The sequence below is a fragment of the Syngnathus leptorhynchus genome, chromosome 4, assembly GCF_054491065.1.
Source record: "Syngnathus leptorhynchus isolate UIUO chromosome 4, UIUO_Slep, whole genome shotgun sequence".
Lineage (NCBI taxonomy): Eukaryota > Metazoa > Chordata > Actinopteri > Syngnathiformes > Syngnathidae > Syngnathus > Syngnathus leptorhynchus.
The window spans coordinates 11,520,348-11,576,311 of record NC_141198.1 but is presented as its reverse complement, the minus strand read 5'-3'; the positions used below and the strand labels follow the sequence as shown (position 1 = coordinate 11,576,311).

The 55,964-nt window shown below is 43.9% G+C and overlaps 7 protein-coding genes and 2 long non-coding RNA genes across 14 annotated transcripts; 2 read left to right on the top strand and 7 right to left on the bottom strand.

The window, feature by feature from the left end:
• Window positions 1-470: 470 nt before the first annotated feature.
• Window positions 471-5,364, top strand: LOC147058131 (uncharacterized). 3 transcript variants are annotated; one of them, XR_015065868.1, is made up of 6 exons: window positions 471-627; window positions 2,334-2,414; window positions 2,483-2,618; window positions 2,710-2,806; window positions 2,969-3,225; window positions 3,301-5,364. It is a non-coding gene; the product is annotated as an uncharacterized LOC147058131 (long non-coding RNA). The 3 variants fall into 3 exon arrangements; XR_015065866.1 differs by lacking the exon at window positions 471-627 and having other exon boundaries at window positions 2,104-2,414; XR_015065867.1 differs by lacking the exon at window positions 471-627 and having other exon boundaries at window positions 2,111-2,414; window positions 2,531-2,618.
• Window positions 2,032-25,342, bottom strand: LOC147058130 (uncharacterized). Of its 2 annotated transcripts, none has more exons than XR_015065869.1 (4): window positions 25,286-25,342; window positions 24,642-24,697; window positions 23,612-23,736; window positions 2,032-6,683 (listed from the first exon to the last, which is right to left on the bottom strand). It is a non-coding gene; the product is annotated as an uncharacterized LOC147058130 (long non-coding RNA). The 2 variants fall into 2 exon arrangements; XR_015065870.1 differs by lacking the exon at window positions 25,286-25,342 and adding an exon at window positions 24,982-25,265.
• Window positions 25,343-25,947: 605 nt separating this feature from the next.
• LOC147058129 (arrestin domain-containing protein 3-like) lies at window positions 25,948-27,913 on the bottom strand. 2 transcript variants are annotated; one of them, XM_085909799.1, is made up of 6 exons: window positions 27,639-27,913; window positions 27,490-27,550; window positions 27,109-27,280; window positions 26,944-27,031; window positions 26,606-26,862; window positions 25,948-26,183 (listed from the first exon to the last, which is right to left on the bottom strand). In XM_085909799.1, the coding sequence occupies exons 1-6, from the start codon at window positions 27,895-27,897 to the stop codon at window positions 26,070-26,072; spliced, it is 951 nt and encodes a 316-aa protein (XP_085765925.1). In that variant the 5' UTR covers window positions 27,898-27,913; the 3' UTR covers window positions 25,948-26,069. The 2 variants fall into 2 exon arrangements, with proteins under 2 accessions (XP_085765925.1, XP_085765926.1); XM_085909800.1 differs by having other exon boundaries at window positions 27,490-27,544.
• A 262-nt stretch (window positions 27,914-28,175) lies between these two features.
• Window positions 28,176-29,969, bottom strand: LOC147058128 (arrestin domain-containing protein 3-like). The gene is made up of 6 exons (XM_085909797.1): window positions 29,608-29,969; window positions 29,459-29,519; window positions 29,236-29,383; window positions 29,049-29,145; window positions 28,550-28,806; window positions 28,176-28,418 (listed from the first exon to the last, which is right to left on the bottom strand). Exons 1-6 carry the CDS (start codon window positions 29,855-29,857, stop codon window positions 28,176-28,178), a joined length of 1,056 nt encoding a protein of 351 aa, XP_085765923.1. The 5' UTR covers window positions 29,858-29,969.
• A 448-nt stretch (window positions 29,970-30,417) lies between these two features.
• On the bottom strand, window positions 30,418-33,349 carry LOC147058127 (arrestin domain-containing protein 3-like). Its single transcript, XM_085909798.1, has 6 exons — window positions 32,580-33,349; window positions 32,439-32,499; window positions 32,192-32,339; window positions 32,022-32,118; window positions 31,425-31,681; window positions 30,418-31,345 (listed from the first exon to the last, which is right to left on the bottom strand). The coding sequence occupies exons 1-6, from the start codon at window positions 32,824-32,826 to the stop codon at window positions 31,106-31,108; spliced, it is 1,050 nt and encodes a 349-aa protein (XP_085765924.1). The 5' UTR covers window positions 32,827-33,349; the 3' UTR covers window positions 30,418-31,105.
• A 1,906-nt stretch (window positions 33,350-35,255) lies between these two features.
• On the bottom strand, window positions 35,256-40,573 carry LOC147058125 (arrestin domain-containing protein 3-like). 2 transcript variants are annotated; one of them, XM_085909796.1, is made up of 6 exons: window positions 40,286-40,573; window positions 40,120-40,195; window positions 39,888-40,035; window positions 39,698-39,794; window positions 38,874-39,130; window positions 35,258-38,333 (listed from the first exon to the last, which is right to left on the bottom strand). In XM_085909796.1, exons 1-6 carry the CDS (start codon window positions 40,527-40,529, stop codon window positions 38,160-38,162), a joined length of 996 nt encoding a protein of 331 aa, XP_085765922.1. In that variant the 5' UTR covers window positions 40,530-40,573; the 3' UTR covers window positions 35,258-38,159. The 2 variants fall into 2 exon arrangements, with proteins under 2 accessions (XP_085765921.1, XP_085765922.1); XM_085909795.1 differs by having other exon boundaries at window positions 35,256-38,333; window positions 39,888-40,195.
• Window positions 35,924-38,035, top strand: LOC147058126 (rheacalcin-2-like). Its single transcript, XM_085909801.1, has 7 exons — window positions 35,924-35,995; window positions 36,129-36,191; window positions 36,286-36,319; window positions 36,435-36,520; window positions 36,723-36,860; window positions 37,283-37,376; window positions 37,532-38,035. Exons 2-7 carry the CDS (start codon window positions 36,129-36,131, stop codon window positions 37,618-37,620), a joined length of 504 nt encoding a protein of 167 aa, XP_085765927.1. The 5' UTR covers window positions 35,924-35,995; the 3' UTR covers window positions 37,621-38,035.
• A 215-nt stretch (window positions 40,574-40,788) lies between the features above and the next one.
• LOC147058124 (arrestin domain-containing protein 3-like) lies at window positions 40,789-45,186 on the bottom strand. Its single transcript, XM_085910954.1, has 7 exons — window positions 44,823-45,186; window positions 44,198-44,239; window positions 44,065-44,125; window positions 43,768-43,918; window positions 42,765-42,861; window positions 42,434-42,690; window positions 40,789-42,281 (listed from the first exon to the last, which is right to left on the bottom strand). The coding sequence occupies exons 1-7, from the start codon at window positions 45,082-45,084 to the stop codon at window positions 42,042-42,044; spliced, it is 1,110 nt and encodes a 369-aa protein (XP_085767080.1). The 5' UTR covers window positions 45,085-45,186; the 3' UTR covers window positions 40,789-42,041.
• A 450-nt stretch (window positions 45,187-45,636) lies between these two features.
• Window positions 45,637-49,188, bottom strand: LOC147058123 (arrestin domain-containing protein 3-like). Its single transcript, XM_085910160.1, has 6 exons — window positions 48,792-49,188; window positions 48,045-48,114; window positions 47,586-47,733; window positions 47,353-47,455; window positions 47,019-47,284; window positions 45,637-46,948 (listed from the first exon to the last, which is right to left on the bottom strand). Exons 1-6 carry the CDS (start codon window positions 49,045-49,047, stop codon window positions 46,856-46,858), a joined length of 936 nt encoding a protein of 311 aa, XP_085766286.1. The 5' UTR covers window positions 49,048-49,188; the 3' UTR covers window positions 45,637-46,855.
• Window positions 49,189-55,964: the final 6,776 nt, after the last annotated feature.

The window sequence follows — 55,964 nt, the reverse complement described above, 5'->3', positions numbered from 1 at the left end:
TTTTCCCTAATGAAGTGGCCTGTGATTAGGTACACCTGAAAATGGCGGTGTACCTAATGGAGTGTCCGTGTGACGTCACAGATCAAACAGCCAATCAGAAAGTGGGGGGTTGTTTGGGTGTGGCACTTTTCACTTTCATTTAAATTTTGACCATGATTTTTCCCTAATGAAGTGGCCTGTGATTAGGTACACCTGAAAATGGCGGTGTACCTAATAAAGTGTCCGAGTGACGTCACAGATCAAACACCCATCAGAGTGATGTCACAGATCAAACAGCCAATCAGAAAGTGGGGGTGAGGGTGGGTGTGGCACTTTTCACTTTCCGTGAAGCTTTGAACATGATTTTTGATGACTTGATTCATATAAAAGGATCAGCGTGTGTGTGTGTGTGTGTGGGGGACGATTTGTTGAACGAATCGTTTGAGTGAACTGATTCTGAGGATTCAGTTCACCTAAAAGAACTGGAATGCACATCACTATCATGCGATGTTTTTTATAGGATGCTTTAAATTTTTCCATGATAAAATATATTTTGGGTCCCACCGGGATTTGAACACAGATCGCTGGGGTGAGAGTCCTGAATACTGACCACTACACTGTGGAAACTTCCTCAGTGATGCATGGAAGGTACATACACTATATGGTTTAATGAAGCAGCCACAGCCGAACTCAAAGTCATCAGCATTAACTCTGCTATAGTCGTGACATGGTTTTGCATTTTGGATGCGTTTGCAGTTCAATTCTTCACCAGACTGGTAGAATAAAATCGAGGTTATTTGAATTCTACGCTCCTCACGTCTGCATGTGCGCTATAGTAGGGTCGTCGTTATGTTTCATTATCATCTTTAATGTCTGCAGGCGCAAAGAATTAAATGTCGGTAATGACGCTGTAGGGCGACGTTGTAAATGTATATCTTTTAAGCAGTTTTGAACTTTTTGTTAACATGCACATTACATTTGAGGTCATTTATTATTCCTGAAAACTATAAATATTTTGAGATTGAAAGTGACAAATGGTGTGGAGCCACTTTTTCTTTCTTTTCATAAACACTTATATGTGTGTTTAAAAAAAAAAACCTCCATGCACACTCTTCTCTGTTAGAACTTGCTTACCTTAAAGCATCCAAACGTCGCATGACAGCTGATGCTGAGCTCCCATCAGGCAATGGTAACAAGTACATATTGCAACGGAAGCAAAGTCGGATTTCGCCAGGTAAAAGGATAACTGGTGTGTGTCCTATCACTGAGAAAGATGCCAAGCGTGTTTGCGCCTACAGCAGAAAGACGATGGTCGATGCGAAAACCTTACCTAGTAAAAGTACCATACCCTGATAAAAAAAACTGTTCCTTTAATTTTTTTGAGCTGTGAGGGAGTGGTTGCAGTTATTTATTTAACCCCATAGAATAAGTGAAATGCAGAACAGCTTGTTTATATGCCTTCCAGACAACCAACTACTTGTGGACGAACGTCATTTTTAAATACCTTCTCACCTTGTGACGTGTGTATAAGATTTGTCAGGAATGCGTTATCAACATTTTCATCTGATTTTATAAATGCATAAAAAAAAAAAGACAGGAAGAAACTGCTTGGATCAAATGGGAAGATGCAGCATTGCTCGCATTTGTCATGATCATGCATCCAGTCCAGTGACTACCTAAGGTTGTGCTTCCTCCTCATGAACAAATTTGCATTGGCTCTAATAAGACTCCCTTGAATCAATAAGAAAAACCAAAGTACTGCACATGCAAACAAAGTCGGTGGAATTTTTCAGATGAAACCCTTATCACATTACATTGTTCATTCTCCAACAATTTTACTTTTCCTTAGTTTTTAAAAGAGTGTTTTGCCGAGTTTTCCAAATGGCCAAAATGACATTTCTGGATAGTTCTACTTTGTTCAAACAAAGTTCATGGAAATGTACCTGAGACTTGTGGGACTTGTTCTATGAGCTTGAATTAAGAAAAAAAATGCCATTCACATGTGTTGCCATTTTAAACACGTTTCAATCTTTACAAGAATGCGGACACTTGCTTACTTGCGTAGTTTAATTCAGCAACCCCAAATTCTGACTCGATTCGCGACAAAATTTTCCACTCCAAATAGTCTCGAGGGGATGCTTTTCCTGGGAGGTGCTACTTTAAAAACCCATTAATGGAATTTTACAAGAGTAAAACTTAGTTTCATTTTACCATCCCCAGTTTTACTCCACCCTCTAAAATTTTCCATTCAAAGTAGACTACTGTAAAATTACCTTTCGTCATTTCTCGGGATGTTGTTAGACAGGTTTAGGTTCTGCTATATGGGACACATTGTGCTTTTGCCTCACATTTAGAAACATGCTCAACGGTGCATTTTTGAGAGAAAATAGTAAGGAGACCTTTTAGATGACCAACGAAGATACTTTGCAAAAAAGGTAATGCATTTTCTTCTATTCTAAGATTTGAAAGTTTTCTGACATTGTTCCTATTCGTGATTTTTAAGGCACACCTGGATGCTTGAATTATAAAGAGATTTTTTTTTTTGGTTTAGACATTAAACACCAATGAATATAGAAGGAATTGTTGAAAATGGATTACCATTCCATCCAGAAGGTGACATAAAGGTGGCTCCAGTCATGGTGATTTTTTTTTTTTACTGTTATACAAATGACAATCACAAGTGTCCATGTAGGAGAAAAGTGGTTTCAAAGAAGAATTTGTTTGTTTCAGGAACCTCGGCATGCTTGGATTAAGACATTTGTCAGACGCCTTGGGTCTGGAACAGTAACAATTGTTATTCAACCCGAAAAGAAGGCCTACAAACCAGGTGATGTGCAGTATTTATACGTGCGTGTAGACAGTTTGCAGCAGTACGCTGCTGTCTTGCTTTCTTTCCACATCCACAACCCTAACCACACAATAGTTTTGTTCTTCAATGGCACTACGCTCCATTCTCTACTCTTAAGCAAATGATTTTCTCATCCTGCAGGCGAAGGCATCCAAGTCATTGTTGAAGCCATCAACCGGTCCACTTCCTCGTTGATGCTCAAGTACATATTGCAACGGAAGCAAAGTCGGATTTCCCCGGGTAAAAGAATAACTGGCGTGTTTCCTATCGCTGAGAAAGTCGTCAAGCGTGTTCGCGCCTACAGCAGAAAGACAATGCTCGATGTGATCACCATCCCGAGAGGGAGCCCTCCCACCATCTCCATGGGTTCACCCATTGAACTTCACTACGAGTTGACGGTAAACCAGACCAGACAATGTCAGAATACACTTTAGTCAATGTCATTGTAGTAAATTGTGAAAAATGTTCTACAGGTCTGTGTGGATATGACTGGCTCAAACTCCGCTTACCTCAGCTGGCCAATAGTTGTGCGCCCCAGCAGTCTACATTGCGCCAAACGACATCAACAGTCACTCAAAGCTTTAACTTTGGGAGATGTTCTTCATCCAAATCCAAATCAGCAAATGCAGAGGCCAAGAAAACGACCACCAAAAGCCAACTCTATTGACTCGCCTCCTTGGCTTTGAAACGTTTATCTACAAAACTAATGAAGGTGGGAAACCATCCATTTTTGGTACCGCTTTGTCCTCACGGGAATTGCGGGCATGCTGGAGCCTATCCCAGCAGCCATCGGGCAGTAGGCGGGGAACACCCTGAACCAGTTGGCAGCCAATCACAGGGCACACAGACGAACAACCATTCACACTCGGACTCACACCTAGGAGCAATTTGGAGAGCTCAATCGGCCTACCAAGCATGTTTTTGGGATGTGGGAGGAAACCCACGTGGGCACGGGGAGAACATGCGAACTCCACACAAGGAGGGTCAAAGGTGGAATAGAACCCCCACCCTCCTAACTATGAGGCGGACTTGCTAACCAGTGGGAAACTATTTCTCTACATTATTTATCTTTTACATGAAATTCATATTTTGGATGGAAATTTAATCCTAGGATCTAATATGTTAATTGCTCATAGATGGCAATTGCTCGTAAGTGTAGGTGACTTAATTAAGAGTAAGCAAACAAATTGCAACCTAATGGCTGTAAATATTTATGTACTGTAAACACTACTTCAGTCAACCAGCAAGCACCGTAAGGATAATATATAACAGCGTACCGAATTGCTCAGTGCAAAAAAAACAAAAACCCACAGAAGAGCTGATCCTATCTGCAGCCGTGGCTCTGGTCTCCCATCATGCTGCTTAATTTTGATTAAAAAACCCAGCACAAATCGTTTTATTTATTTTTATTTAGAAAAGTTAGGGTTAATTTAAGAATTTGTTTGTTTATTATTATTTTGAAGTATTGTTATCAGGATAAAGTAGCAGTTGGTTAATAATGTTTAGAAATTAAATAATTTTACTATAATATTTTTTAAGTTGAGGCAAATTGATATACATTTAATCTGTTCTCCATCCATCCATCTTCTTCCGCTTATCCGGGGGTCGGGTCGCGGGGGCAGCAGCTTTAGGAGGGCCTTCCAGACCTCCCTCTCCACAGCCACTTCATCCAGCTCATCCCGGGGGATCCCAAGGCGTTCCCAGGCCATCCGAGAGACATAGTCTCTCCAGCGCATCCTGCCGATGCTGCACCGATCCGCCTGTCGATCTCGTGCTCCATCCTGCCGTCATTTGTGAACAAGACCCCAAAATACTTGAACTCCTCCACTTGGGGCAGGATCTCATCCCCGATCCGGATAGGGCATTCCACCCTTTTCCGACGGAGGACCATGGACTAGGATTTGGAGGTGCTGACCCTCATCCCAACCGCTTCACACTCGGCTGCGAACCGCTCCAGTGAGAGCTGGAGATCATGGACTGAAGAAGCCAACAGGTGGAATAGAACCCCCACCCTCCTAACTATGAGGCGGACTTGCTAACCAGTGGGAAACTATTTCTCTACATTATTTATCTTTTACATGAAATTCATATTTTGGATGGAAATTTAATCCTAGGATCTAATATGTTAATTGCTCATAGATGGCAATTGCTCGTAAGTGTAGGTGACTTAATTAAGAGTAAGCAAACAAATTGCAACCTAATGGCTGTAAATATTTATGTACAGTAAATTTTTATTTTATATTTATTTTCATGTGCGTGTATCAATGTGTGTATATATTTAATACATTTTTATTTACGTATTTTAATTTTATTATGTATTTTCAAAATTGAGCTGTTATGATTATGTTAACTATACTTGGAGTATTGTCTTCGTTAAAAGCTGTCACTCACTCACGCACGCACAAACACACACACTTACAAGCATAACTCATAACTAGTTGACAGTAACCCCAATATGTATATTGTTGAGGCCACTGTAAAAGAGTTCGACATACAGCTGTATAAATTGAAACTGAAATAAATTGTTACTGTCTTTGCTGGACTTGTGTTTTTTTAACAAAACGGTAAAATAATCTACTCCACACACAACCTTACACACCCTCGCACACGCACGCACGCAAACATGCACAGACACACACTCAATGAGCATCAATTCACCTCAGCATCAACTTTTTTTCTGACTACTGCAACAAGTTTCTATTTTTTTAGAGAATTCAACCAAGGAAAGGAGGGGCTTCGCTAAATGCTAACATAATACAAAAAGCCATGCATGAGCTAACATTCTGTTGCTGTGTTACAATTCTGAATGCAATTGGTGAGGCAACACATAATACATACAATATAATAATACTCACTGGCATATATTCTTTATTCTCTGCAGAAAACACCTAATATTACTGAAGTTTACTGAGCTGTACTTTGTATCATGTACACTTCATATCCATGTCTGTGATATACTGCCCTCTGGTGGCTAATGTGCACACACCAGAAGGCAGAACACATATTTTCAAGTGTGTATGTAAAACACCTTCATCTGATGTAAAGATGCCGGCGTGCAGCAAGGCAGAGGGTGGAGGTTCAGGCGCATCCAATGCGCATTCAAGGCACATCCAAGGCGGTCCATGTGTCGTCCAGGTGCATCGAAGGCAGTACTGATGTCGTCCAGGCGCACCCACGGCGGTCCCAAGGTCATACAAGAGCATCCAGGGCGGTCTCGTTATCAAGGTGCATCTGAGGCAGTCTCGGCGCATCCAAAGTGGTCCCATTGTCATCCAGGCGCATCCAAGGCGCATCTTAGGCGCATCCGAGGCATAGCCAAGGAAGTCCCGTATCGTCCAGGTGCATCCAAGGCGCATCCAAGGCGGTCCCGGTGTCGTCCAGGTGCATGCAAGGTGATCCCGGCTTCGTCCGGGTGCATACAAGGCGGCACCAGCGTCGTCCAGGCACAAAAAGGAAGGTGCCAGCATCGTCCAGGCGCATCCAATGCGGTCCCGATGTCTTCCAGGCGCATCCGAAGCGGTTCAGGCAGATCCAGGCGGTCCCGGCGCCGTCAAGACGCATCGTTCAGGCACATCCAACGAAGTCCTGGAAACGACCAGGCGCATCCAAGTTGGTCCCTGCGTCGTCCAAGTGGATTCAAGGGGGTCCCTGCATCATCCAGGCGCATTCAAGGCGGTACCGGCGTCATCTAGGCGCATCAAAGGCGGTCCCGGAGTCTTCCAGGCGCATCTGAGGCGGTTCAGGCGCATCCAAGGCGGTCCCGGCGTCTTCCGGACGCATCCAAGCCAATCCCGGCTTCGTCCAGGCACATTCAAGGCAGTCCATGCTGAGTAGTGCGAACGATCTTCCCACTTCACTGTAAACACTACTTCAGTCAACCAGCAAGCACCGTAAGGATAATATATAACAGCGTACCGAATTGCTCAGTGCAAAAAAAACAAAAACCCACAGAAGAGCTGATCCTATCTGCAGCCGTGGCTCTGGTCTCCCATCATGCTGCTTAATTTTGATTAAAAAACCCAGCACAAATCGTTTTATTTATTTTTATTTAGAAAAGTTAGGGTTAATTTAAGAATTTGTTTGTTTATTATTATTTTGAAGTATTGTTATCAGGATAAAGTAGCAGTTGGTTAATAATGTTTAGAAATTAAATAATTTTACTATAATATTTTTTAAGTTGAGGCAAATTGATATACATTTAATCTGTTCTCCATCCATCCATCTTCTTCCGCTTATCCGGGGGTCGGGTCGCGGGGGCAGCAGCTTTAGGAGGGCCTTCCAGACCTCCCTCTCCACAGCCACTTCATCCAGCTCATCCCGGGGGATCCCAAGGCGTTCCCAGGCCATCCGAGAGACATAGTCTCTCCAGCGCATCCTGCCGATGCTGCACCGATCCGCCTGTCGATCTCGTGCTCCATCCTGCCGTCATTTGTGAACAAGACCCCAAAATACTTGAACTCCTCCACTTGGGGCAGGATCTCATCCCCGATCCGGAGAGGGCATTCCACCCTTTTCCGACGGAGGACCATGGACTAGGATTTGGAGGTGCTGACCCTCATCCCAACCGCTTCACACTCGGCTGCGAACCGCTCCAGTGAGAGCTGGAGATCATGGACTGAAGAAGCCAACAGCACCACGTCATCTGCAAAAAGCAGTGACGCGATGCTGAGGTCCCCAAACCGGACCCCCTCAACGCCTCGCCTGAGCCTAGAAATTCTGTCCATAAAAATTATGAACAGAATCAGTGAAAAAGAGCAGCCTTGGCGGAGTCCAACCCTCACTGGAAACAAATCCGACTTACTGCCGGAAATGCGGACCAAACTCTGGCATCGGTGATACAGGGACCGAACCGCCCTTATCAGTCGGCTCGGCACCCCGTACTCCCGAAGCACCCTCCACAGAACCTCTCGAGGGACACGGTCGAACGCCTTCTCCAAAGTCCACAAAACACATGTAGACTGGTTGGGCGAACTCCCATGCACCCTCGAGGATCCTGCCAAGGGTGTAGAGGTGATCCACTGTTCCACGGCCAGGACGAAAGCCACACTGCTCCTCCTGATTCCAAGGTTCGACCTCCTGACAGATCCTCCTCTCCAGCACCCCTGAATAGACCTTACCAGGGAGGCTGAGGAGTGTGATTCCCTGTAATTGGAACACACCCTCTGGTACCCCTTCTTAAAGAGGGGAACCACCACCCCAGTCTGCCAATCCAGAGGCACCGTCCCCGATGTCCACGCAATGCTGCAGAGGCGTGTCAGCTATGACAGCCCCACAACATCCAGAGCCTCTAAGAACTCCAGGCGGATCTCATCCACCCCCGGGGCCCAGCCACCGAGGAGTTGTTTAACTACCTCAGTGACTTCAACCTCCGAGATTGGACAGTCCGCCTCAGTCCTCAGGGCCTGCTTCCACACTGGAAGGTGTGTCGGTGGAATTGAGGAGGTCTTCGAAGTATTCCCTCACCAACTCACGACATTCCGAGTCGAGGTCAGCAGCACACCATCTCCACTGTAAACAGTTTTGACCACGCACTGCTTACCCCTCCTGAGACGCCGGATGGTGGACCAGAATTTCCTCGAAGCCGTCCGGAAGTCATTCTCCATGGCCTCGCCAAACTCCTCCCACGCCCGGGTTTTTGCCTCAGCAACCGCCGAAGCCGCATTCCGCTTGGCCATCCGGTACCTGTCAGCTGCCTCCGGAGTCCCGCAGGCCAAAACAGCCCGATAAGACTCCTCCTTCAGTATGACAGAATCCCTTACCACCAGTGTCCACCAGCGGGTTCGGGGATTTCCGCCACAACAGGCACCGGCGACCTTGTGGCCAAAGCTCCGGTCAGCTGCCTCAACAATGGAGGCGCGGAAAATGATCCACTCGGACTCAATGTCCCCCGCCTCCCACGGGACGTGGGAAAAGCTCTGCTGGAGGTGGGAGTTGAAGCTCTTCCTGATAGGGGATTCTGCTAGACGTTCCCAGCAGACCCTCACGGAGCGTTTGGGTCTGCCAGATCAGACCGGCGTCTTTCCCCACCATCGGAGCAAACCCACCACCAGGTGGTGATCAGTTGACAGCTCCGCCCGTATCTTCACCCGAGTGTCCAAAATATGCAGCCGCAAATCCGATGACACGACTAAAAAGTCGATCAACGAACTGCGGCCTAGGGTGTCCTGGTGCCAAGTGCACACATGGACACCCTTATGCTTGAACATGGTGTTCATAATAGAAAATCCGTGTCGAGCACAGAAGTCTAATAATAGAACACCGCCCGGGTTCAGATCGAGGGGGCCGTTCCTCCCAATCACGCCCTTCCAGGTCTCACTGTCATTGCCCACGTGAGCATTGAAGTCACCCAGTAGAACGATGGAGTCCCCAGAAGGAGCGCTCTCCAGCACTTCCTCCAGGTCCAAAAAGGGTGGGTACTCTGAGCTGCCGTTCGGTGCATAGACACAAACAACAGTCAGGACCCGTCCCCCCCACCCGAAGGCGGAGCGAGGCTACCCTCTCGCTCACCGGGGTGAACCCCAATGTGCAGGCGCCCAGCCGGTGGGCAATAAGTATGCACACACCTGCTGGACGCCTATCACCGTGGGCAACTCCAGAGTGGAAGAGTCCAGCTCCTCTCGAGAGGGCTTGTACCAGAGCCCAAACTTTGTATGGAGGCAAGTCCAACTATGTCTAGTCAAACCTTTTCTGCCTCACACACCAGCTCGGGCTCCTTTCCAGCCAGAGGTGACATACCATGTCCCTAGAGCCAGCCTCTGCAGCCGGGGATCGGACCGCCAAGGTCCCCGCCTTTGGCCGCCGCCCAGCTCACTTTGCACCCGACCCTTTTGGCCCCTCCTACAGGTGGTGAGCCCATGGGAAGAGGGACCCACGTTTTCTTTTCGGGCTATGCCCGACCAAACCCCATGGGCGAAGGCCCGGCCACCAGGCGCTCACCTTCAAGCCCCACCTCCAGGCCTGGCTCCAGAGAGGGGCCCCGGTGACCCGCGTCCGGGCGAGGAAAAACGACATCCATATAATTTATTCATCATAAGGGGTCTTCTGAGCCGTGCTTTGTCTGGCCCCTCACCTAGGACCCTTCTGCCATGGGTGACCCTACCAGGGGCATGAAGCCCCAGACAACATGGCTCCTAGGATCATAGGGGCACGCAAACCCCTCCACCACTATAAGGTGACGACTCACGGAGGGCTGTATGGTGAGCTTTCTATTCTAATTTCAATTTTTTTTTTCTTTGTTTTGTTTAGTCAGTAAAGATACATTAAAGTTGAATGTTAATAAGGGTACAAGTGAGGGAGGTGGAAAATGTTTTCCTTTCCCTAGAGAGCATGACAGAAAATGATTGATGAGCACTAATGTAAGTGCCGGCGCAGGGGAGAATCAACCAGGTGCAGGTGCATGACAGCAGCCAACAAAAGACTGTTGCTAGTTGTGTTAGTCTGTCAACAGAGTTTTCCATAATGTGTTAGCATCAAGCTAACCAACCTTTGCATTCATCACATTTTCTACACATACCGTCAAATCTGTATTGGGTGGTTCGCAGCCACCAAAATATTTGAGCCACTAAGCTTCGATCGATCGGGCGGGCAGGAAGGCAGGCTTATCCAAGGCGGTCCTGGCGCACTTAAGGCAGTCCTGGCATTGTCCGGGTGCATCCTACGCTCATCCATTGCGGTCTCACTGTTCTCCAGGCGCTTCCAACGCGGTCCTGGCGTCATCCAGGGTGGTCTTAATATCGTCCACGTGCTTCCAAGGCGGTCACAGCGTCATCCAAGCGCATTAAAAACGGTCCCTGCATCGTCCAGGCACATCCAAGGTGGTCCGAGGTGCATCTAGGAAAGTCCCGGCATCGTCCAGTAGCTCGAGGCAGTCCAGGCATCGTCCAGGCGCATCCAAGGCTATCCTAGCATCATCCGGGCAAATCCAAGGTACATTGGAGGTGGTTCCGCCGTCGGCAAGGTGCATCCAAAGCGGTCTCGGGGTCGTCCAGGCGCCCAAGGCGGTCCTGGCGTTGTCCGGGCACATCCAAGGTGGCCCTGACGTCCTCCAGGCACATCCAAGGCAGTCTCGGCGCATCCAAGGCAGTCTTGGTGTCATCCGGACGCATATAAAGCTCATCCAAGGCGGTCCCGGTGTCATCCTGGCGGTCCCAGAGTTGTCCAGGCGCAACCAAGGGACATTCAAGGCACATCCAAGAAGGTGTCCGCATCATCCTACAGCCTAGGAGCAGCCAAGCTGGTGCTAGCGTCATCCAGCCACATCCAAGGCGCATCTATGGCGCATTCAAGGTGCATCAAAGGCTTTCCCAGTGTCGTCCAGGCGCATCCGAGATGCATCCAAGGTATCCTGGGCGTTGCCCAGGCACCCAAGGCAATCCAGGCGTCGTCCAGGCGCATTTAAGGCAGTCCTGGCGTCGTCAAGGCACATTATAAGGCGGTCCTGGCTTCGTCCAGGCACATCAAAGGCGGTAGCGGCATCGTCCAGGTGCATCCAAGGCGGTCGCGACGTCATCCAGGCGCATCCAAGGCGGCTCCAGCGTCTTCCTGGCGCATTCAAGGCGGTCCCAGCGTCAATCAGGCACATCCAAGGCAGTCTTGGCATCGTGCAGGCACATCCAAGGCGGTCCTGGGGTCGTCCAGGCGCATCCAAGGCGGTCCCAGCGTCGTCCAAGCGCATCTAAGGCGGCCTCAGCATTGTCCAGGCGCACCCAAGGCTGTCCCGGCGTCATCCAAGGCTGTCCCAGCGCCATCCAAGCGCATCCAAGGTGGTCCTGGCATTGTCCAGGCTCATACAAAATGCAGCCAAGGCACTCTCGGCGTCATCCAGGTAGTCCTGGCTTTGACCAGGCATTTTGGCATCATCCAGGCACACTCAAGGCGGACCCGGCATCATCCGGGCGCAAGTAAGGCGGGCCCGGCGTCGTCCAGGCACATCCAAGATGGTCCGGCGTCGTCCAGGCGCAACCATTGCGCATTCAAGAAGACTCCAAGGCATTCCCAGCGTCGTCCAGGTGCATGCGAGTTGATCCCGACGTTGTCCAGGGCACATGCAAGGTGGTCCTGGCTTCGCCCAGGTGCATACAAGCCGGTCTTCCAAGGCGTCATCCAAGGCACATCCAAGGCAGTCCTGGCATCATCTAGAAACATCCAAGGTGCATTCAAGGCAGTGCCAACGTCCTGGCGCATGCAAAGCCGTCCCGGCGTCGTCCAGCAGCATCCAAGGCAGTCCCGGCATTTTTAAGGAGCATCCAAGGCAGTCCCGGCATTATTCAGGCGCATCCAAGGCGGTCCCGGCATTAATCAGGCGCATCCAAGGCTTTCCAGGCGTTGTCCAAGCGCATCCAAAGCAGTCACAAAGTCGTCCAGGCGCATTCAAGGTGGTCCTGGCGTTGTCTGGGCACATCCAGGATGGTCCTGGAGGCATCTAGGCGCGCATCCAAGGCACATCCAAGCCGGTCCTGTCGTCGTCCAGGCGCATCCTAGGCTGTACCGTCGTCGTCCAGGTGCATCCAAAGCGGTCCCGGCGTTGTCCAGGCGCATCCAAAAAAAGTCCCGGCGTCGTCCAAGCACATACAAGCCAGTCTCGGCGTCGTCCAGGCGTATCCAAGGTGATCCCAGCGGTGTCCAAGGCGCATTCAAGGCGGTCTTGGCCTCGTCCAGGCTCATCCAAGGCGGTCCCGGCTTCATCCAGACACATCAAAGGCCGTCGCGGCATTGTCCAGGCGCATCCAAGGGGGTCCCGGCGTCATCCAAGCACATCCAAGGCGGTCCTGGCATCATCCAGGCGTATCCAAGGCGGTCCTGGCGTCATCCAGGCACATCTAAGGCGGTCCAGGCTTCGTCCAGGCGAATAGAAGGCGGTCCAGGTGTCGTCCAGGCGCACTGAAGGCGCATCCAGGGTGGTCTTGGAGTCATCCAAGGCGCATCCAAGGTGCATTTAAGGCGGTCTTGGCCTCGTCCAGACTCATCCAAGGCGGTCCCAGCTTCATCCAGACACATCCAATGCGAATCCAAAGCGGTCCCGGCATCGTCCAGGGGCATCCAAGGCGGTCGTGGCCTCGTCCAGAAGCATCCAAGGCGGTCATGGCTTCATCCAGGCGGTCCCGACATTTTATAGGAACATCCAAGGAGTCTTGGCATCATCCAGGCACATCTAAGGCGGTTTGAGCTTCGTCCAGGCGCCTAAAAGGTGGTCCGGGCGTCGTCCAGGTGCATCAAAGGCGGTCCCGGAGTCGTCCAAAGTGGTTTCCGCTTCGTCCAGGCACATGCAAGGCGGTCCCGACATCATCCAAGCGCATCCAAGCCAGTCCCTACCTCATCCAAGAGCAACCAATGCGGTCCTGGCATTGTGCGGGCGCATCCAAGGCAGTCCCGGCATTGTACCGGCGCATCCAAGGCGGTCGCGGCAACCTCCAGGCACATTTAAGTCGGTCAGGGCATTGTACACGCGCATCAAAGTCCCATCCAAGGCTGTCCGAAAAACGTCCAAGCGCATCCAAGGCGATCTTGGCGTCCTCCTAGCGTCGTTCCGGCGCATCCAAGGCTGTCCCAGCGTTGTCCAGGCACATCCAAGGTGGTCCCGGCGTCGTCCAGGCGCATCCAAAGAACTTTCAAGGCAGTCCCGGCGTCGTCCAGGTTTTGTCCAGGCGCATCCGAGGCAGTCCTGGCTTCGTACAGGCACCTTCAAGGTGGACCAGGCGTTGTTCAGAAGTCTCGGCATCGTCCAGGCACACCCAAGGCAGTCCCAGCATCGTCTGGCCGCAAGCAAGGTGGTCCCGGCATCGTCCAGGCACATCCAAGACGGTCCCCCGGCGTCGTCCAAGCGCATCCAAAAAGACTCTCAGGCGGTCCCGGCATTGTCCAGGTGCATCCAAGGTGATCCCGCCGTTGTCCAGGCACATACAAGGTGATCCTGGCTTTGCCCAGGCCCTTACAAGTCAGTCTAGGCGTCGACCAAGATGCATCCAAGGCAGTCCCGGCGTCGTCTAGGCACATCCAATGCGCATTCAAGCCAGTCCTGGTGTTATCCAGGCGCAACCGAGGCTGTTCCGGCATCCAGGCGCATGCTAAACAGTCCCGGCGTCGTTCAGGCGCATCCAAGGGAGTCTCTGCGTTATTCAGGTGCATCCAAGGCGGTCCAGGCGTTGTTCAAGCGCATCCAAGGCAGTCCTGAAGTTGTCCAGGCGCATTCAAAGGTGATCCTGGCGTCGTCTAAGCGCATCCAAGGCACATTCAAGACGGTCCTGGAGTCATCTAGGCGCATCCAAGGCACATCCAAACCGGTCCTGGTGTCGTCCTGGCGCATCCCAGGGGGTAATGTTGTCGTCCAAGTGCATCCAAGGCAGTCCTGGCGTTGTCCTGCCGTTGTCCAGGTGCATCTGAACCGGTCCCGGCGTCATCCAAGCGCATACAAGCCAGTCTCGGCGTCGTCCAGGCACATTCAAGGCGATCCCAGCGGCATCCAAGGCTGTCGTCCAGGCTCATCCAAGGCGGTCCCGGCTTCATCCAGCCACATCCAACGCGAATCCAAAGCGGTCCCAGCATCGTCCAGGCGCATCCAAGGCGGTCTTGGCCTCGTCCAGAAGCATCCAAGGCCGTCATGGCTTCATCCAGGCGCATCCAAAGTGGTCCTGGCTTTGTCCAGGCACATCCAAGGTGGTCCTGGCGTTGTCCAGCCGCCTACGAGGCAGTCCTGGCTTAGTCCAGGTGCATCCAAAGTCCTGGCTTCATCCAGGCACATCCATGGTGATCTTGGCTTCGTCCAGACATTCAAGGAGGTCCCAGCTTCATCCAGGTTCATCCAATGCGGTCCCGGCGTCATCTAGGCGTATCCGAGGCGGTCCAGGCGCATCCTAACGCGGTTCTAGCTTCGTCCAGGCACATCCAAGGCAGTCCATGCTTGAGGCTTTTCAGCAAAAATGGGCTGAATATTGCTAATAATCATCCCACTTTGTGAATGCTACTTCAGTCAACCAGCAAGCACCGTAAGCATCATATAAAGGAGCGTATCAAATTGCTCAGTGCAAAAATAAAAAAACTACACCATTGCAGAAGAGGTGCTGACCCTCATCCCGACCACTCCACACTCGGCTGCGAACTGCTCCAGTGAGAGCTGGAGATCATGGACTGAAGAAGCCAACAGCACCACGTCATCTGCAAAACGCAGTGACGCGATGCTGAGGTCCCCAAATCGGACCCCCTCAACACCTCGACTGAGCCTAGAAATTTTGTCCATAAAAATTATGAACAGAATCAGTGAAAAAGAGCAACCTTGGCGGAGTCCAACCCTCACTGGGAACGAATCCGACTTACTGCCGGAAATGCGGACCAAACTCTGGCATCGGTGATACAGGGACCAAACCGCCGTTATCAGTCGGCTCGGCACCCCGTACTCCCGAAGCACCCTCCACAGAACCTCTCGAGGGACACGGTCGAACGCCTTCTCCAAAGTCCACAAAACACATGTGGACTGGTTGGGCGAACTCCCATGCACCCTCGAGGATCCTGCCGAGGGTGTAGAGCTGATCCACTGTTCCACGGCCAGGACGAAAGCCACACTGCTCCTCCTGATTCCAAGGTTCGACCTCCCGACGGATCCTCCTCTCCAGCACCCCTGAATAGACCTTACCAGGGAGGATGAGGAGTGTGATTCCCTGTAATTGGAACACACCCTCTGGTCCCCCTTCTTAAAAAGGGGAACCACCACCCCAGTCTGCCAATCCAGAGGCACCGTCCCCGATGTCCACGCAATGCTGCAGAGGCGTGTCAGCTATGACAGCCCCACAACATCCAGAGCCTTTAGGAACTCCAGGTAGATCTCATCCAACCCCGGGGCCCAGCCACCGAGGAGTTTTTTAACTACCTCAGTGACTTCGACCTCCGAGATTGGACAGTCCGCCTCAGAGTCCTCAGGCCCTGCTTCCACAATGGAAGGTGTGTCGGTGGAATTGAGGAGGTCTTCGAAGTATTCCCCCACCGACTCACGACATCCCGAGTGGAGGTCAGCAGCACACCATCTCCACTGTAAACAGTTTTGACCACAAACTGCTTACCCCTCCTGAGACGCCGGATGGTGGACCAGAATTTCCTCGAAGCCGTCCGGAAGTCATTCTCCATGGCCTCGCCAAACTCCTCCCACGCACGGGTTTTTGCCTCAGCAACCGCCGAAGCCGCGTTCCGCTTGGCCATCCGGTACCTGTCAGCTGCCTCCGGAGTCCCGCAGGCCAAAACAGCCCGATAGGACTCCTCCTTCAGCTTGATGGAATCCCTTACCACCAGTGTCCACCAGCGGGTTCGGGGATTTCCGCCACAACAGGCACCGGCGACCTTGTGGCCACAGCTCCGGTCAGCTGCCTCAACAATGGAGGCGCGGAACATGATCCACTCGGACTCAATGTCCCCCGCCTCCCACGGGACGTGGGAAAAGCTCTGCTGGAGGTGGGAGTTGAAGCTCTTCCTGACAGGGGCTTTTGCCAGACGTTCCCAGCAGACCCTCACGGAGCGTTTGGGTCTGCCAGATCGGACCAGCGTCTTTCCCCACCATCGGAGCAAACCCACCAACAGGTGGTGATCAGTTGACAGCTCCGCCCCTATCTTCACCCGAGTGTCCAAAGTATGCGGCCGCAAATCCGATGACACGACTAAAAAGTCGATCAACGAACTGCGGCCTAGGGTGTCCTGGTGCCAAAAGCACACATGGACACCCTTATGCTTGAACATGGTGTTCATAATAGAAAATCCGTGTCGAGCACAGAAGTCTAATAATAGAACACCGCCCGGGTTCAGATCGAGGGGGCCGTTCCTCCCAATCACGCCCTTCCAGGTCTCACTGTCATTGCCCACGTGAGCATTGAAGTCACCCAGTAGAACGATGGAGTCCCCAGAAGGAGCGCTCTCCAGCACTTCCTCCAGGGACTCCAAAAAGGGTGGGTACTCTGAGCTGCCGTTCGGTGCATAGACACAAATAACAGTCAGGACCCGTCCCCCCCACCCGAAGGCGGAGCGAGGCTACCCTCTCGCTCACCGGGGTGAACCCCAATGTGCAGGCGCCCAGCCGGTGGGCAATAAGTATGCACACACCTGCTGGACGCCTATCACCGTGGGCAACTCCAGAGTGGAAGAGTCCAGCTCCTCTCGAGAGGGCTTGTACCAGAGCCCAAACTTTGTGTGGAGGCAAGTCCAACTATGTCTAGTCAAACCTTTTCTGCCTCACACACCAGCTCGGGCTCCTTTCCAGCCAGAGGTGACATACCATGTCCCTAGGCCAGCCTCTGCAGCCGGGGATCGGACCGCCAAGGTCCCCGCCTTTGGCCGCCGCCCAGCTCACTTTGCACCCGACCCTTTTGGCACCTCCTACAGGTGGTGAGCCCATGGGAAGAGGGACCTACGTTTTCTTTTCGGGCTATGCCCGACCGGACTCCATGGGCGAAGGCCCGGCCACCAGGCGCTCACCTTCAAGCCCCACCTCCAGGCCTGGCTCCAGAGAGGGGCCCCGGTGACCCGCGTCCGGGCGAGGAAAAACGACATCCATATAATTTATTCATCATAAGGGGTCTTCTGAGCCGTGCTTTGTCTGGCCCCTCACCTAGGACCCTTCTGCCATGGGTGACCCTACCAGGGGCATGAAGCCCCAGACAACATGGCTCCTAGGATCATAGGGGCACGCAAACCCCTCCACCACTATAAGGTGACGACTCACGGAGGGCTGTATGGTGAGCTTTCTATTCTAATTTCAATTTTTTTTTTCTTTGTTTTGTTTAGTCAGTAAAGATACATTAAAGTTGAATGTTAATAAGGGTACAAGTGAGGGAGGTGGAAAATGTTTTCCTTTCCCTAGAGAGCATGACAGAAAATGATTGATGAGCACTAATGTAAGTGCCGGCGCAGGGGAGAATCAACCAGGTGCAGGTGCATGACAGCAGCCAACAAAAGACTGTTGCTAGTTGTGTTAGTCTGTCAACAGAGTTTTCCATAATGTGTTAGCATCAAGCTAACCAACCTTTGCATTCATCACATTTTCTACACATACCGTCAAATCTGTATTGGGTGGTTCGCAGCCACCAAAATATTTGAGCCACTAAGCTTCGATCGATCGGGCGGGCAGGAAGGCAGGCTTATCCAAGGCGGTCCTGGCGCACTTAAGGCAGTCCTGGCATTGTCCGGGTGCATCCTACGCTCATCCATTGCGGTCTCACTGTTCTCCAGGCGCTTCCAACGCGGTCCTGGCGTCATCCAGGGTGGTCTTAATATCGTCCACGTGCTTCCAAGGCGGTCACAGCGTCATCCAAGCGCATTAAAAACGGTCCCTGCATCGTCCAGGCACATCCAAGGTGGTCCGAGGTGCATCTAGGAAAGTCCCGGCATCGTCCAGTAGCTCGAGGCAGTCCAGGCATCGTCCAGGCGCATCCAAGGCTATCCTAGCATCATCCGGGCAAATCCAAGGTACATTGGAGGTGGTTCCGCCGTCAGCAAGGTGCATCCAAAGCGGTCTCGGGGTCGTCCAGGCGCCCAAGGCGGTCCTGGCGTTGTCCGGGCACATCCAAGGTGGCCCTGACGTCCTCCAGGCACATCCAAGGCAGTCTCGGCGCATCCAAGGCAGTCTTGGTGTCGTCCGGACGCATATAAAGCTCATCCTAGGCGGTCCCGGTGTCATCCTGGCGGTCCCAGAGTTGTCCAGGCGCAACCAAGGGACATTCAAGGCACATCCAAGAAGGTGTCCGCATCATCCTACAGCCTAGGAGCAGCCAAGCTGGTGCTAGCGTCATCCAGCCACATCCAAGGCGCATCTATGGCGCATTCAAGGTGCATCAAAGGCTTTCCCAGTGTCGTCCAGGCGCATCCGAGATGCATCCAAGGTATCCTGGGCGTTGCCCAGGCACCCAAGGCAATCCAGGCGTCGTCCAGGCGCATTTAAGGCAGTCCTGGCGTCGTCAAGGCACATTATAAGGCGGTCCTGGCTTCGTCCAGGCACATCAAAGGCGGTAGCGGCATCGTCCAGGTGCATCCAAGGCGGTCGCGACGTCATCCAGGCGCATCCAAGGCGGCTCCAGCGTCTTCCTGGCGCATTCAAGGCGGTCCCAGCGTCAATCAGGCACATCCAAGGCGGTCTTGGCATCGTGCAGGCACATCCAAGGCGGTCCTGGCGTCGTCCAGGCGCATCCAAGGCGGTCCCAGCGTCGTCCAAGCGCATCTAAGGCGGCCTCAGCATTGTCCAGGCGCACCCAAGGCTGTCCCGGCGTCATCCAAGGCTGTCCCAGCGCCATCCAAGCGCATCCAAGGTGGTCCTGGCATTGTCCAGGCTCATACAAAATGCAGCCAAGGCACTCCCGGCGTCATCCAGGTAGTCCTGGCTTTGACCAGGCATTTTGGCATCATCCAGGCACACTCAAGGCGGACCCGGCATCATCCGGGCGCAAGTAAGGCGGGCCCGGCGTCGTCCAGGCACATCCAAGATGGTCCGGCGTCGTCCAGGCGCAACCATTGCGCATTCAAGAAGACTCCAAGGCATTCCCAGCGTCGTCCAGGTGCATGCGAGTTGATCCCGACGTTGTCCAGGGCACATGCAAGGTGGTCCTGGCTTCGCCCAGGTGCATACAAGCCGGTCTTCCAAGGCGTCATCCAAGGCACATCCAAGGCAGTCCTGGCATCATCTAGAAACATCCAAGGTGCATTCAAGGCAGTGCCAACGTCCTGGCGCATGCAAAGCCGTCCCGGCGTCGTCCAGCAGCATCCAAGGCAGTCCCGGCATTTTTAAGGAGCATCCAAGGCAGTCCCGGCATTATTCAGGCGCATCCAAGGCGGTCCCGGCATTAATCAGGCGCATCCAAGGCTTTCCAGGCGTTGTCCAAGCGCATCCAAAGCAGTCACAAAGTCGTCCAGGCGCATTCAAGGTGGTCCTGGCGTCGTCTGGGCACATCCAGGATGGTCCTGGAGGCATCTAGGCGCGCATCCAAGGCACATCCAAGCCGGTCCTGTCGTCGTCCAGGCGCATCCTAGGCTGTACCGTCGTCGTCCAGGTGCATCCAAAGCGGTCCCGGCGTTGTCCAGGCGCATCCAAAAAAAGTCCCGGCGTCGTCCAAGCACATACAAGCCAGTCTCGGCGTCGTCCAGGCGTATCCAAGGTGATCCCAGCGGTGTCCAAGGCGCATTCAAGGCGGTCTTGGCCTCGTCCAGGCTCATCCAAGGCGGTCCCGGCTTCATCCAGACACATCAAAGGCCGTCGCGGCATTGTCCAGGCGCATCCAAGGGGGTCCCGGCGTCATCCAAGCACATCCAAGGCGGTCCTGGCATCATCCAGGCGTATCCAAGGCGGTCCTGGCGTCATCCAGGCACATCTAAGGCGGTCCAGGCTTCGTCCAGGCGAATAGAAGGCGGTCCAGGTGTCGTCCAGGCGCACTGAAGGCGCATCCAGGGTGGTTTTGGAGTCATCCAAGGCGCATCCAAGGTGCATTTAAGGCGGTCTTGGCCTCGTCCAGACTCATCCAAGGCGGTCCCGGCTTCATCCAGACACATCCAATGCGAATCCAAAGCGGTCCCGGCATCGTCCAGGGACATCCAAGGTGGTCCCGGCGTTGTCCAGGCGCATCCAAAGAACTTTCAGGGCAGTCCCGGCGTCGTCCAGGTTTTGTCCAGGCAAATCCGAGGCAGTCCTGGCTTCGTACAGGCACCTTCAAGGTGGACCAGGCGTTGTCCAGAAGTTTTGGCATAGTCCAGGCACACCCAAGGCGGTTCCAGCATCGTCTGGGCGCAAGCAAGGTGGTCCCGGCATCGTCCAGGCACATCCAAGACGGTCCCCTGGCGTCGTCCAAGCGCATCCAAGAAGATTCCAAGGCGGTCCCGGCATTGTTCAGGTGCATCCAAGGTGATCCCACCGTTGTCCAGGCACATACAAGGTGATCCCGGCTTTGCCCAGGCCCATACAAGACAGTCTAGGCGTCGACCAAGGTGCATCCAAGGCAGTCCCGGCGGCGTCTAGGCACATCCAATGCGCATTCAAGCCAGTCCCGGTGTTATCCAGGCGCAACCAAGGCTGTTCTGGCGTCCAGACGCATGCTAAACGGTCCCGGCATCATTTAGGCGCATCCAAGGGGGTCTCGGCGTTATTCAGGTGCATCCAAGGCGGTCCAGGCGTCGTTCAAGCACATCCAAGGCAGTCCTGAAGTTGTCCAGGCGCATTCAAAGGTGATCCTGGTGTCGTCTAGGCGCATCCAAGGCACATTCAAGACGGTCCTGGAGTCATCTAGGCGCATCCAAGGCACATCCAAACTGGTCCTGGTGTCGTCCAGGCACATCCCAGGGGGTAATATTGTCGTCCAAGTGCATCCAAGGCAGTCCTGGCGTTGTCCCAGCGTTGTCCAGGTGCATCTGAACCGGTCCCGGCGTCATCCAAGCACATACAAGCCAGTCTCGGCGTCGTCCAGGCACATCCAAGGCGATCCCAGCGGCATCCAAGGCGCATTCAAGGTGGTCCCGGCTTCATCCAGACACATCCAATGCGAATCCAAAGCGGTCGTGGCCTCGTCCAGAAGCATCCAAGGCGGTCATAGCTTCATCCAGGCGCATCCAAAGTGGTCCTGGCTTTGTCCAGACACATCCAAGGTGGTCCTGGCGTTGTCCAGCCGCCTATGAGGCAGTCCTGGCTTAGTCCAGGTGCATCCAAAGCGGTCCTGGCGTTGTCCAGCCGCCTATGAGGCAGTCCTGGCTTAGTCCAGGTGCATCCAAAGCGGTCCTGGCTTCATCCAGGCACATCCAAGGTGATCTTGGCTTCGTCCAGACATATTCAAGGAGGTCCCGGCTTCATCCAGGCGCATCCAATGCGGTCCCGGCGTCATCTAGGCGTATCCGAGGCAGTCCAGGCGGATCCAAGGTGGTCCCAGCGTCGTCTAAACGTATCCTAAGGCGGTTCTAGCTTCGTCCAGGCACATCCAAGGCAGTCCATGCTTGAGGCTTTTCAGCAAAAGGAGGGCTGAATATTGCTAATAATCATCCCACTTTGTGAATGCTACTTCAGTCAACCAGCAAGCACCGTAAGCATCATATAAAGGAGCGTACCAAGTTGCTCAGTGCAAAAATAAAAAACTACACCATTGCAGAGGATACTGATACAAAGTCCAAATATCCACCAGTTTTAAAAAAAGGTACAAAATTATGTTGATTAGCGGGTACAAGCAGCACCAGCACCCCTGAATAGACCTTACCAGGGAGGCTGAGGAGTGATTCCCCTGTAATTGGAATACACCCTCCGGTGTCTGTATATGGCACTTTAGAGTGCTATTTAGTTGTTGTTGTTTTTTTTTACCTTTTTTGTTTTGGATGTGTTCAAAATAAAGATATCAAAATCCCAAAAATACATATATATCAAACACTACCTGCAACCGTGGATACGGTCTCTGTCATGCTGCCTCATTTTGAAAAAAAAACCCAGCACAAATCATTTTATTTATTTTTGTTTTGTAGGTTAAAATGTTTTATATATTGTGCTTCTGAGTTAATGTTGCTGATTGAATATTATTTATTGCTGTTATTTAATTTAATTTTATGTATGTTTATTATCATTTTATTGTAGTTTTTTAGCATAAAATTGCAGTTAGTCAAGAATGTTTAGAGTTTAAATCATCATAATTTATTTTTTAATTTTAGGCAAAGTGATGCACATTGAATCTGTTCTGTTACAGACTAAATAAACAATGTTACAATAGTTATTCTTTATTGTATGTTGATCTTACTTTGTTCTTTTTTTGTTTTTCTTAATCATTAAATAAACAATAAAGTTGAATGTTAATAAGGGTACAAGTGTGGGGGGCGCAAAATATTTTCTTCTCCCGAGAGGGGCATCACAGAAAATGATTGAGAAGCACTGATCTAAGCGCCGGCACAGGGTAGGGGTGGGCAGGGCAGGGCAGGGGTGGGCAATTTCAACCAATGCAGGCACATGACATAGTATGTTTATTATCATTTTATTGTTGTTTTTTAGCATAAAATTGCAGTTAGTCAAGAATGTTTAGAGTTTAAATCATCATCATTTATTTTTTAATTTTAGGCAAAGTGATGCACATTGAATCTGTTCTGTTACAGACTAAATAAACAATGTTACAATAGTTATTCTTTATTGTATGTTGATCTTTCTTTGTTATTAATTTTTTTGTTTTACTTAATCAATAAAGAAACATTAAAGTTTAATGTTAATAAGTGTACAAGTGTGGGGAGCGCAAAATGTTTTCTTCTCTCTAGGGGAGACATCACAGAACATGATTGAGAAGCACTAATCTAAGCGCTCGTGCAAGACAGGGCAGGGGAGTTTCAATCAGATTCAGGCACATGACATAGCAGCGAACAAAAGACTGATGCTAGTTGTGTTAGTCTGTCAAGGGTGTTTTCCATAATGCGTTAGCATCAAGCTAACCAATCTTATTATTCATCACATTTTCTTCACATACTGTGTCAAATCTGTATTGGGTGGTTCGCAGCTACCAAAATATTTGAGCCACTAAGCTTACATAATGATTTCATACTTCAGTAAGATACAAAGAGTTGAGGCACTACGCTTCAATCAGTTTTTAGTATACATAATATATGCCCGTGAGTATTGTTATATTTTCTGCCAACAAGTGTTGCTGCAGTTTGTGTTCAAATATCAGTGTTATATTGGAGTTATAACGACTGCAACATTAATCTAGAATTGTTAGCATTGTATGTTAGTATTAAGCTCAGACAAAACTAAAACTTCTGGGAGATGCTAAAATACTTGTCGTACAGTGTGACTTTTGTAAATGAGAAATAATATCTTACTTGTTTGTTGTTCTCCTCAAGTATTCAGATCATAATGGCTGAGGGAATATTGGAACTCCAAATGAACACACATGGAACTTACAGTACACCATTGAAATGCAGGCAAATGCAACTCGTGCAGCCCCCTAAAAAAACAATGACAAAAGAAGAATAGTTGATTTAGTTTGTTTTTTACTTTATAAAAACCTACAGTTACAGCATAATTGAAAAGAATGTAAAGAATTACAGAAAACAGTTTGTACATAATGATTTCATGCTTCAGTATAATACAAAGAGTTGAGCCACTAAGCTTCAATCAGTTATTAGTATACATAATATATATTGAGTTTTGTTAAATTTTCTGCTCTTGTTCTTGCAAATTTTGTGTTCAAATATTGGTATTATAATGGAGTTATAACGACTACAACATTGATCTAGGTTTGTTAGCATCAGTTAAAAGTAAAAAGAAAGGATTTTATTAAAGTATATATCCATAGTTAAAACATGATCTGTAGTATTAAAGCAGAAGTATACAACATAATAATAATATGAAATTAGATTAAATTACTTCTCTAAAACGCTTAAACCCTCAAACTCGGCCACAATATGGCAATATTAATATTCTAGCTGGTTAGCAACACTTTGGGTCGTCAAAGACACTAAAATATGTACGAATATCAACCAATTAAAAACGAAGCATCACATCACATCAATAGACGAAATAAACACATTTTACACGAGACATACCTTTAGATTTTCCCATATTTAGGGGCAAGTCTAGAAACCGTTCCAACAGTGCACACCATTTCCGTTAATTTGTAACGCGCTTTAGAAAAAAAAACGTGAAGTATGGTAGGCTAAGCTACAAGCTCGTGCGGCCCCGCATGCTAAATTCGCCCTAAGCCTCGCGCGAACGAGAACATTTACTACAATACTACCAATATTAGTTCGAAAATAGTTTATCGTATCATTTAATAAAGTTGTTTATTATTACACTCTTCATATTATTACGACATTTGGTTGTAGTTAACTGATAATACATCGTTCTTACCTCATGCGTTTCAACGCTGTTTGAAATGAAGACCGCCGGCATTTGATTACACACACCTGCGCATAACGATAGAACAGAAACCTGTTTATATATATATATATATATATATATATATATATATATATATATATATATATATATATATATATATATATATATATATATATATATATATATATATATATATATATATATATATATATATATGTTCCAGATGGTTATCAACACTTTGGGGCAGTCAAAGACACTAAAATACTGTACGAATATCAACCAATTGAAAACGAAGCATCACATCATCTTTTCAAATAGACGAGATAAACTCATTTTATACGAGACATACCTTTAGGTTTTCCCATATTTAGGGGCAAGTCTATAAACCGTTCTAACAGTGCACACCATTTCCATACATTTGTAAAGCGGTTTAGAAAAAAACCCGTGAAGTATGGTAGGCTAAGCTACAAGCTCGTGCTGCCCAGCATGCTAAATTCGCCCTAAGCCTCGCGCGAACGAGAACATTTACTACAATACTACCAATATTAGTTCGACAATAGTTTATCGTATCATTTAATAAAGTTGTTTATTATTACACTCTTCACATTATTACGACATTTAGTTGTAGTTAACTCATAATACATCGTTCTTACCTCATGCGTTTCAACGCTGTTTGAAATGAAGACCGCCGGCATTTGATTACACACACCTGCGCATAACGATAGAACAGAAACCTGTTTACATATATATATAAATTATTATATTTACGAAATTATTATTATTAATTAAAATTTTATATATATTAATATTATATTATTATAATATTATTATTATATTTACTCTCTCTCTCTCTCTCTCTCTATATATATATATATATATATATATAGAGAGAGAGAGAGAGAGAGAAAGAGAGAGAGAATATATATATATATATAGATATATATAAAGAATATATATAGATATATAGATATCTATATAAATATAGAAGCATGATATATGGGGGTGATTCTGTTGCCACTGCCCAATTTGGATGTGATCACCCACTTACAGTCTATTAGGTGGAGAAAATCAATCAGTGTCACACACAGAAACATAAAATGCTGTTTGGCATTCATCGATGCTTGGCTGAAAGCCCCGCCATCATCAGTGAAAGTTTTTCCTCATGTTTTTCATGCTTGTAACTTTCCTCACTCAGGAATGGCAAAATAATGGTATTTGTTCCTTTATAGAGATTAAACACTAACAAGAAAAATTGAATTCTGCAATACACATTTATGTAGATTTGCACCAAAACATCTCAGTCACCAAGCGCCTTAACAATTTTTTTTATTTTGTGTTTTTTGCACAAAATTGGTGCCCTGACAAAGAGGGAGGAGCCAAACCATGTTCACATTCCCTTTACAAACTGGTTGAAACTAGCTTGGCAGTTTCTGCACTCTACATTACACAGGATCTTTTAGATTTTTGATGATATGGTTGAGTTGAACCCCGTAGAATAACCAGAGGAAGTCTGATATCTGGATCTCTTGCCAATGGGTCACCAAGCGTGACCTGCAACAAAATATACATTTAGTTAGTTCTGTTCTTGGTCACTAATGCAAATATATTATAATTTATTTTCAATTAAAGAGACAATAATATTGGCATGGGTTAGCACCAGATCAATGTTATTTCCTTGGTTAAATGGCAGTTTTTCACTCCGCACACTTGTCTGAGGCCACCGGATCAGTTTACACAGTGAAAGAGACTCTGACTGATTAGTTGAAGAGTAGCTCAAATTTCCAATGACCTAGATTTTCTTTGGTTGATGGCATGCAAATGGAAATTCTGGTCGTTGCATTGTGGGAATTGCAAATGTGCGCGAACGTTCTTTGGGTTTTGAGGTGAAATTAAAAACTAAGATAAATTTTGTCTTTCAATCTCCAAAGTAATTAGAAAACAAAATGAAATGTAGTTTAGAAAGACTTGATTACCTTGAGCGTATATTCGAGCTTGATTATGGAGCAGTTGAAGAATGTGGGGTAGAGCTGTGGAGGGATACTTAGAACATTTTTTATGATACGACTGCTCCGAGCTGAAACTGATTCTCCAGTGCCAAAGAGGATCTCAATTGTGTGCACGATTGTCTCCAACTGGGCGACAAACATTTGCTTCTCGCACAGGAAGAATTTGGGCATTACTGGACGATTTGAGCTGTTAATTACGTCAACAGACACTTCCATCGTTTCACCTATGAGAAGGAACAAAAAAGGAACAAATGTGTGTCCTGTAATCATATGTTCACATCAGACATGACTAACAAAATGTTTACCTTGTGTCAGTCCCAATTTCTCCGAAGTCACATTCAAGGTAACTTTTCCAGCGCCGTAAAATGAAATTTTGGTTGCGCTTTGCTGCTCCTATGCAAAAACAATTCAAAGTCAGAAAGCAAATCTCAAACAGGAATATTCTGGTGATTCTTTCAATCAATGCATACTTGAAGTCCGATGATCAACATTTCTGATTTGGAGGCGAAGGGAAACTCGGACTTGGTAAGAAATGGGAACTCAATCCGAGTTTTGTGGATGCTCCAGATTGACTGAGTCAGTTGAGCTTGTAAACTGTACGTGATTCTGCCCCATTTTCCTTCGTATGAGGAAGGCATGTCTCTGCAAAGAAATGATTACTACATAAGTGGCGGAATCTTTATTTGGTGTGGAAATGTACAAAGGTATTGGAACACCTGGCCACATATCTCAGTCCCCCAGAATAGTTTTTTTTTTTTAATCATTGATGTTTGTTTTTATTAAAATTATCATTTCAGGCGGTACTAGGCAGTGTTATCAAAAATCAGGGAGTGGACACGAGGAGTACTCACATATTTGGAATCACAAAGGTGAAAGGATACACACTCCTCCCTTGATGAATGATTTCTGTTCCTTGTGGGGATTGCAAGTTGAATAGAATACATAAAATAAGTACCGTGCCACTACCTACAGATTGTATTTGGAAATTAAAACTACTAACCATCTCCTCTATTTTTATCCTGAAGAATAATGTGTTCCAAAAAGAAATATTTCTCCTCATCCTGGTGGAGCGCTTTGGTCTGTCCATCTTGATCGCACCATTTGACCTCAGCCTTTCCTTTCGCAGTGACTGTCAAAGACTGCACTTTGATCTCCTTGCTGGCCACCACAGTCACTCTTCCAACGAGGACATCGCCAGGACAGAAAGTTCCTCTTTCATTCACCTGATCGTATTCCACAGAGAAAATCTTGATAGACATGATTAATTTACATTTATCATAGCTTTGGATGCTGCATTCAGTCAAGCAGCATACCTCGATTAAAACTCTACAGTATCCGTGTCAAATGGTCATGTGATCAAGCTTGGAGGTGTCACGTTTATAAAGGTAACCCTAGCTGGAGCCTTAGTTCGGCTAATTACAATGAAATACAACATTGAAGACGTTTGAAGAGTAGCAATTGATTTATTTCACATACATTATGTAGCTTTTGAAAAATGGTTAAAAAAGACTGCAATGAAGCAATGAAAGCAACAAAGTCAATTCCTATATTCGATAGAATTACTCGTGGTGGGATACAAAGTGTGTGCTCCATATGGCGGAGGGACATCAGAAAATTGGGGTGCTACGCTCCAGCTTTGTTGGTTTGAGTTCCCAAATTCCTCAAATCCATAAGCAGCGGGACCTGGAGGTTGTTTTGACGAAGGAACCTCAAATGTTGGTAGGACAACTATTGGAAGTTTGATTTCTGGGTCTGTTGCATACTTGACATCCAGATAGATCTGTGAAAACACTACTTGGTAAGTTTCTGAAATGTGTTTTCGGCTCGATTCTTTTTTTAAATTTCTGTGACTGTTTTCATTGCCAGTTAGAGTATCAAATAAAATAAAGTACAACAGAACTTTCAGCCTACCTTCAGCCTGTATTCCAGCTTGATAATGGAAGAATTCAAAATGGAGGGAGGTATGTTCCTGGGAATTGTGATCACCTTCTTTACCACCTTTTTGCTATGGGCATCGATTTGCTCAAGCTTCTCCTTGAGGATGTTCTGCGTGGAAAGTCTCCTCTTTCCTTGAGCAAAGAAACTCTGCTTTCTGTACAATTCAAATTTGGGCTTCAAGTCCCGGGATGATTGGTTATGAATTTCAACTTTGACGTGAACATCTTCCCCTGCAAAGAAACACCAAATCACGTGTTTAGTTGTACAGATATTCATTTCCGTTATAGGTAGACTTTGTCAGTCGTAGACTTCCTGGAATTATCAGCATGTCCCCATGAAGTCCTACATCAGATATATAATCTCTTTTGTCTGTCCATAGTTAACACCATGACTCACTAACCTTTTTGAAACTGAGATCTACTTTTTTGGTAGCAAATAATGGAATAATAGAACTCTATGTATATTTGATTACCTGGTTGGTATCCCATTTTGGGGGTGTAAACATCCATTGCAATGGTTCCAGAACCAAAGACTGTGAGTTTTTTATCAGTGCAATCATGCTGAGGTTCCTAAAAGAAAAAGCAGAGCCATCTCTTCAATGAATGTGCAACCCCCCCCCAAAAAAAACAGTTGTCATGAATTTGTTACAAACTCCTCACCATAAGTCCAGGTATATCCAGATCTGCTTTGGAGACAAATGTGAAGTGCGCTTTTGCTTTTTTGGTCAACTTCATTGATTGTTTAAGCTCCGCTTTAAGCTTATGAACAATTCTACCAATTGAGGACTTGAACGTTGATGGCATTTTACTGCAAAGTACAATTCCGGGTCACTTAATTGGTTGGCCTGGAAGCAAATAAGCTAAAGAATATACACTATTTTACCTGTTCGGGACATTGAAGGAAAAGGGGAACACATGTCTTCCTTTGGCAATAAATTCAGTACCTGGAGCAGTGAAGCTTAATTTGTGCTTTGATTTTAAGGCTGATCCCCAACATTGTCTATTAAGATAACTGTGAAAGCGATACGTTACCAGCTCTCAAGATATGTTGTTTGATCTCATAATATTTCTCATCAGACCAGTAGTGACGAATATGTTGGTGATGTCCGTGATGTTCTTGCCAGCGAACCCTTGCACTTCCTTTTCCAATAAAAGTTAGTGATTGGATTGGTGTTTCTTTCGAGACCTCCACGATGATCCTTCCATCGATTGTATCTCCGTTTGTGAAGATGTTTTGGCTATTGATGGAGTCATATTCAATTGAGAAATTTTTGATCGTCATTTCACAGAAATAAATACAAATTACAAAATCACAAAGAAATAGAAGCACAAATTATGTGACCCTCAGGTAAACCCAAGCAGAAACAAAGTGTGTGGTTGTGCTAACAGAGCTACTATGAACAGGTGGTGGGGGAGGATGCAGCTCGTAGAAAACCTGTTTTTCTTGCTTGGCACACCTAGAAAAAAAATACCATACAGGGCTGTATTCGCATGCTTAACAATAACATTTGGGTGGCTGGTTTATATACCCCCCCAATATAATATAATATAATATAATATAATATAATATAATATAATATGTAGTATCCATTGTTACAATCCCAGAACCAAAGCATTTGCCATTTTGTGGGTGTGATCATACTGAGGTTCCCTTAAACACCAAATCATTCTCTTTTTGTAGCCTTCTGCTAAAACAAAGTACGCAAATAAAGGCGATCGTTTTTGTCCAAGAGGAAGGCCCTATTTGACACCGCTGGTATAGGGCATCAACACACCCTTGCACTCCATTGAGTATGTGAAACAAAAATGATGACAAAACAAGCAGATGGCATTTTGGGGTTGCTGCAGGTGGGTCAATTTAGTTTCACTAATATGAGGAGGACTCAAATAGACATTGACTGTTTTATTTGAGAATATGATTCAATCAAGTGTGTTTTTACAGAATTCAACATATTTTCACATATAGAAAGAAAATTTCGCATTTTAGAATAGATTAGCTTAGTTGTACAACGAAATTCATAAATTTCATAAATGCAACACATTTTTTTCTATACATACAAGATAAAAAAAGATATATGCAGTGTTATCTGTATCAAAAGGGTTTTGTGGCGGTGTGAGATGGTCAATAACTGTCTTTAAATATTAAAATGAGTCTTTCACATCGATAGCAGTCAATGCCAGTGAATGCGTTTATCTTCTTGATCTACGATTAATTAAATCCTTGATTACCCCCCCCCCCCCAAAAACATAAGTACCAACATTTTGACACATTGTCTAAATTTTTTACATTGATTGAACTTATTTTTTTCACAATAATCATACAATCGTAAAAGCAACTCGGGTAAGAATCTGTGCATTTGCCAATGTCTATCACATCGCTGGGATGTTTCAGTCTGTCATGTGCAATGTTTGTGAAAAGAGGTGGAAAGAAGTAAAGCCAAATGTAAAACTGAAGGTAGTTAAAAAGTCACCACATAGCAACTGCTTATGATGAATTATGAAAGTAGAACATTATCGTTTTGGTTATAATTTATGGTCGATAATTCTGAGAACTCAAGGCGGGATAGTCGGCATGTGCTTCATATGGTGGAGGGAGATCCGAAGACTGCGAAGCTTTGCGTGAGCTCAGTTTTTTTGATTTCCCCAAATCCTCAAATGTATGTGCAGCGGGACCTGGAGTTTGTTGTCCTGCAGGACCCTCAAGGCCAGGTAGGACAACTATTGGAAGTTTGATTTCTGGGTTTATTGCATATTTGACATCCAGAAAGATCTGTGACAATTGTACAGTGTTATTTTCCGCTATCAGTCTTCAATTTCAAGTTAAAAGTGCGATTGAACCTTCATCCTACCTTCAGCCTGTATTCCAGCTTGATGATGGAGGAATTCAAAATGGAGGGAGATATGTTCCTGGGGATTGTGATCACCTTCTTTACGACCTTATGGCTATGGGCATCTATACGCTCAAGTTTCTCCTTGAGGATGTTCTGCATGCAAAGATTCCTCTTTCCTTGAGCAAAGAAACTCAGCTTTTCGTACAATACAAATTTAGGTTTCAAGTCACGGGATGATTGGTTATGAATTTGAACTTTGACTTGGAGATCTTTACCTGCAGGGGAACACAAAATCATGTTTGTAATTGCACTGGTGAGATAAAACTCTTGACTTTTTGTCTCCATTTCCTTTTACTTGATGTTTTTTGGGCAATGCTAAGAACATCCAGTAGCACGAGTCACCTCTCCCCTTATTTATAGAACATGAGCACCTTTGTTAATGGAAGAAAAATTAATACTAAAAAAAAAAGTAATTGCAAAAATAAGTAAAAACGAAATAGGAAATTACCTAATGAGAATCAGATATTGCTTTTGAATTGTGGTCCCCCTCAAAATAAAAAAAATGAAAAAAAGGCCTGGACAAAAACGACAATACCACACACAAAAAATGTTTACCAGGTTGATATCCCATTCTTTTCGTGTAAACATCCATTGCAATGGTTCCAGAACCAAAGACCGTTATTTTTTTAGCTGTGGAACCAAGCTGAGGTTCCTGAAAAAAAATGGATAATTTTCTTGAAATCAAGTCCTTGAACTGTGATCAATTCCTGTTCCAAGCTTCTCACCATAAGTCCAGGTATATCCATGTCTGCTTTGGAGACAAATGTGAAGTGGGCTTTTGCTTTTTTGGCCAACTTCATTGATTGTTTAAGTTCAGCTTTAAGCTTATGAACAATTTTACCAACAGACGACTTGAACGAAGATGGCATAGTCCTACAAAGTACAATTACAGGCAACTTAATTAGGTTGAAAGAAAATGAGCCAGACATGAATCGAAACAGAAATAACCACAGAATATATTATAAATGGTACCTGTTAGGGACTTTGAAGGAAAAGGGGAACACATGTCTTCCTTTGCTAATAAAATCAATATCTGGAGGAGTGACACACAAACTGTCTGGTAAGTAATTAGTGCTTTATAATAAGATTGTTACGGCAAAAGCGGTGCTTTACCAGGTTGCAAGATACGTTGTTTGATTTCATAGTATTTCTCATCGGACCAGTAGTAGTAGTTGCTATATTGCCCGTAGTACTCATACCAGCCAACCTTTGCGTTTCCTTTTCCAATAAAGGTTAGCGATTGGATTGGCGTTTCTTTCGAGACCTCCACGATAATCCTTCCATTGATTGTATCTCCATTTGTGAAGATATTTTGACTATTGATGGAGTCATATTCAATTGAGAAATGTTTAATAGTCATTTTCTAGAAATAAATATAAATGACAAAATAACACAAGCATAAATCATTGAGAGCGTCAGGTAATTCCGAACAGAGACAAAGTTTGTGGTTGGGTTGACTGGTGGTGGCGGTAGGATACAGCTCATAGAAAACGTGTTTTTCTTGTCTGGCACAACCGGTTTTAAAATACACAATGACTCGGGGAAAAATGCAGCAGGCACATGGAGGAAACGGCGTGTAAATAATAATGGCACAGTGGATTAGAAGAAACAACAATTTCCATATTAACGACCTTATTAAAGCGTTTGAGCTTGTCCGAATGATTAGCTAATCGATAAAGGTCAATTCGACAGTTCTTACTTCAGAATCATTTTTTTCAGGAAAACTATAGCTTGCTTTGAAATCCAACCTTCAGTTTTTTTTCTAGAGGCGAGGGAGGTGTTACGGTTGGAATGGAACAGGGTGACCAAGTGCAGCTTGGACCAGGGTTTATTGACAAAAACTCAAAATCCAGACTCTACAAACTGACATGACTTGACAAAACAATAACATGACTGACTAACCAAAACATACTTCAAGATTACAGGAACCAAAAGGACATGAAGACGACACGACAACAAAACAACAGCAAGCGCAACAAAACAACAATGATCCGACGGGGAGTGAGGGGCAGACAGGACTTATATACACGACAGGTAACAAGAGGTGGGTGAGAACAATCAAACCAATCATGGGCACACGGGAGGGGAGGGGCGAGCACACAGACAGAAACCATGACAACAGACACATCGTGGAACGGCTGGGGACGAGACGTGACAGGAGGATTTTCATTGCCCAATCTCTAAACATGATTGCTGATGATGATTGACCCTGTCATTGTTGACCTCTGACAATATGCCTCTGCCATTGCATAAGGTGCTTTTGGATTATTTAGATCTTACTCACGGGGGCAGCATTTCTCCTCCTATTTCTCCACAAGTAACAACTGAGAACATTTTGTCACGATCTTGCCAGGATTGGTCATGGGTGTGGTGACATTCTTCTCGAAAGGAAACATTAGCAGCACCACTGAACGAAAAGATTTGGCAGTGACTCGGATGTTGGATGCTTTAAACAAAAGAACTTTCAATGGGACTTTTCTTGCAGCTGTAACTTCTTCAAATCGTGCTTTTGTGTTTCAATTGGTAACACATATTGAGCTCTCCATTAAAGTGAAAAACACACACACACACAATACTCTAATATTCATTCTGATCCAAACAGAAATAAATGATTCACTATTCGCTTTTAATCGCCGACTCAAACCCCGTTGAAACTACATGATTTGCATATTGATACCTGATGTGACTATTTTATGGAGCTACATTTGCATGCTTGTACTCTGATTAAACTTCCTGGTATAAAAAGGTTGAAAAGACATTTCTTGCGAGTTTCCCCATGTATATTATGTTTTAAATAAACAGTTGAGGCATTAAACCGCCATCCTTTGTGGACACAAAGTTTCTTCCTGGGCAGTGATTTTCCAATAAACGGACATGGTCTCAACATGGCCGTCGGCTGCTATTAACCCCAATTCCTAAGCTTTTTCTTCATGAATAATTGAACTCCCGTAGAATTGAACAAGTTTTATCCTCGAGTAACATCTCCTGAATAGATAACATCCGTGAATTCTGTGCTAAGCTAGCTAAGGTAATTCAGTGCTCAGCTAGGGCTCAATATGTCATCACTAATTAAACTTTCAAAAAATTGAGCTAAATGATTACTTGATTTTTAATAGTTGTCAAATAATTTGATAATCAACCCTTTGTTACTTAATTTAGGAAGACAACCTCTTATTTTTTCATGTCAAACTTAATAAGTCACTCAAATTAAAAACTATACTTTAAAGAATCTGAAAGTGCCATCAAAGGATAGGCAACTAATGCTGCGTCGGCTTGATTGGTGCCAATTCATTAAAATACCAAAGCAGTCGGTATGCGTGCCACTGCCAACCAGGTGTGTACCTGAGGATCCACCCATCCACCTAGCTTAGGGATGGAAAAATACTTGTCATTTGTTTTTTTTGTTCCTTCAAAAAAAAAAAAAAACATTCTGGGTACACGATCCGGGACGCCTTTGTGACAAAAATATTTTTCATTTCCATCTTGTATTTACGAATATTTTTTGTACATGTGAAGCCCTTTGAGGCTTGCCTGCCATTTAGGGCTGTATAAATCAACTTGACTTGATTTGAAAATACACAACTTGTTGGCAGCAGTCCATAGGATCATGACTGGCCCATTTTTATTTAAATGCCTTTTAAGATAACACGTCTGTTCTTGGTGTTGGATTTGATCAAATAAATGTTCTCCAAAAATATGACTGAAACTCTAATGCGACTTATATATGTATTTTTCTTCTTTGTTATGCATTTTAATGCTGGTGTGACTTATACTCGGGAGCAACTTATAGTCAGGAAAATACGGTAATTAGATATTTATGCTGTTCACCCTTGGTGAATTTTTAATTCTTTGTTATTTTCATATTTATGTAGCATTTATTTTAAAATGAGAATTCCTGTTTATTTTTAAGTCTCATGTGGCACTGATAATGGTTTGTAGTAGTATAGTAGTAGTAGTAGTAGTAGTAGTAGTAGTATTATAGAAATACATATGTTTTCCCTATCATAAGAAATAACTCAAAATGATCACACTGTTTTTGCGGTTTTTATTTTGGCCGTAATCATCCAACCCCATTTATTACTTGTGAACTTCTAACACGAGGACTAGCTGGTGCTCTCGACGAGAAAAGTTGATGAGCACTCTCACTTATATTGCGAGATTCCGGCAAAAAGTCTCCAAAGACGAGGTGACAATGATACGCTTCAGAGAATGGATGGATGAAAAAAATAATCGAAAGAAAAAAGCAAAACCATCTTCCCTTTGTGCTTGCCAAAAACTTAATTGCGGTCTCTTGATTATGTTGATAGGGTTGGGTGTGTGTTGATGTCAAAAGAAAAACCTGTAAATGGGGAATGAAACGAGGACATGTCCCTGTCGCACCTCCCTTTTCTGAAACTGCATGGTTGCTTATTTCATTGGTTAATGTGACTATTGTGGTCACCATTGTGCAATTTTGAGCTGTCACAAGCTGATAAAAAAGCACCGCGCTTTGTGTCTTAAGCTCAGCATCAAACATCTCGACAGCAAAGGTAACACAGCTCACCTTGCCGTTCTGCTTTTCAAAACCAATGACAACTTTTGTGCCTTTTTTGAGGTTTTCATTTGACTAGGAGTGTAAACTGTACAGTAACTAATAGCGACGGTACTTTTCTGTCACTGCAGATGGCATTTGCTCTTCGCTCAGTTTTCCTCTTTTGTGCCATCAGCGGACTAATGTCTGTCAGTGTAAGTCAAACGGAACGCATGTTTACAATGGTGTTTTGATTTCTAGCTGTATTTATATTGTGGAGTGTGACTAACAAGCTTTCCTTCCTCACAGTGGAGTAAAAGGACTGGTCAAGTAAAAGACAAAGGTTGGTAGCTGCTACTCAATGATACTTAAAAACAACAATTTTTTACTTTATTTTGACATTTGCCATTATTTGGCATTCAGATTTAATTTGCTTCCCAACACCAATTGTGTTTCAGACAATTACTGCCCTAAAGGCTGGACTCAATTGAACAAACGCTGTTTCCTCTTCCAAGATTACGAAAGATCGTTTCCAGACGCAGAGGTATAACAAAGTCTTTCACAGGGTCGTTTTACTAAATCAGCTAAACGGTATCACAAAGCAGTGATTTTTCGATTTGTCTATGAAATGTCATGGATGCATCTGAATGCAGTTTGTGCTATCATGACCAGTATGAAACCTTTAGCTTTTTTGTGCTGAATGGAACGTTATCTCACTTCCATTGATGAGTTGTTTCATCTTGCAGAGTGTCTGCAATATTCTTGGTGGGAATTTGGCCTCAATCCGCAGTAGTTTGGAATATACCGTAGTTCTACAACTGATTGCGGAAGGCACTTCTGACCCTGGTGCCGACGTCTGGATTGGACTTCACGAAGCATTGGGGGTGAAACTTCTTCATTCTTAAAAGAACACACGCACACGCGCACACACACACACACACACACACACACACACACACACACACACACACACACACACACACACACACACACACACACACTTTGACACACACACACACACACACGGAACAAGGAAGGCTGATGTGGGGATTGCCGTTTCCTTTACTTGAGCTCACAGTACGTGCAATGATCCATATATTTAAAAAGTTAAACAAATTAAACAAATGAAGCATACAACAAAATAAATACAAATAAACCTGCGCACAAGAGCACAGATTGTTTTTTTAGCATCAACTGGAGGCAGGATTTACGTTATTTTTTTTTTTGGGCCATAATCAAAATGTCAAACTTTAAGAATCATACTTCATGATGTCTTATGCTGAAACGGGTTCCTTTTGTCTTTCAGGATGGCGATTTTGTCTGGACCGACGGCACAAAAGTGGGTTTCACTGCCTTCAACACTAACGACGATCCCGGAAACTGCATTGGGATTGAAGATGGTGAATTCCGTATTACTACTTACAATCTTTATTAATAGCTGCATGTTTGATTCAAATTTACTACTGCTTGTTGCATGGATTGATCGAATAATTGAGTGAAATCACGAACATTGATTCGATTTTTTTTGTCGTCACTGTTTTGTGTTCATTTCTAGATAACCTCTGGGACAACCAACTTTGCACTGACCAAAACAGATTTGTTTGTTCCAAATATGTTGACAAATGCGACGAATGCAAACACTGACTCACCCTACAAGCAGTCACATATGATCTACAACAATGCCTTTTTGGATTCCACTATTCTTTACTTTTTCAACTCAAATTGACTTCTTCTCATTTATTAATTGCTGTCAGTCAAGTATATATGGCAAAGTGGGATAACAAATCAATTCTGGAATAAAGCATTTTGGTGTGGGATTCTATTTCATTCATTTCAGAACGTAATTTCTGAAGAGCATATTAAAGTGTGATTCGTCATAGGGAATTGATGATGCCTGGCTGTCTCAAGAAGCGGCTCACGTGTCAGTGCCACTAAGGAACTGACAATTGTCTGCTCATTCGTAGAAATATTGGGATTTGTCCTGTTAGAACTTTGACAGTTTCCCATGAAAAATATCCTTTATTTATTTTTAAAAAAATGCATTCCCAAATATGACAACAGATTCAATCACAAAGCTCAAATGATTAAATCAAGGTTTGGGCCACCAGCCTTGAGCTGAAACGCTTTGTAGCTGTTAATTGGTGTTCTGATGCTCAACTTCCTCATAGTATGTCATAACCACACTAAGAAGGGAACAAGGTTTCATAGGAAGGAGGAGAGTCCAAAGGTTGGAGTGTTGCCTGTTGTTGGGGTGTGACATCAAACGCTACTGGACTTGACCGTTGTCGCATGTCAGGAAGGACAACAATCGGAATTGTGACACCCTCATCCACTGTGTACTTGACATCCAGATAAACCTGTCAAAATGGTGCTTATTTGTTTTCAGACAGCATATAATTATATAATTTCATACACAGAATATCAGTCTATCATTGTACTTTAAAAACTTGGGTAGTTTTGATCAATCTAATTTGCTGATTTTTTTTCAAGTTTAGTTTTTACCAAACAATTTGGAGTTCAGTTTTACTTTGACACTGGTAGTGCTCTGTACTGTCAAATTTGAAACAATGCCCTGGTAATACAACTCCAAGCAATAATACCAAACACTGCCTCCTCTGGCTGATTTGCAGACACAAATTCATTACTGTGACGCCAGAAAATGTTGTAAAAAAAAAAAAAAAAAGTCAAAAAGATCACAGCTGTCCAGGGTAAAGTGGAAAAATGAAATGTCAACTTGTTGCTGCTCTGTCAAAATAGAAGTCACTCGCAAGATTTCTGTGACGGTAACGGAACAGTCATGAAACAATAGAACAATATATTCCATTTTATATTTTAAATGTTATCTTATATACCAAAGGCAATGGAAGGAAATAAGACGTTCAATTTGTGTGATTTACCTTCAGCTTGTACTCCAGCCTGAAGATGCTGCAGTTCAAGATGGAGGGTGGCAGTCGTCTGGGGATGGCGATCGCTTTCATCAGCGTGCCTTTGCTACTGGACGCGACAGCCTTGCCCTCCATCTGAAGGATTTTTTTTACAACTATACTTTGCAGGTCATTTCCAATGGAAGTTTCCTTCAGGTAGAACTTTAATATTGGTGTCACTGAACGAGTTGAATGGTTTAGAATTTCAACTCGGATTTGGAGCGTTTCGCCTATGATGAGACAAAGCAAAGGTTTAGTCAGTTAAAAATACAGCTTCCTTTGAATTAACTGGTGCTTACAGGGAGGGACATAGCTATAACAACTTCAGCATTCATATCTGATTCTACATGGCTAAAATACACTCCAAGTTGTACTTTCATAAGGAAGTTACGAAGTTAATACAGTTACATGTGTGCAAGGTTTATTTAGTCAAACTCAATTATAATCGATTTAAGGAACTGCTGCATTCAGTAGAAATATTTGGGGGAATGAGGTGAGGCTTTTGGATGTCTTCATTTCATGGAGACGCTACATCATATTATTGCCTCGTGTAATAAGTGAAACTTCTGTGTGACATCACAGTTGTTCCTTGGCTAGTCAACGTCGCATGACCACATGTTATAATTCAGCTTAGTGACTGCCGATTTACCGAACTCGTTTCCTTGTAACACGGAAAGTGATTAGCGTGTGCGTGTGTGTGTGTGTGTGAGAGAGAGAAAGAGAGAGAAATTCCATGTGCATATTTTCATTGCCTGTCGCATCAAATGAGTTTACATAGATAATATAAACATGACTACCTTGCTTGCATCCTATTCTGTCACTATAAACGTCCATTGTAACTGCTCCGGAACCAAAGAATTTGACACTTGTATTATTGCTACCATGCCAAGGCACCTGACAAAACAACTTCCTGTTAGGTCATTTCTGTGTTTATTACAAAAACTTAACTTTGATTGCATACATGAAAATAAAAAAAATGTTCCTTACCATAAGTCCAGTTATATCCATAGTTGGTTTGGAGACAAATTTGAAGTAGGTTTCAGCCTTTCTTGGCAACTTCATTGGTTGTTTGAGCTCTGCCTTGATCTTGTGAATAATTTCACATAAAGCGCATTTGAATGACGAGGGCATTTCTCTGTGAAGGAAAATAAAAGAACACAAAAAGTGCCTGAAAAAAATAGTTGAGTCATGACATGGCAAAACACAAATAACCAAATACCTGTCAGGAATCTTGAAGGAAAAAGGAAATACATGTCTTCCTTGAGAAATAACTTTGGTACTTTCAAAGGTTTCACCTGTAGTACATTCAGTCAATTTCATTATGGTTTATATACCAGAGTGAAGTAATTGTCTCTTGGAGGAAAACAATTAAAACCATACATTACCGTCTTGCCTTGCTTCTGCCAAGATTTGACGTTTAATGGTGTAGTATTTGTCATAAACACTAAAACTGCTGTCTTCATTAGATGAATGGGCCTCTCCTCTTCCTTTTGCTATCAAAGTCAGCGATTTGATTCGAGTCTCTTTTAACACCTCCACAATGATTCTTCCTCTGACAGTATCGCCGTTGGTGAAGATGTTTTGTTGATTGACAGCATCATATTCAATTGAGAAATCAGTAATGGGCATTTTTCAGAAAGATACAAAATGTTGTCGGCGTTTACAAAGAAAGCTGTGGCTTTGCCTTATCTGCCAACCGCACCTCTATATATGTGCTTCGTTTTTTTTTTTTTTTATCACTTCATCAGCTGAGGTGCATGACATGCTGTGGTTGGTCAGGTTTTTTCACATTACACGACTAAATGTATTGGGCTTGGTTAGGTTGAAACAAAAGCTCAAACCCCCCCCAAAAAAAAACACTAACACAATTGGATATTAATAGTAATAATAGTGTACTGTTGATTTTTATTTTGAGACAACAGGTAAAAACAATAATAGTAATAATCTTTAATGTAGACTGTATATAGACTATAAGCTCTTATATAGACTCTACTGTATAAGAAGAGACATGCATTTATAATACACGTACAACAAACATGATTTTAAAAAAAAATTCAAAGCGTGTCAATTTGATGACAAATAACTTTCAGTATCAACAACTGCATTTCACTTATGAATCTTTACTGACAATGTTTACAGTATCATGATATAAACCCGTATAGTAGGAGAAATGTTTATACCGTCACACAAAATGTATTAGGTTTGAGGGAGAAAGAACTTTCCAGTGCATTCAAGGGTATAGAGCAGGGGTCGGCAACCCGTGGCTCCGGAGCCGCATGCGGCTCTTTAGCACACCCCTAGCGGTTCCCTGGAGTTTTTGCAAAAATGCATGAAAATGGAAAAATAAGGTTTTTTTGTTGTTGTTTTTTTAAATATGGTTTTTAGATGGTTATCATGACACAAGAATTCTTATGCTTTGAAAATGTATGTAGTTGTAAGTATATTCAAAATACCGAATTTAAGAATGACGCCAAATAGCAAAATTGCGTCATAGCCATGTGACGTGACCGATATCGAACAGACAGCTCTGCTATGCAGGTACGTGAACTCTAATGGGCCGCAAGAAGAAATGATCAAATTGATACCACTATTTTTCTTATATTATTTTAATGGTAGGCATACAACTTATGTATTGACAGTCTATGTTGTATTATAAAAGGCTTTTAGATTTTTGCTGCTCTCGACAGGTATGTTTTTTTTTTTTTTGGGCCATTATGGCTCTTTGAACATTTTGGGTTGCCGAACCCTGGTATAGAGGATTAAAAGAGCCACACTAAAAGTAAAATACAAGATTTGAGATTAGTACTGCAAAAATTTAAAACACAATATTATAGTATTTAATTTGATTTTGCACACTGGTGTCACATGATTAAAATGTGTTATATTGATGCTACCTGCCCCATCTTGAGAATAACACTGTAATCTTGTGCAACAATGTGCGTACATGTTTGAATCAAATAGATTCAAATAAAAAAAAAAAAAATCCTACACACCGCCAAACATTGATGACCAAACTTTTTTTTTTTACTGGACTATCACTTTAAGTAAATGTAGAAGGTTAACATTTGAGATAAACAATAAGGAGCTGTAGTGTGTATTGTGGTCTGTGCAGCACACTCATTTTGAGAATGTCATTACTTATTAGGGTTTACCACCATAATCCATCAAGGAAGGGTACATTCCATAAGCTTCATAAGGAGGAGGAGGATCATAAGATTGTGGTTGTGGAAACGTGCCCCAGGCTGCTGGGTTGTGGTATCCAAATGGTCCAGATTCAGTAGAAGGCAAGCTTGCTGCCACAGTGGGTGCTGTTAAGGCTCCAAGGATGAGAATGGGAAATTTGATCTCTGGGTCTGAAGCGTACTTTACATCCAAATAAACCTGTGGACAAGCGAGTTACTGTGAGAAATGTGAACATAGCCTCTTTGGACTAGCTAGCTTTTCCATCAGTCTGGTTTTGGACATGTTGTTGCTGCTGTCTTGTTTTGTTAAATATTTCAAGTCTTTATTTTCTATTTATTTCAATTACTTACCCTGACTCTGTATTCTGCTTTGAGGATGCTACAGTTGAGGATGGAAGGTTCCAAATCATGGGGGATTGTGATGACCCTTTCGACTGTTTGGCTGGCTGATGGAGGAATGGGCTCTCCCACCTCCTTTAAGAGGTCTTTAGTATCAAGCCTCCTCTTTCCCTTTGCAAAGAAGCTGTGCTTTCTGTAGATGCAATACTTGGGTTTGATCTCACGAGTAGAGTTGTTCTGAATGGTGGCTACAATCTTTAAGCCCTCTCCTGAAACACAAAGCAGCATAGATTCAGCCTTAACGCAGAGGTTAACACTAATCCATGCCACTGAGGACTCTTACCTTGAATGAAACCAGATTTTCCAATCTTGACATCCATCGCTACAGTTCCCGAGTTAAACAAATGCAAATTTTTATCCTTAGAATCATGTTGAGGAGTCTGAGGGAAAACACATTCAAGGGAAAAACTGTTCAGCACCTGATGGTGGGTATGCTGGGAACATCTAGCAGAATTTCCTGTCAGAAAGAACTTCAACTCTCTCTCTCTGGCAGAGCTTTTCCCACATCCCGAGGGAGGCGGGGGACATCGAGTCTGAGTGCACCATGTTCCGTGCCTCTTTTGTTGAGGTGGCCGACCGGATAAGCGGTAGAAAATGAATAGAAGCTTTCCAATAGTTACACAGAACATGCACTCAAATGCCACGAATTCAGTCAAGTTTGGTCGATTATTCTGTGAGCTGTATCATCTGTAACTGTTGTTGATAAGGGTCTGTTTGGTCAGGCAGCCAAAAGGCTTTAGGTAAAAAGCAATTGAGGTTGGGGGTATAAATTTGAAAGAAATCCGACATGCTGACTTTATAATCTTTTGTTTTTAACGTTGCTTACAGAACGCCTTGCTGTATGGTCTGCAAGTTGACAGTAGGGGGCAGTGTTTCAAACCTCAGACAGTTCACTCCATTTTTAGGGGACACTGGCGTGGTCTGATACATGACTTTCGAGAGCATTGTTGCGAATTTTGAAATATTTATGCTGTTAAATCCCTAGAAGTAATACATTTGTATTTTGCACATAAACAAGAAACACTAAAGTCATCACCTGTGTCTTTTGTTCCCTAAATGAAAATGTAAATTCAATATCTGCATAAAGTGCAGGAGTGTAGGTAACTGTTTATTCAAACTAGAAGTAATACATCAGAATTGTGTTAGCGCGTGACAAACAAGCAACACCAAAGTCATTATATTTTCCTAGTTTGACTCTCAGTGATTGTCAGTAACCTTAGTAACTTGTACAAAGCATGTAAAACTTCAAACATTAGCACAGATGTGCGATCCAAGGGTGCGCTTACCATGATTTCCTGCAACATGGTGGGGACTACTTGTGTCACGAAGGGAATCTTGATGGTATCTTTTGTGCGTATCCTCATGGACCTATTTAGCTTGGTTTCCAGTAGGTACACAATTTTACCAACAGAACCAGTGAAGGAGGATGGCATTTCCCTTTTTGCAGAATATCAGACAACAATGACTTTCTCTCAAAGCGTAGTCTCGTAATATTAAATTTATTGATGAGAATTTTAATTTTTTAATTTAAATGTTCAAATATTTTTGTTATAAACATCAAATACGGTCAAAGGATGACTTACTGTAGAGGGAACTGAAAGGTGAATGGGAAAACATGAGTTCCTGTTGCAAGTAAATGACCGTCTAAAAAACAACGCAGAAAATGATTAAACATCAAGCTACCTGATATGCTTGAGTAATGTGTTGGATACATACAGGTTTGTCCATGCTGATTGGCCAGTAATGATTGATTGCCAACTGAAAAGAAAAACACAATTTGAAATTTTCAACTTACCCAAGTAGGAGAGGAGAGGGAGTAAAAAGCCTTTATGGTTTGAAAACAAAATGGATATTGCAATGCAATGTAATACATTCTGAAAAAGTAGTTTGCATATAGAATCTATTTTTCAGCATGCAATGCATAGTCATAATGTGACTTTACTTATACTAGCTTTTTTTTTTTTTGCCTGCTAACCGTACGTTTAAAACATAAACAACTTACGTACTTAAACCAAGTATCCCATTCAGGTACGCAAGACCGCTACAAGGTAAACGTATGTGCAGTTGAAAGAAGGCGTACTTGAATGTCGTTTTGTAAAATATGAACTAATATGGACAAATAAAAGTACAAATTACTTTCAGAATTTGTGAGCTTTGCTGACATATTTGTTTTCCGATGAGAACAAAGCAAATAACGGTGAATTGGTCCTCCATACCAAACAAACGAGAATTTCCGCTAGCGCAGTACAAATTGTTGCTCTGGGCATTCTCAAATGATACAAGCTTGGACCTGCACAGCAATGCAACTTTGCCCCCCCCATAAATAGCAAATCATACTTACCGGTGGCGTTTTCATCTCGAATAAAGTAATGCGTGATGCTGAAATACTTGTTCTTGGAGTGGTAAGTAACAGTAGTTTGGCCGTGCCTCTCGGTCCACAACACCTCAGCCTTTCCCTTAAACTTGACGTAAAGCGAGTCCGCTTTGCAATCTTTGGTCACTTCCAAAGTGACTTGTCCGGTCACGGTGTCCCCATTTGTAAAGGCCTTTTTTTCGCTGTCATTGTTGTAAGTAACCTTCAGGCTTTGCACTGTGCTCGGCATGATTTCACAAAAAGTTCTCTCGCTTATCTCCCACTCCCAAACTACAGACAGCAATGGAAACCTCTTCCGCAATGGGAGGGCGCGTCTTCTGGATACTTACAATGCCCCCGCCCCGATTTATTTACTTCAGTCATGATCCAACAACGTTCGTTCTCCTATTTTCTGTTTGAAAAGGTTGTGATCAAGTTGTGGCGCATTAAACAACCGCTACTGTACACGCGCACAAAAATACGCTCGCACGCACCTTCGCACGCACGCACGAATGTATAGATACAGCCTGATGATTAACATATCTGCCTCGCAGTTTTGAAGTTGGCCATACATTGACTTGTGTGGCTTCTGGAGGTTTATTGAAAATATGGTTAACGGTCCACCTCAGAAAATGAAAGGTGCATCCCTCATCTGGGCAAACAGAAAAGAAGTGAAAGGTGGAAAGATGAGAGGCTTGCAAAGCATCACAGAACTAGGAACATGCATATCTATCACACAAACACCAAGACTTGGATGTAATCAAATGTTTTTAATACTGACAAGTACAAATTACTACCGTACAGTATTGTCAGAGTAATATTTCATTATGATTTATTATGTGTTATTATACATTTGTCATCGCTGTGGAAAGTGTGTTGTGAATAAGGAACAGAAGCAGAGGAGCCAAAACTTGTTGCCTCTGCTGATCTCAAGCAGAGGCAACCAATAAGAGGAAACCACCGGAGAAGACCTTTCTGCTGTTAGATGATATGATGAAATGATGTGCAAAATAGCTAATCTGCTGATGTCTGCTTGCAGAGACTCTGCAAGTAAAACATGTAAACAAGTGCTGATTTCCCCACCCCTTAGAGTTCTGTAACTTAGGGAACTCAAACCAAATAAAAGTGAGGTTGAAGGGAGAGCTGATTGGAGTAGTTGAGAGACCAGCATACGGCTCTCCTATTCTCCTTGCGAGTATCTAGAAGCGTCTTCTCTCCTCCTTGTTTGTGAGATGTTCAGGAAATGAACCTGATATAAATACTTGAAGGCATGTATTGTGGGTTATCCCTGGGTAAAACGATATAACATTTACATAAAAATTCCCTCCCGCAACGATACGAGTGAGAGTAACAAGTGCAAAAGTATTAAGATAAAACTTCGTGTGGATTTGCCTATAAATAGTATGCAAATCAATAAAGATACAAATCTGTAAAAGTGAGTTAAATGCATCATGTTTATGAATAAGCTCCATATTAAGGCTGAAATTGGATAGTCTTTCTTTATATATGCTTGGTAGGCCGATTGGAGACTCTAAATTGTCCCTAAGTATGAGTGCGAGTGCGGATGATCGTTCGTCTATGTGTGCCCTGCGATTGGCTGGCAACCGGTTCAGGGTGTCCCCCGCCTACTGCCCGATGACGGCTGGGCTAAGCTCCAGCACGCCCGCGACCCCCGTGGGGAAAAGCCGGTTCAGAAAATGGATGGATGGATGGATGGATGGATGGATGGATGGATGGATGGATGGTTAAAGCACACTTTTTTTTCTTTCTTTGACTCATTCTATGAGATACATACCTAACATTTTAACTGTACAAATACAAATATGAAAAGTGTTCCAGTATATATGGAAAGAAAATATTGAAAAACAAACACTTGCGGTGGTCCCTGAGTGCTCTTTGTTCAATAAAACGGCATAGTTTATAACCCAGAAGAAGTATCGATTCGTGAGAGAGAGCGTTGAGGCAGACTGTGTGACTACGGCAAAATCACCCTACGATGAACTCAGAAGCACTTCCAAAGCTTAGTCTAAATAATGTGGATGTAAAGGGAGGTCACAAAGGACGATGGGAAACAGCAGGATGAGGTTCGGGGAAGCTCTTAGACAAAGGCTCAGCTGCAAGACACAAAATAAGTCAAAAAACTATTCAAGAGGAGATAGAGTTGTGCCAGTTTGAAGTTCTTACCTCAATTTCGTAGTGAACCTGCAGGAGGCTGCAGTTGGAGATGGTGAGTGTCGAATCAGCGGGAATGTTGAGCAGCATCTCAGCGTTTGTTTCTGAGGAGTGAGCACTGATGGGCAGCCCAGTAACAGAGTCCAAGGTTTTCACAAATAATCTTCTTTGGATCCCTTCGCGTGAGAAGTATTTCTGCTTTTGCTTCAGCTTGGCCTTAGGAGTCACCGTACGAGATGAAGCGTTGTCAAAGTCGCAAAAGATCCGGATGGTTTCACCTGCAAAAAGTGTGGAAACACGAGTGGAAATTTCAGACACATGAACGGTGGAATGGTGTGATGATTACCTCGCACAAAGCCTTTTTTTTCAGTGCTGGCTGTCATTGTGATTAGACCGGATGTACAACTAAGGGAGCACACGCTCATGCTGTTCGAGCCTGAGAGTGAAGCCTGGAGAAAAACAACAGTGGAGAAAGAAGAGGCTCAAATTTGAGTGAAAAAGACGTTTGTACCAAAAACATGAGAAATGTCAGCAAATCGCAAAGGCTGTAATCACACCGATCTGTAAACAATAACTTACCATTAGCTCTGGTTGGTTGGAATCGATATGGTGCACAAAGTTCATCTGTGTCACAAAATCCTTTGTTAAACGCCATGGTCTGTCAATACCCACTGTCAGGTTGTAGAGCACTTGTCCATGTGGCCCATGGAAGCTGGATGGAAAGTTTCTGCAATGATGACCAATAGATGTTACATAACATAAGACATCTGTTTTTCTAGATTTGACCTAATTTTCAGGTCCGCTGAACTGCCATTTGATCAGGTATTATTATTTAATCAGATGGCTATTGTTTACATTGTGGGTGTGCAGGGCCCAAATCTGTGGAATTGATGTATGGCTAATTCTATCACACCTCTACAATATCTATATATACCGACATATCACATTAATTCAAAACTTTGGACAAGTCTATTTTATTTGTGGGTGACAGGAGTAGGTACAACATAAATGATGACAACATATTTTCGAAGCTCTTACCCGTGTGGCAGCTGACATGAAAATGGATACACATGTCTGCCAGGAGGAAGAATGGTCTCTCCCCCAACAGCTGCAAAGGGAAGGAGCATTACACTCATTGAATGCGTTCTCTCTATTTTAAGCTTTCCAGAGCAAATTGTAGGCATGCATATGATTAGATATTAACGTTGGTCCAATGGCACTTTCTAATGAAATATGAGTTATTGCAGTGGCTATTTTTCTCATTTAATGAAAGTACTTGAGCACATTGCAGAACGTACTGAGAACCTTTTAAAATGTATTCAATGCAGCAAAATCAGAGCAGCCGCATGTCGACTCTACTTGCAGGGACAGCTGCTCTGAGAAACTGGGCGTGCTTGGGCGGTACGGAATGGGTCCTCACTTTGTGGCGTCACAATGTGGGGGACCTGGTTGTTTTCTTTGAGTGGGAGGGGCTGGTGCTGAGAGTGGAGTGAGCAGAAATGCTCCAAAATGAGTGAAACACCACTTTTTTTTTTTTCATATCATGAGATGCTTGATCATAACATACATTTTGGTTAACACATACTAGATAGGATGTTGCACATAAGAAAAATCTCCTCCTGTATTGATGAAGAGCAGTTTGCGATCATTTATGTATTCATTACCTGTAATTAATCGAGTATTATAGCCTAAATGCAATTTTTTTTTCTAGCAGTTGTATTTGATGCATTAGCGTGAGTGCAGTAGCTTGCAATGTGGTGCAGAGTGGAAAAGGCATGTACTTACCTCCTTCTTGCAAAATCACGCTTTTTAGATGAATCAAGTCAATCTTTGCATAGTATGTCCGTTTCTTTTTCCCGGTTCCGGAACTCCAGTGGACGTCTGCTTTTCCTGTCAAACATACTGTGATTGTTCGAATCTTTGTCGACTTGGGGAGCTCGAAGGAAATCTGTCCAGTCACCAAGTCTCCACTGGAAAAAGTGTTGCTCTCATTCAGAGCGTTAAAATTAACGTTAAAGTCCTTAAAGGTTTTCTCGAACATCGTTGAACCTCAGTTCAAAAATTGCAACTGTACAAGAAATGAACCACTTTGTGTCAATTTTGCGTAATCCGTGTCATTTGTTGACAGCGACTGGATGCATATGGCAAAACACAAAAGGAAACAATCGGGGTGGAGAGGTACTCAACCACACCCCGCTCGGAAATTGCGCCTCCTGCGCAGATGCAGAATAAAGTGGGCGGGGCTGGGGTGGGGGAGCACAAGAACGAGATTGGGACCCTTGCATCCTGACTCTCGCCAGGATTTCAAAACCGCTTGCACCCGTCAGGCTGTGGGCCTATTTATTTATTTATTTATTTATTTATTTATTTATTTATTTATTTATTTATTTATTTATTTAATCACGGGTTTAGCATTATGGTTGCGTTGTTTTATGGTCCGCTTTCTAATAAGTAAATCAACTGTTGGATTGTATTGTACTAATTTCGGCACAAGGCGGTGCTGTTTGGATACCGGAGCTGCAGTCCTTCCAAAACAATTTGGTGCAAATTCTCACGGTGACCTAAAATCTGTGCATTTTCAGTCAAACTGATGAATCTTGGTGAGCAATTGTCACGTTTCATCAAGAAAGAGAGAAAATGTATAGACAGGCAGGCAGACAGACAGGTAGACATAATTTATGATGTTCAACAAATTATACAAATCGATGAGTGTTATTTCATGAAAAAGAGTATTTCTTCTTATATGAAACTCCAAAGAAAAAACTTGAAGGCCACACACATGAGCATAAATTGTACAGTAGAATCTCAGGTGGGTCTCATAATAAAGTTGAAACAAAAACAAACATGCAATATCTTATAATCACAACAGGCTGGCCGAGTTTTACCAGAGTGAGTTCATAAAAATCTCCCAAGAGATGGCAACAAGGAGTGTGTTGAACTTCACCTCCTATGCGGTTCTTTCTCTGTATAGAATATATTAGATGCTTGATTGATTTGTGAATAAGTTGAATATATATCTTTCCAAATTTCAATTCAAGCGACAAGGGACCTTGACTTGAATACCTGCCGCTGTTGCCACGGAAAAATCTCGGTTAGAAAAACCACGAGAAGAAAGCAACCGTCCTCCAATTGTGGCATCTGTAGACACTAGATGGCACTATATACTTTATTAAAACACATCTTTGACCAAGTATGAAGTTGACTTTTTAGTATGAAACCAATGTGTGTGTGTGTGTTTGTGTGTGTGTGTGTGTTGAGGTATGAGGTGCACTCTAGCAGGTTCCTTTTTAAAAGACATCACAGTGGATTTTATAACAAAAATGGCACTTTTATGGGTTTATGTTGCACAACTTGGAGATAAAATGCTTATTTGCAGCCCATTAAATCTGACAACACAGGAGATATACCTTGAACACTTTTCCTTGTCATTTGAAAGTAACAATCACCAGATGTGATGATGCCTTTGGCACTGGAGTTGTAAAAAAATGTTTTTTCTGTTTTGGTTCTAGTTCACTGATCCATGAAGACCCCTGCTTGCGTTATGATGGTCAGTCAAAAAGCACCCTGGCAGAATTACAAATCCGTGCAAGAATGAAGACATGTGGTTGAAGTATTTCCAAAGGCAAAGTTTGCCAAATCTCCATCTGTTTAACATTTCTTTAGTGCCTTGTAAGCTTAAATGCAACTGACCTTATTTGGAGTGTTTACAGTGAAAAGAAGTTGGGATTAGTTCCTGTGTATTTAGTGTAGCTGTCTCACAGTGTAAAATTCTCGGTTTGAATCTCAATTTAATATTTTCTTTGTGGAGTTAACATGAGACTTCTACGTGCCCAAAGTCTGAATGTGACCGGTTGTCTGTTTTTATGTCATTGACTAGCAACCACCCCATCGTGTAGTGTGCTTCTCATCTAAAGTGGGCTGTGAAATGCTCCAACTCACCTCTGACCTTGAAAAGCAGAGATATAATGTAGGAAATGCATTGAAGAGTTTTGTGTAGGAGAATCATTCTGCTCTTTTTCAAATGTTTTTTTGCACAGCAGTTGAGTGGATATTTCAGCGAGGCAGATCTAAATCCAAATTGAAGTAAAATAACCAGGAGAATAAGCTCTGTTATTGATCTGTAGGTTCTACACACCGTCTCTCTCCTCCAGTTAATCCACAGGGTCAGTTCTAATGACATTGAGAGGCTCCGCCGCCAGTCGGCTTTGCTGCCATTTGCAATTTAGATGCAGGGAACGAAGGCTGTGTCGCCTATGAGGGAGAATGTGGAGAGAAAGTCAAGTCGAAGGGAAATAAAAAACATGTTTTGTGTTAAACAGAAACCCAAGATCAAAATCAAGACGTTATGGTTGTCTGCTTATGAAGTTGTCAATTTGCCCAGGCAATCTTGGCCAAGTTGAGAAGCAAAATAGTGAGGAAAGAGTTAACATTCCCAATTGTGCTGTTTTGCTGCTTTTTTTGCACCCACCAAAAGGAATTCTTGTGGCAAAACAGGAAGCCGCGAAGGGAACAGTTGCCAGCTCTAATCTTGTGTAGATCCTCTGATACCTTTCTCCACCACAAACAATGCGTGTCAGGGCCGAGGTGGTTCAGAATAATGCTGAAAGACTTGACAACCAGGCACACATGAGCTCTTTGTCAGCTTGTGGTCATGTGATAAGTATGATCAACCGTGCACACACAATTACATACTGCGTATATCATTCCAAAGCAAAGCAACATAGATTTTATATTTTTAATGTTTTGCCATCTGCATCCGCATCCAATCAGTGTCCTCTCTGTGTCTCCAGAGGAGAAAAAAAAATCCTCCCAATTTGTACGTGTTGGGAACATGCCGAATGCAGAAACCGTGAGCATCCATCCCTAACCATAATGACTGAAATAAGATCAAAAAAACGTTATGGGATTTTCTGAAACTTCAACACAAAGTAAAGTCGGAGAAAAAAAAAAAACCTTTGCAGAAGATCAGTTAGTCTGCTTTGCAACTAAAAAGCCAAAAGAGTTTTAAATGAGAGTTTCATGATTTAAATGACAACGCTATTTGTCAAAAATTAAATTTCAGGTTTGCTTGTTTTATTTCAAGTCTGAAATATTTTTGAATGAGCCCAATCAGCTCTCTCCATCCACACCGCTTGTATCTTGCCAAGGTGAGCCTCGTGCGGAATAGAGGAAAAGTCTGTTTGAGGTGTGGCTTTTACTCAAAGTCAAGGTGCAAAATAATTGGGACATGGCATCTATTAGAATAGCGGTAACTACTTGAAGAATGTGGAACATACCTGCATCAGTTGTCTCTCTCAAAAAAAAAACCTGAACACAAACTACATGTTACATTCATCTGTCAGATTAATTTCTATGGTGTGGTTCTCAAAGAATGAAGTTCCGTCTCATTAAAACAAAAGAGCTGCTTTGTTCCAGCGTCAAGCTAAATCCTCCCTCAGCAATTACCGTTCACCTTCCAAAGACCTCGGCTTGGAACAGAGCAACTCCGCTTTTTTTAAAGCAGGCAGTGAAGCATAAAAACATGACTGCATAGCTCTACAGGCAAAGAGAATGAACAGTCTTTTATTAGCTGACTAGAATTTGAGAATATGGGTGTGATTTTTAATTATTTTGTCACGATGAAATGCATGTAAAAGGTCATATTCAACTATGTTTCACCAATGTTATTTTTGGAAGGTTAATTGTTCCCCATAAAATAAGATCAAATTACTTTGTAGTATTATAGACACAATAAAGATTCTCGCATGCAAGAAAAAAATGAATTTCCTTATGCTCAGCATTTTCTTACAGACGTGCATCAGGAAGTTTTGGCAGCTAAGCTCCGTTCCATAAATCTTGTGCACGTTTTTGCAAATCATTTGTGTGCAAAAATGATTAATAAGCATCACAGCCTGAAACCACATTCTCGCTGCAAATGTAGGTCAAATATTTGCCATGAGCTGTTTAGCTTTTATAAAAACAAATCTGCCAGTCATCAAATCCACTTGATCTCCCTATCTAAGAACTCTGTCACTCAAAGCACCCTATCCTCTTTGTGTGCACTGCAGTTTTGTTGACAACCCGCAAAATTGACTCTCTAAAGTTGATCAGCCCTAAAGGATGAACATTTTGTCATTTGACCCTCATAAGAGAAAATGCACCTTTAAGTTGTACAAAATGCATAACGTGTTGACTAGTCAACGTAATAGAGCATTTTAGTTCAGCGAGCATCAAATGTTGACATTTTTTCTTTTTTGTGGTATTTTCAGTACAGTACTTACCCTACAAGAAGCAAGCGCATCATGAACTGAAGAGGAAAATAATAATAATAATATACAGACAACAGTTACGTATGGGTTGACATTCAAAAACCGCCTCAAATGTCACTAAACACATGTTGTGAAAATTAATAAATTTGAGCTGTTGAAATGAAAACAACATTTTTTTGTATCCTTTTCTATTAAAAATCCATTTCGTCCATGATGACATTATATTGATGCAACAATTGTGTATCGTCCTTGTTGAATAAGCATCAATTAAATGTTGCATTGAATGGAATTGAGATAAAGAAGTAAACACGCACACATTTGCTCATGAGCGTTCTTTTTTGTGGATCACTATCTGATGTGAGGGCGGCTCGGTGGGGCACTGGGTAGCACGTCTGCCTCACAGTTAGGAGGGTGCGGGTTTGATTCCGCCTCCGGCCCTGTGTGGACTTTGCGTGTTCTTCCCGTGTCCGCTTGGGTTTTCTCCGAGTACTCCGGTTTCCTCCCACATCCCAAAAACATGCTTGGTAGGCCGATTGAAGACTCTAAATTGTCCCTAGGTATGAGTGCGAGTGCGGATGATCGTTCGTCTATGTGTGCCCTGCGATTGGCTAGCAACCGGTTCAGGGTGTCCCCCGCCTACTGCCCGATGACGGCTGGGCTAGGCTCCAGCACGCCCGTGACCCCCGTGGGGACAAAGCGGTTCAGAAAATGGATGGATGGACTATCCTGATGTCCCAGTGCTTGTAAATGCACATATAGCGTGTGTATAATGTTTTCCCTGAAATGGATATAGTTGAGCATTGGGCAATTCAGTAGGTCGTATATACTGTGCAATGCATCCACTTGACATCTGCTTGGAATGAGACTCGCCTTTCATCCTTCACAACCATATAGTCACAGTCAGCTTGAGTTTACATCTGAGCCAATGCGAGCAGACCCAAGAGTCTAGCGAGGGCAGTTAATACGTGCACGCAACCTCTGTCCTGACCTTGATGCTGGATCATCTATCATTTAGGCTTATAGATGCAATCAGGGTGAAAGGTGTTTCCAAATGAAAGGCTCTTAAAAAGCCCTTGTGTCCAAGCTTGTATCGAGTCGGGTGAAAGCACAACAGAAGCTGCAATTGTTTGATTTTGTTTTGGCTATTTGACCCCAAAAAAAACTCACATGTACGTATTATTAAAACACCTTCTAGTCCTTTATGTTGCCAATTAGAGGTGCATTATTTGAATCACATAGTGGCACATTTTTCTTTATCTAAAATAGTCACCTGATGAGCGAGGCACTAACTTCACAAAAGTCAGCTTATAAAAGAGCAATTTGTTATGGGACAGTGGAGAACCTCTGGTTCAGGTAGATAGACTGTTGCTATCTTTTTATATACACATCAGCACTCTGCAGTCCGTACACGTGCCTCCCAGGACAGATCATTGGGAATTTCACAGATGGGGAAACCTGCTTAGAATTAAACAAAAAGAAAAAAGAAGGGCAGCATGTACCTCCAGTTGTTAGAGGGTTTTCTGTTCTGCCTCACACACTGTCTTGTATTTTAGGACTGGCTGAGAAATGTTTTTTTCTAGCCATGATACTGCTACCACTCATCAAGCTTTATCAAGCCCTTTTCACAGGATAAAATATATTTAAAAACTGTTTTTTTGACAGCAACACGCCAACGCAAACAATATTAATCAGTATAGAAAATCATTAGCCAAAACATGCTAGTAAAAAAATCCTCTTCTCACAGAATAATTGTTTTAATTCCAAAATGCGTTTTAGTAGTTTGGATTCAAATTTGCATCATAAACATGATTTGTATTTGGTGGCTATCGCTGCATATACCTTCGAAAGTACAATGATCTCACCTACACAATTATCAAACATCTGGTGAGGACAAACGCTTTCATAGCAAATCATTTACCAGCTGCCAAATTGATGTAGAAATCAACATCATTGCCGATAAAAAAGGGTCTACGAGATACTTCGTATATTGATATTGAAAGAGTTATTTGTGGACCGTTAAAAATAATTTGATACTGTATGAGCTGTTATTACGATAAGGGCACAACATCTTACAAGAATGTCCTACGCTTAGAAGAAAGTCACAAAATTAAAACATTATAAACATTTACCAGCGTTCGAAAGGATCTTAATAAATTAGATCCATTTACATCAATACTTTATTGGATCACAATATCAGTCATTCCCAATCACTAATGTGCCACAAGATATTATCATGTGTGCTGCAGGAAATTTAACTTGGTATGAAAATTAGTTATTCCAGAAGTCAAATTGGTGAGTGCAGGAAATTGAAACAAGATGATTGATTCAGTATATGTATTGTGTATATTTTTTCATGACTTTTTGTTTGATGAGACCTTTCCAATTCAAGGTTGTGTGCCCATAACCATAAGAAACCATAAGAATAACATACGCAGAATAGCGTCCTCTCAAATGAATCACAACTGTTGCTGAATTGTTTGGAAACAATATGACAAGGTGTATATTGTTCGTACAATAATTCACTGAGGCGCTCGATTTAGTCGACTTCAATGCCAATTAATCTCGTTGTGTGGCAACTTTAATCGGTTGCCAATGAGTGGCTTTGTAAAAAGACACTCTCAGTGGAAATAGACGATTACAGAGCTTTACCACGCTCTGTAAACACAGGCTGTTCCCAACATGCCAAAACACTTGCATAGTATCAAGAGAG

What these genes read in the sequence shown, in the direction of transcription:
- LOC147058124 (XM_085910954.1), bottom strand. Translation starts at nt 45,084, where the DNA reads ATGCCGAGCACAGTGCAAAGCCTGAAGGTTACTTACAACAATGACAGC. An exon ending in TCGAGATGAAAACGCCACCG is followed by an intron (nt 44,240 to 44,822) that starts GTAAGTATGATT and finishes TTTTCTTTTCAG; the next exon opens with TTGGCAATCAATCATTACTG. An exon ending in AAAATCTGGTTTCATTCAAG is followed by an intron (nt 42,691 to 42,764) that starts GTAAGAGTCCTC and finishes TTTGTGTTTCAG; the next exon opens with GAGAGGGCTTAAAGATTGTA.
- LOC147058123 (XM_085910160.1), bottom strand. Translation starts at nt 49,047, where the DNA reads ATGTTCGAGAAAACCTTTAAGGACTTTAACGTTAATTTTAACGCTCTG. An exon ending in AAAAAAAGGCTTTGTGCGAG is followed by an intron (nt 47,285 to 47,352) that starts GTAATCATCACA and finishes CACTTTTTGCAG; the next exon opens with GTGAAACCATCCGGATCTTT. An exon ending in AGGTTCACTACGAAATTGAG is followed by an intron (nt 46,949 to 47,018) that starts GTAAGAACTTCA and finishes TGTGTCTTGCAG; the next exon opens with CTGAGCCTTTGTCTAAGAGC.
- LOC147058127 (XM_085909798.1), bottom strand. Translation starts at nt 32,826, where the DNA reads ATGACTATTAAACATTTCTCAATTGAATATGACTCCATCAATAGTCAA. An exon ending in ACAACGTATCTTGCAACCTG is followed by an intron (nt 32,500 to 32,579) that starts GTAAAGCACCGC and finishes TCACTCCTCCAG; the next exon opens with ATATTGATTTTATTAGCAAA. An exon ending in AGCTGGAATACAGGCTGAAG is followed by an intron (nt 31,346 to 31,424) that starts GTAGGATGAAGG and finishes CAATTGTCACAG; the next exon opens with ATCTTTCTGGATGTCAAATA.
- LOC147058128 (XM_085909797.1), bottom strand. Translation starts at nt 29,857, where the DNA reads ATGACGATCAAAAATTTCTCAATTGAATATGACTCCATCAATAGCCAA. An exon ending in TCCTTCAATGTCCCGAACAG is followed by an intron (nt 29,384 to 29,458) that starts GTAAAATAGTGT and finishes TGTACTTTGCAG; the next exon opens with TAAAATGCCATCAACGTTCA. An exon ending in CAAAATGGGATACCAACCAG is followed by an intron (nt 28,807 to 29,048) that starts GTAATCAAATAT and finishes GTTTCTTTGCAG; the next exon opens with GGGAAGATGTTCACGTCAAA.
- LOC147058125 (XM_085909795.1), bottom strand. Translation starts at nt 40,529, where the DNA reads ATGCCCATTACTGATTTCTCAATTGAATATGATGCTGTCAATCAACAA. An exon ending in GGCAGAAGCAAGGCAAGACG is followed by an intron (nt 40,196 to 40,285) that starts GTAATGTATGGT and finishes AATGTACTACAG; the next exon opens with GTGAAACCTTTGAAAGTACC. An exon ending in CAGAATAGGATGCAAGCAAG is followed by an intron (nt 39,131 to 39,697) that starts GTAGTCATGTTT and finishes GTCTCATCATAG; the next exon opens with GCGAAACGCTCCAAATCCGA.
- LOC147058126 (XM_085909801.1), top strand. Translation starts at nt 36,129, where the DNA reads ATGGCATTTGCTCTTCGCTCAGTTTTCCTCTTTTGTGCCATCAGCGGA. An exon ending in GATCGTTTCCAGACGCAGAG is followed by an intron (nt 36,521 to 36,722) that starts GTATAACAAAGT and finishes TTCATCTTGCAG; the next exon opens with AGTGTCTGCAATATTCTTGG. An exon ending in GACTTCACGAAGCATTGGGG is followed by an intron (nt 36,861 to 37,282) that starts GTGAAACTTCTT and finishes TTTGTCTTTCAG; the next exon opens with GATGGCGATTTTGTCTGGAC.
- LOC147058129 (XM_085909799.1), bottom strand. Translation starts at nt 27,897, where the DNA reads ATGTCTATCAAGATTTTCTCTGTGGAATACGATCAGGTGAATGAAAGA. An exon ending in GAAATTGGGACTGACACAAG is followed by an intron (nt 26,863 to 26,943) that starts GTAAACATTTTG and finishes TCCTTCTCATAG; the next exon opens with GTGAAACGATGGAAGTGTCT. An exon ending in AGCTCGAATATACGCTCAAG is followed by an intron (nt 26,184 to 26,605) that starts GTAATCAAGTCT and finishes ATTTTGTTGCAG; the next exon opens with GTCACGCTTGGTGACCCATT.